The sequence below is a fragment of the Fulmarus glacialis genome, unplaced genomic scaffold (assembly GCF_000690835.1).
Source record: "Fulmarus glacialis isolate BGI_N327 unplaced genomic scaffold, ASM69083v1 scaffold20945, whole genome shotgun sequence".
NCBI lineage: Eukaryota > Metazoa > Chordata > Aves > Procellariiformes > Procellariidae > Fulmarus > Fulmarus glacialis.
In genome coordinates, this window is record NW_009215556.1 from 6,793 (window position 1) to 70,074 (window position 63,282).

The following is a 63,282-nucleotide window of genomic DNA, read 5'->3' on the forward strand; positions in this document are numbered from 1 at the left end:
GTAGGTGCTACTGATAAATCCAGACTTCAGAAGTCCCTAATTAACTCCTTAATCTCTTCATGGTTTTGTATATCCTTGACTAGAAAACAGGATGTCAACGTGCTTAAAATGTCATTAATTTGTTTTTCAATTTTGCGTATCTACTTTCTACATGATAAACAGACTAGGGGAATACTTGTCCATAGCTCCTATGTTCTCAAAAGCAATAATTTTATTATTCTGGAGTAGTTCAGGAAGGCACGGAATAGCATATTAGTATTTTCATCCATTGCAAAGCAGTATTCTGTAAGCTTGTATCATGTTTTTAGCAGTAACTGAATATTACAGGAATATTACTTAAGCCAGATTTATTTACTTACAGGCCTATGTTTAAGGCAATCTGTTCACTTGAGCAGAATATGTTTTATTTCTGTGATCTGATATATCCAGGCCTGAAAAAAAAATATTTTTCTATGGTAGTAAAGCACTCCAGCTGCTATCTAACTGTCATCTAGTTATTTTTTCCCCTTATTAGAAATGTGTTTGTTTGGCCTGGCAAGAATAAAAATATACTCCTGTTCTTGAGTCACAGCACTCCTCTAAATTTAATACCATTAAAAGAACCAGTGTGGTAAGAATTTTTTTGTTAAGACCACATGCAATGTTCCACGTCTCTGTATCCTTGAATGCTACAGAAGACCAGGAAAGTTGGCCACTGGTTTTACTTTGTACAGCTTTGCCAGAAGAGAAGGACTTGGTGAGGGAGAGGGGAAAAAGATCACCCCAGTTCTCATGTTTTAACCAGCTCCTCTGACTGAGAAGTATTATAACATAAAATTCACAGAGTAAGTCTTTTGAGATGTCTTACTGCAAGTCATTCAGCTCTTTAATATTAGAGTGCTAAAAGATCTGACCATTGGGTTGTAGTTCACATGGGGTTTCTCCTCCTTTATAAAGAAATCTCCAAATACAATGTCACCAGTGTTGATAGATGAGTGCTGGTTAAGAAGGTTCACTTCCTTGTAGCAGTTACTTTTGAACCAGACCCCACAACATTGTCTGAAAGAAGTCTTATGCTGGTATTTTTAGACTCCTGTACTGTAGGTAGCCAGTAAGCTGAAGACTTAGGAGACTCATATCTGTATATTGAGTTTCTTATACCATTATGGTGTCCTTAATTGGTTGCATGGTAGTCTTTTTTCACTAATTAGTCGGATGACCTGGGTCAGTGAGGTGTTCTGATATACAAAAAGGGGAACTTTTCACCTTTTACCCCACTAAATTCCATTGCTGAATTTCACAGCTTAATTGAAAGATACAACACTGGCTTGAACTATCCAATTAACTTTTGCCTTTTTCAAAGAACAAAACCTGAATCTGAAAAATATTGCCTTGATTCCATGGATGACGACAGTGTCTCGTACAGAGCAGTTGCAGAACTCCGACATCTGTTCCGAATGGAAGCGAACCCGATGTTGTGCTTCCTGTGTCTGTCTAGTGGAACGTATGTGATTTTGACGTGAATCTCGAACTTCCACCTCAAAGCATATAATGCAGATGATTTTCATTCTAAGTAAATTACTCAGTCTCCTGCCATGTTAGAGGAGCTTCACAATGGTATCTGTGCGTTGCTTAAGGCTTAGTGATATAAGTCGCGTGTATGAAAAAGGAATACATTTTTATGTTCTTTGCTACCAAGTTGCAGTGTAAGGCCATATGTTAGTGTTTTCTCCTGCAGTTTTGATCACTTAAGGATAGAAGTATTATACCAACCACGTGCTAAATGTAAAGTTGTGAGCTCTTGCAAATGACAAAAATTAACACTCATGCTGTCTTTGTGTAGCTATTTAGCAGAATGGGAAGAACAAGTCAATAAAACCCAGTTCCATAGCAGTGTGTGGGGCAAAAGTTTGATCTATCCCTACAGAAGGAGAACACCAAGGGGAAGACTGGGATACAGATATTCAATCTTCTACTAGATTGAAATACTTTCACTTTGTTATTGTTTTCATTTATTAGAAATCCTCATCTATTAGAACATGGAATGGGATTGTCATAAAAGTTCAGTACTGACCTAGCTCCAATTTTTTTTATTATTGATGGTAGAACTTACAGTATGAGTACTGAGTCTTTCCTCACACTTCACTTGCTTTTTATTTTTAACTTCATAGCCATGCATCAGATGCTTCTTCTTGACAATACTCAGAGTAGAGCTATCATGGGATAGTAATTGACTTAACACAAATTGTTCTTTGGTCCGGAGGGAATAGCCAGAGAAGACATCATAAGTAATGATGCCTAAGTATTGTTGACTTGGTGAAGACAAAGCAAGAGTTTTCAAATCTGATTAATTTGAATATAGCCATTTACAATGGCTGTAGCTGCTGCTGAGCTTTGTATACTAGGCAGCGAGGGGAGCCTAAGAATAGGATAAGAGTACATCTTGCTAAGTATGTGACTTCACATTCTTCCCATTTCCCTGCCAGGTCTGTTCTCAGCCTCTTCATAAAAACTATAAATGGGATCCCTGCAACACTGACTCATCAGTCGCCAATGTTCTTCAGTGCTGCTCTTCAGTTTTGTGCAAGAGCTGTGCATCCTAGCACTTGTTGCATTTGTCAATGTGCAGTGGAGAGAGAAAGAGTTGGTGAAGGAACTGTTGTTTGACACAGCAGCGAGTGATCTATAGATTTTTTTGATGTTACTACTAATAAAAGCTTATGTTAGTTTCCACTCATAACTTCATGCTCCGCTTGCCACATAGGCATTGCTTGAGAGTAGTCAACAGTCTTAGTTGTTTGAGTGTTGCAGCTTGGCAGATAGTTTTGAGCTGTTGAGGAACTCCATGTTCTTCTGTCGAGTTTAAAATCTCTGGATGGATGCCTTGGTGGTGTCCTCACAGCCATTTTGAGAAGACACAATTCTAGTAGCTGAATTATGAGCAGGTCTTCTGTTCTAGTGTATTTAGCTATAAAATATAATAAAATACAACTTGTTTCAAGCTGTGCTTTTGTTTATATTGTTCTGGTATTATTCTGTCTAAGGATCAGATTACAGATTTTTTTTTTTAATCTACACTGTATTCCCTGTATAACTTGCTGTCCACTGTAAGCCAACAAAGTACAACTTGCCAAGAAATTATTACTTCATTTCAAGTGCCATGATTCAATACTGTTTAACTTGCATCTTATTTTGAATAACAGTAACTATAACTGACACTTGCTTTTTTGTTTGTTTTTTTTGTTGTTGTTTTTTTATTGCACAATTGTGACATGACTGGTTTCCTGTTTGATTTACAGCACTTAAATATCAAGACACTGACAGATGATGTGGTAAGACACCTTAAGTTTTGCTTTGGCTTTGCTAAGCTAATAACCTTATTGCTAATGCAATAGGAATAACCTTACTGATACAAGAAACTGTCTTAATTGTGGAGTTAATTTAGTTAATTGGCAAACTCTCACTAAACTGTTAATTATCTGTAACATACTCAGTGCAAGTAGCAAAAATCTATGGATGGCTTTGAAGTATGCTCTAATCATGGCTAAATGAGCTTGACACAGGTAATTGTGCCAGCTTACATGTGGTATAGTTAAGATATCTATGATTGCTTGTTTAATATTAAAGTTACTTAGGCTGCATGGGTAGCTTAAAATACCATGTTTAACAAGCTAACAGTTGCTTGTGAAACTCATTAATGCTTGCTTCAAACAATGTTAAGAATATTCAGTGTCATGCTAACACTGTTTCTCAAACTTCATCTGTCTCTTGAATAGCAGTTGAGGTTCTGTATCACAAAGCAGATTTTTTTTCTTGCTATTGAAGTTAGCTATTTCATTGTCTCTACTATTCTTTTATAGGTAAGAACAGTTTTTCTTAAAGTGGATCATTCTACAAAGTCTTTGATTTTTACCTAGGAAGTAATGTTCTGTAGGCATCTAAAGATCAGCTGTTACGACTTCAGTGCTATTCAGAGTTCTTGCTGAAGTACTTCTGTGCATAACTGAGAGCTTAAGTGTAGAGAGCTTTATGCTGGAGGATGTGCAACACACTTGTGCTGTGAAACACTGCTGCTTTCTAGCTTAGGAACAAATGGTCTGGTTATTGTTGACTAGGTGTGCAAAGATAGTAGTGTTGAGCATATTGCCTCCACCTATCATTTCTAGACTGACTTAAATCGCCTGTTGCTATTTCTTTAGCAGAGTTTCATAGGCTGGAAATGGTTATTAAGAAATTTGAATCTGATGGGTTGATAATACAACCTTGATTCTATAAACTTGTGCTTTGTCTTCAAGAGCTGAGCAAAGGTTCACAGTTGTCTCAAAGCTGAAGTATTTTTTGGTAACCAGAACTTAATTTTGGTAGTGTCAAGTAAGGGTTATAGTCTGGATGCACTAGGTCTTGCGGTTTGTTTGTTTTGATGTTTTTTTTGGTTTTTGTTTTGTTTGTCTGTTTGTTTGTTGAAGAGGCTGGCTTGCTGCCTTATTTCACTTTTTCTTTCCTTAGCCTATTGGACTTGTCTAACTTGTAATGGTAGCCACCTTAAGTCAGCAGGTTTATTGTATTTATTGGAATAAGGACAAAGAGCCTGGTAGCTCTGTAGTAAGCAATATTCTTTCTTCTTTGCTGCTCCTTAAATTTCTCAGAGCATACTGAAGGCCCCTTCACAGACTGAAGAAATGTCACCTGCAAAGTAGTACCAAATTGTCCACATATATATTTTTTTTTTTTTAAAAAGGAAATGGCAGCTGTGTAGTAAAAGGCTAACAATTCAAAAAAAAACCCAAAAAACCAAACCAAAACAAAACTTCAAATGCTGCAGTGTCATATGCTTTTAGAGGTGGGTATTTTGTTCACTTGCAACTTCATCTTGTAACAAGTGTATGCTTTCCAACTGGCACTTTTTGTCCCTCTATCTGAGTTTTCTGTTGGTTTAGTCTTTCTGTGTTTGATTCTGGGAAACAGCTAATAATGCTAAGTATCTGAGTCCTAGGCAACTTATACGTGGCTCAGAGGAGAGTGTTTTTGACATTTCATACCAAGCACAAAAACTGGCAGAAGTATTTTCTCCAAATTCCTTTTGCGACAAGGGGGAAAATTGTAGTAAAAGAAGATTAAGAAATTGAAGGTTTAAGATTACTTGATTTTGTAGCTTTCAATGAAACAATGTATTTCCTTTCTTCTCATGGACAATCACTTGCATGTTAACTTACTCTTTGCTGCATTAGGCTTCATAAAATATTTATATTTTATTACTCCCAGTCTGTTTCTTACAAATACTGTGTTGTGTAACAGTGACCAGGAATGTTTTTTTTTAATTTAGGTAAATTAGCAATATTTTGAGAGTCTAAAATGCAGACTGCTTTTCAATATTAGAATTGTATTGGATTATTCCTGAGATGCTGATGAATTGTCTACTTTTAGTGACGAATCCGTGTTAAGTTCAGAAACACCTTGTTTTTTGCACAATCAACACATGCTTTTTTTAGCTTGTTTGTTTACAAACTATGAAGACAGGAATCTTATTCCGCAGAGGAGTGGCAAGTAGGTATCTGAGAAGTTATCTGCCTGCAAGATCACTGTGGAAGCAAGTCTGTTTTCTATCTCAAGTGCTCCACATTCCAACAAATGGTTTGTAAGGCTCATAAAGATTAAAAAACCTGCATATTAACAGAATTTTATTAAAAAGATATCTTATGTAGACAAAAATGAAATGTGTACTAAAATTCCTTATAACATAAATTTATGTTGACTGATTTCATGGCAACTGCTGTAAAGATAAGAACGGCATTATAATTTCCGGTATATAGAGAAACAAGATTCAGAGTGAAATATGTTCTATGCATTCAAGGTGTGACTGTGCACAGGCCTAAACTCTGTAACTTTTACTTTTCTGCCATTGGTTAAATTATTTGCTCTCAAGAAAGGTAAAATCATCTTGGGGAAATTGAGTGTTTTAGGAATAAGAAGTCATCTAATGAAAGGGATTCTTCTGTGTATCTTGGTTTATGCAAGTCTTTCTCTTACTAAAAGCTCTACTGCTACCAGTGGAATTTCTCATATAGTAAGAAGTTAATCTTGTAGAACAATTTGACTGTCAAAGAAAGAATATACTTTTTTTAATCTCCTGCTTCGAGGTGTTAAGAGGTCTTTGACTCAGAATCATTGGAAATAACTTCTCTGATCTTATGTGAAGTAAGGGAAACCAGTGATTTGCTTTTTCTTCCAAAGATACTGAAATAATATTGATGCAACCGGTATTCTCCGGTGTTTTCCATCCACTAAGAATAATAATTATTTCAAATGAAGATTTAGGATTTGTTCGACTTTGTATTCTCCTTCCTGTGTTGTTAATGTTCTACTAATTCTTTGTCATGTGTCTACATCAGGATGTTACAGCAGACTTTCTTGATTGAGCTGTGGGCTTCTGTGACTAAAATGACTGGTAAAACGTCTGGGAGATTGAGCTATGCTGTAGTACTTGAGCAGACTTTCCAGATGTGAAATTGTGTTTACTGAGTATGTAAATAGTGGGCAGTCAAAAACATGTGAACTTGAAAATTGAGGGTGCCAGTACTTTTTGTCTTACAGATCTATAAGGTGGAGTGAGAAGGACACCTAGAGAAAGAGCAAAGCTATAAGCAATACTCTTGTCTTCATGCTTTCACTAGGAAATTAAGATTGCGTACCTGCGTATTTCATATCAGAACTCTCCTAATAAATTGTGCCTAGTGATCTTCATTGGTATCTTGATAGTCCATATGTGTGTGTTTCTTCATGATAATGGGAGTGGGGAGGGGAAGAAAGGAGACTGTTCAGTCTAGGCTAAACCAGGAACAATTCTGTAATCCTGTCTCTTCATAATGAGGTATCAGAAGTAGTGATATCTCATTTGTGGCAAACAACACATTTCATGTAGTCAGGACTTTTCTCTGATACTGGGTTGCCTACGCTTTTACAATAAAGGTTTTCCTGTAGTGCAGTGACGTCCTCTAGTAATATATACTCCATAAACTTGTCTTGGGTGGATGGTTTGCTGTTCATGTGGTGAAGAAAACAGAGATCCAAGCCAATCATTACTTTGTAGTATTTTGATCTGGAGCATTTAGGTTAATTTTCTTCTCTAGGAACATCCCAGAGCTTTGCACAGGGATTTGGGATGATAACAGAAGATAATATTTTACCATTTCTGTCTTATGAAATTGGTGTAGATTGATGTCCTTTGTACAGCTGGAGAAATGAAATATGAAGAGATGCAGTAGTGGTTCTTGTTTCAAGGGCATCAAATCTGTTGGCTTCAATTTTAATGTGAGAGGATTTTGCATGACTTGCATGATTTATATGCTTTACGTGTTCCAGGCATCACCGTTCTTTGTGCTAAACCAAAGTGCAGGGATCACAGAGCTAGTGCCAGAAGCCTCAAATCCACATGATATGGTGCAGCTGTTGAGTTGATATGTTAGCCTGGGTCCAGACCGATGTATGTCATGTCTAATCTGGTAAGCCTTGTCTCCGAGAATGAAAAAGAAAGGAAAAGTCAAGGAATGAAAGGCTGTGGTGGACGAAGGAACTTCAGTTCTTTGTTTATTTTTCAGTATATTGTGAAGTGTATCTTCCATGGCAAAGGCATTGTACTGTGCTACTGCTTACCTTGAAAAAGCATAGTTTTTTTGTGAATTCTTCTAAGAATTTTTTTCATTACTTCAGGTAATGTTGAGCTGTAAATTCGTTTTGCTGTTGGAAATGACAGGTCCTCTTTCATAACTTTGATATCCTGCATAAGCCTGACTAATTCATCTGCTACCTGCTAATTTGGTACAGCTTTTTTTTTCTAAATGCTGGGGTCCAGTCACTGCAGTACAGTCTAAACAGTGTTTATAAAGAAGTACAGCTTATGTTCATAGTGTTTGTGTATTTAAAAAAATTTAGGTTGCTTAGCCAGTGATGAGATATTGGATTAGGTCCACCACTTTAAGTATGGTTAGCATCCTTTTTTAGATAAAATCCTCCTGGCTAGATATGTGGACAGTGTGCATAGTAACTTTTAACTTTGGAGACCTACAAGATGTTGCATGCAAGCTTTTGCTCCAAATATGGGCAGTAGGAAACACACTTTACATGCAAAGTCAAAAATAAATTTTTAGTCTCATTTTATGAATCTAATCTGTATACAATAAACAGCTGTTGTTAGTCAAGTTGCATTGATACCACCATTCATAGTCCAAATTATCTCAGTAAAAGTTCATTAAACACTGTTGGAAGGTGTTCTACAAAAACCTCCTAGTATTTATTCTTTTTTTCTGGTGTGCTTATTGTTCCATTGTCTGTTTGGGTCTGAGGGCTTCAGCCTGGATACGGAGAAGAAACGTAAGACCCAGTTGATGTAGTGTTCTGTCCTTGATGTAGGTAACCTCTGCTGCTAAATCATTTCCCTTATTCCCTACCCACTTCCTCTCTGTGATTGTAAATAAGACCAGACATGTCAGTCAATTCAGCTTCATTTGTTGGTTCCCAGAACATTCATAAAGCAGAGGTGTTAGTAGCATTTGTCAGAAAATAACGGTTTTCTCCTGTTTGGGTTATTCTAGGAGTTATTGTCTGCAAATGGTTAATCACCTTCAACCTAAATTGTTCAATTAAAACTGGAAACTGAATGTAAGCACCACAGTTTTGAGTTACAACAATAACTTGAAGTAAAATATGACTGAGAATCTATTGTGGTATTTGTTTTTTACATTCAGTTCAAATTTAACAATATAAAGCAATTAAAACTCTGCTTTTAAATAGAGCATCTGTTTTTATAAGAATGATACTGAATTTATTGGCTGACAAGGCATTCTGCATATGTCAGTTTTGTATTAAACATGACCTCCAGCTGTTAACAGCCTCGAAGATGGATAGTCCTGTGAGAATTCCCTTAGCAAGTCTTGTTCCCTCAATAGTAGCTGATGCCATCAGGTTTTTCCATAGATGTCCCATTCTCATCTGACTGGCTGTCCTCTGTTCCTGAGAAAGGCATTAAATCAAGGCTGGAGTGAAGCATTGGCAGAACGAGGGAATCCTTTCCGTGATCATGAATGTGGTCACACATGCATGGGTTGGATTTTATTTTTGAGGAATTTCTTGATATAGCAATAGATGATCTGATGTGTTAATTAAGGGGGTGGGAGAAGATGAGGGAGGCAGGATGGCAGTGAAGTAATCCCTTTCATTCTTGCATGCACAGAAGCTCTGTTAGGGGGTGATGTCTTGATAAGCTGTTGAGCCAGCAGTTAGTCTAGCAATAACTAATCCATTGATTCCTGCATTATCAAGTATGTAAGTTCAATAGACACTATTGTCTTACAGAGAATGGTATAAGAAGTCTTCACTAAGATCAAAATGAGAGCACAAACTGATGTACTTTCTAGGGACCTGATCAGAAAGTGTGATGAGCCAGAAGGTTTGTATTGTGGATCTCTTTGTAACTTTGATTTTCAGGTCCATGGTGTGTGCATGAAATCACTTTTTTATTTCATAGTCTGTCAGTGGAATAATAGAGAGCCTATATTATTATTAAGAACCAAATAAAACTTTGCCATTCATCCTTTGGTGGTTGCTTCATTTTGGCTCTTATAGCTATTATTCTTGCTATCAGTGATTCAAATTCTGATACCCAATTTGCAATCAGTCCGAAATCAACGCTGAGGGGGTGAATGCTGCTTATCTAGACTTGTCATTTTATAGCTTTCCTTAGTACTATGTATTCTGTCTTTCTACATATTTTGAGAATGTCTAGAATATCATTAATAGTTTCAAACAGTGAAGGACATCATCGTATAATGCTTGATAGCAGATTTGTGGGCTTTAAGCCCATTTGGACTCGATGATCTGAAGAGTCTTGTCCAACCTAAATGACTCTGTGAATGATTGTAGTATTTTAAGCAGCAAAAATTGTTCCAATGCTAAGAATATCTGATCTTACTGGCAAGGTGGCTATGAATGTGCGAGCACAGTTGGGTAAAATAAATCCTTTGTTCTGTGAGGGAAGGAAAATGTAAGGGGAAAAATTAATACTGTAACACAACAGGGGCAAGGCTGCTGTAGCTCCATGCCCTGCAGGTCCAACCAGTAGCGAGGCTGAGCATGTATTCCCAGTAGGCACCTGCACAAACACATGCATGCAATGTCTATGTGTATGCATGGCAGGCCACACAGATCAACACAAACAGCACCACGGGTGTCATCCTGTTACACTCTCTGGCTGATGAAGATCCATTAGTGGGAAAGGAAACATACAGTGTGAATCCCTCCAGTAGGTGGGCTCACCTGGAGGGAGCTGGTTGCTGGCCCCCAGATCCCAGAGTGCCCTGTGGCTGGCACCTGGGTCACATGAGACCTTGAGGCTGCAGGCTTACTCCAGTTGTAGATAAAGACCTCCGCACTCATGAAGAGACACATGTGTGCGTGTGCACATACACACATGGAGCTCTTTGGCAGCTGGTGGGGCTCCCTTGGTCCCTCTGATAGGCAACTCCCCTTGTGGCCTTGTCTTGAGAAACACAGACATGCACACACAGACAAAAATCTCCCATCAGTTGGCCAGGATTCCCCTCACCCCTGTAAAAGCAAACTCTCCCGCTGGCCACCCCTGAGAGACTCTCGTGCACAGACACAGATGCATTTCCCAGTTGACACCCCACCCCACCCCCGAACCTATGGTCTCTCTGGCAGCTGTCCAGAACTTCCCTTATCCCTCCTCTAGCCAGCTCCTCGTGTCCTCTTGCTCTTACAAGTACACGTTCCCCTGCTCTCAGGCCACTTCACTTTCTCACTGTCTAGTCCAGCTTGATAGTTGCTAGTGAGCATTCGCTCACTACCCTCACTCATTATAGGTGCTGGCACCATGGACACAACTGAGGTCCTGCTCAGGTACTTAAGTTCACTCACACTGGTCTCTCCAGTTGCTGGTCTGTGGTTCCTCTGATTCGTGGTCTGATCCTGTGGCTGACACAGGGGCCTCCATACACACGTGCACACAAAGTAGAGCGTCTCAGCCAGGAAAATAGAATTTCATAAGGTAGGACTGATTGTGCTGGCTGGGTACAGAGCATGGCCAGACAAGTGTACCAACTAGCAAACTGTTTACACAAAACTGGCCCTGTTTATCCCCTTATCATTTTCTCATTCTTGTTCCTCTCCAAATCACTGAGATCCATTCTTTTCTCTGCCTTTGGTTCTTCCCTTAAACATCGCAAAGTAAGTCTTGCACAATCCCAAAATGTTTTTCCCCGTCATCCCATAATATGTCTTATACCCCTAAGCAGTAACACCCCTCAATCTGAAAGGCACTCTGGAGAGCTGATCATGTTGACTCATGAGGTGGGTGTCAGACCTGAACCATAGGGCAGAGGCTTGCTGGGATAGCCTTGGGAGGAGCCCAGACAGCATGTCCCTTCCTCTGAATCGATAATTTGGGTTCCTTCCACCTGCTATTGTGCCTCTGTGTTCATCTGGGCTTGTGGAGATAAGCCTTTGATGGGCTAATGGCTCCTGTGATGAGTTTGGGAAGAGACAGGTGAAAGTGTTACTTGGATTCCACCACCCACCGTTGTCTTTCTGTGCTCTTTTGTTTGTGTGCAGATGGGCTTTCTAGCTCATAGCCTTAAGACACAGTCCTTTCCTTTAGTCTTGATCCCACTGCGTGCATCTCCTTTCCTCTTGCCCTTCATACAGATAATGGCCATTGAAGAAAACTTTTGATATGTCCTACCCGTGTCAGTTGCTTTCTTTCAAGTCATTTCTTTAATGTGGCTGTGTTTGAAAATATTCATTAGAAATTAAATCCCTATGGGATTTGAATATTGCTCTGACGATACTGCCTTTGAAATAAGCGATCACATTTTCTTGTACTACTAGTAATAAAAAAGCGCAGCTCAGATCTTTTTGGCACTGTGTGAACAATTTTTTACATTTAAAGTCATGTGAGAACTTCATTATTCACTCACATATCTTGTCTGCCAAGTGATTATTGAGACAACTTTTCCCTGTGCAGATGCTGTTAGCACTGTTACTGTGTACATACAGTAACTTGCTTTGCACCTCATGTGCTGTTAGAGCTTGTCAGTAGAGTTTGGTTGCCGTACCTCTGAAGCTGTGGTTTCGCAGAGCTTTGTGATGGAGCAGAGCAGTAGAAGAAACACTACCGTAAGACAGTTTTAAACTCTACTACAGTGCAGGGGGGCCACAATAATAGAGTTTCTACCAAGGCTCCCTGAGAATCTTCAGGCTGGTAAATGTAAAATGCTACTGAAAAGCAGTCTCATGGTAACTTATGTTCATGTGAAGATCATGGTTTATTTTTCACTGTGTTTCAGTTGTGACGTTAAGATTTTGTTTCAGTTGCTTTGCCGTTTTTGTCTCATGGAGAATGCGAACTGGCAGAGTAAAGTACATGGCTTTATAGATGTTCCAGTATCTGGCGACAGGAGGCATAAAGACCTAAAAGCTAAAATATATGAAAACAACTCATTGCTTTAAATTCAAGTTTGTGAGAAAAGACTCCTCATGCCTTTCATGCTGGGGGATCTAGTCTTAGGAATGAGAACTGTGTGAATTAGATCTTTAATAGCTTCTCTACTGTCCTAGTTAATTTTTGTTTATCTTTTCCCTCCTCTTTCTCTTTTCTCCCACCCTAAATAAAAAAAAAAACCAAAAAACCAACAAACAAACAAAAAAAACCAAACAAAAAACCACCACCAACAACAAAACCAACTGGGCCAAAAGCTCTGCCTTTTGACCAAAAAAGACTTAGGACTGTCTCGGTTAGTTTTTGCTAACAAAATAGTGCTGTATCTGTGTTATTTCTAGAATTATGCTTACCTTCAGATAGGAAACACTTCCTACCTTCAGCTTTTTTTCCTTTCCAGAGTTAACTTTGCTTTTTAGTTACTTTCACTTCTCCTTTCAATGTCATATAATTTTTAAACTTAAGACCACTATGCAGCCTATATTGTGGTTACATGGGCAGTTCATTTTTTTTAGAATTTAGAAGCGAATAGTTTTTAATGAATATTTCTGCAGTCTTTTTGTACTCAGTGTTTAATCATTTTACAATTTTTTCTTTTTAGATTATGTATCTGAAATACAGTTTTCCTCATCTTTGGTAATATTGTGCTATAGTGATAAGAATACATAGTTGTTTGAATTAATGAGCTGGTTAGAGATTCCCTGTTATGTTTTTGTCTAGTATAAAAAAATTCTAGCTTTCTCCTTTAAGTACCCAGAAGTATTTAAATGCACTCTTATTTTGTTCTCACTCCTTACTGCCTTTGAATTCTTAACTCTGGATACTCGGAGTTCCATCAGTGCATCAGAACAGGTATTAGTTTGGAGAATTTTGAAGAGACTTTACTGTGGAAATACTTTGTGTCAAGATCTTATGAAACACTGTTTATTCTTTGGTTAATTTTTATGTTGGCCCAACAAAGACCTTAAAGGAAAAGTTTATCCCTTTCAGGAAATTGTTGTCCTAAAGTACTGTTCCTGTATGGGTCTGTATGTATTTATTAGTAAAACAAATACAAAAAAATGGCAGACATCTTTAGAAAAGATAGCAGGTCAAACCAGCTTTAAACTGTAGTGACACTTTGTATCAAAGCTAACTTTAGATATTCCCCATTGGTTAGGCTGATTTAAAATGTTTTTGATGTAACACGGAAGATTATTGAACTGTATTTTTGCCATTTCCTCCTCTATGCACTTAGATCGCCAGCAGCATCAGTGGTAGATTTCATTACAACCAAGCAATGAAATTTCTATTCTTTCTGTATAGTGCATTCTGTGGACCATGAAATTATTCGCATGTATGGAATATTGAGAGGCATTAACTTTTTTGAAGCACTATCAATGTATAATTCAAAAGAGAAGTGTATGTAGAATACCCACACTGTACTGCTGTGCAGGTCTTGTTGTGAATTTCCTTTTTTTTAATCTATGGAAATCTGATTTTTAGGCTGCATTGTTTTAAATTATTTTAAGTAATTTGTTTGACACGTTTAAATGTGCTTATAATCCTAGTATCTCACTTTGTCTTACATATTCTGCTTGATCAAATGTTTTCCAAGAGTGTGCTTCCCTCCTCTGGGACAAGTGGTATAGGATTTGGTGAATATGGAGAATATGAATGTTATGGCCTAATCTGTAATGTTGCAAAACATCTACTGTACCGTCTAACATTCAAGAGGAGCTTAAAAACAAAGCATAAACTAAAAACGTGAACAAGTGAACGGAAGTGAAATACCCCTTTTCAAGAATCAACTGGCTCTCATCCCTGAACTGGTGCTGCCTGTTCCTAGTGCAGCAAGAGTAGCTCTGGGACTGCTTGGGGTATTTCACAGCAGAGACTAGGGTGGTTCTGTCTGGCCAGAACTGCTATTGCTGCTGCTGTGTGGAGCAGGGGAAGGAAGAGGGGACACTTGGGGAACACGGGCTGTAAGGAAGGGGCTGAAATTTTTCAGGAGAGATGGGCAAGGGGTGTAGGGCACACCTCTCTTGAACCTAATTTAGTCAATTCTCTGCTGACTGAACCATGGGCTGAAATCTGTTATTTCAGCCGAAGTGCCTTCCCTCTACCCCTCCTTCAAGTCTGCGTATGAAGAATCTTCAAATACAATGGTTTGTTTCTTAGATTATGCACTTCATAGTGAACAGTGGGACATGGAGAACCTACTGGCTAACATTCTTCGGAGCAGGTGTGCTGCCTTTCATCAGTGCTCTCTGAAAGCCATTGTTTGAGGAGAAAAGTCTCATGTAATATATTTTTTTTAAGATTCCAGTCTAGTCATTGTGGTTTGCCATCTGCCTTCACCCCCACCCCCCCCGGTTTGACATAGACTTCTGATTTTTAAAGACAGGAAGGGAAACTGATGTCTGGTCAAGATGCAAGATGGTTTTGCCACTGATGACTCTATACTTCACTTCCAATGATGTTACCCTCACTTTAGGTTTTGTTGCATTCTCTTTCTTCCTGGGTCTTGCTTATGTAATTATTCCTGTAGAGTGTGCTTTCCTCATTCCCTACTGGTTTGATGTGACACTGAAGGGCCCCAACATACATGCTGAGCTCTTTTATGTTTATGCCATATTAATTTCCCGCTTTTGCATGTTCTACAACCATCTGTATGTGAGTGGCTTACAATCTATTTCTACGTTCCAAAAACTGTTCCTTTTCAGTTTTGAACAGGAAGAATTGAAGTCTCTTTGTTTTTCCTCTAAACCTCTCTTCATGGATGTCAATTCTTGTCAATGACTAGAGTGGAACACTTGTATCCAATTTTTGCTACTAATTTTCTTTGCTCTTTCTGATCTTAATTCCACAGACACTATAATAACTTTACTTGTCATTTAGTTTGGTAACTTTGATGTACTTATTAAGTGATATCTCAAGATACTTATCTTCAAGATATATTGAAGCCTCAGAATATTTTTGCATAGCATTTCAAAGGTGTAAGTCTACTGATATCATTGAAATCTTGTCCAAAATCTCTTATGCATCAAATGCTACCGTAACTTTCTTCTGTGTTGACAAGTGTAATATTTCTGTTCACATCTGTTCAAAAAGCTGCTACAAAGATGATTAAGATTTAGCGCATCTCATGGAGTACGTCAGCTGCTTTTGTGTTCTGTTGGTCCTTGCCCATATACATTAAAACACACAAGCTCTAACAATGAAAATGTTTAAAATTTCACTTAGTAAGTCTTTATTGAAAAGTTGATAGATATCTAACCAGTAAAAAAAAAAACAACAAGACCACAACCCAAACCTCTTTTCCAAAGAAGTTTTTTTGGCTTTTGAAAGGCTTTTGAAATCTTAATAAACTCAGAGTGATTGTCTTGTGTTGGTGATAAGTCCTAAGGATTATTCATGAAACCATGAGTGTATCCTACTTAACTTTAATAAAGGAGCTGGCGGTTTTTATGCTTCTTCTAAATGAATTTCTAAATAACTGGAGCACAGAAAGGCACTAAGTTTTGGATAACATAATCCAAATAATAAATAAATAGAACAGTGTCTTAGTTATGCTAACTTGTCTTTTAATAAAAAGTAGTTCCTTTGTATATCTGTATATTCTGTTACAATGTCGGGAGTACAGCTGTTTGAGAGTAACAAAAAACATTTTAAAACTATGCTTTTGGTAAGTAAGCCTGCTTTTTCGTATTCTGCATGTAATGGTTGGGAAGAACTCTTCATAAATTGGTTTTGTAGATATCTTTTCCTCCAAACTTCCCATAAAATTCTCATGTTCTGCATGATTTCTCCATAATGTAATGGGATTCTGGTCTGTTAACTCAGGTGCTAAGGCAACTGACTGTTATATGTATCTTTAGGAAAACTCTTTAAAATAAGATGGTTAAATAACAGGCAAGTTACCACAGAAAAATAAGGCTGTTTAGCTTCCAAGAACACCCGTCTTAATTAGGGTTACACAGAATGGAAACAGTATGTGATATATTATACCTTTTCTGTTTTCAGTTGGATAGATTTGCCAGTATAAGAATTCCAGGAAGTAAAAAGGAAAGACCTCCTCTGCCGCATATGAAGCAGTCACATTCTACAGATTGGTCATCCACACCTATGGATGCAGAGGATTTTGTTCCAAAACCCCTGTCAGAAAGAGAAATCATAGCGCTGTTTGAAAAAATGATGGTAAGAGTCTTACTCTGGTTTCTTTTACTTAAAGAGTGGCAACATGGCTATCTGACAGGTAGAGCCTTCTTTTGTGCATGTGTTCTGATCTTTACCTGAATTACTAATATTGTTGTTGTTGTGAGTTGTAATTATGTGATTTTTAGGGTGTTTCTCAGGGCATGAAGTCTTTGAATTATTTTGACAAGATTTTGCTCCAAATATATTTAAAATGGAAACTAAAGGTTTCTGATTATTAGAAGAGAAATTATGCAACAGCTTTTGAGGAGGAACAAGAAATGGGGGATCCTGCTTGCTTTCAAGACAACCTGAAACTTTTACAAAGGGATTTTATGCCTTTGAATGTCACAGCAGGGTTTCATGCTGAACTTATATTCCATGTCACTCTTGCACACAAAAGACTTAAGGTTCTTGCATTCAAAGCAGCATTTGTCTGCACGTGCAGTCTCAAATTTGCTTCCTTTCTTAGCTGTCATCGTTACTGTGCTACAAAAGAGCAGTCACTTGCTGGAAAGATCATGTGGCATAGGTACCACCTCAATAGGTTGAGGTTTTTTTGATGATGATGACATTTTGGGCAACTGAAAACTAAACATGGAATGGCCATGAGAGAAGAGAGTAACTGTAATCTGAAGAGCACAAGAGGACATGAACAAGGAGAACGATGCCTAGATTATTATTTCTTTCTCTGCCTCACAGCAAGTAACAAGTAATTCTTGAAACACGAAGGGACTACCAGGAGCTGGGATGTGGAGGAATTAAATGTGCTATGAGAGAAGTACGCTTATGGAATTTGTAATTCATAGTACTCAATAATGTTAGTTTAGTTTTGAAGATGCTTTTGTAGAACTGTTGAGAGCTATGACTGAGAGATAGGATTCAGGATTTTCATGGTTAAGCTGATGAATGGGAGGACTAATTTACTCTGTTATCAACTTTTGTATTTGTCCTTGTTGTTCTCACATGGTCCATTTTTCTTGGTATACCTTGGTATCTAGGATATTTTACTTCTGTTAAGAAATTTTACTGTGAATGGTAATTGCTCAAATGTTAGGAAATGGGGGAGTTTTTTTATAACGTATGCCTCCTGGCGCACACCCCCTGCTACATAAGCGTAGGCTGTATTTCTCTATGATCCCTCAGAGATTCTGGTGTAGGATAGTGTGTAACGTTGAGACTATGCCATAAAAAATGGAAACTTTCAATAAATCCTCAGAAACCTACTGCTGTGTGTCTCGGTAAACAGAAATGCTCATATCCATGGATCCTGAAGCAATTCATTCCAATTTTATAACTACTTTGCAAAAATATGTTAAAGTAATGATGATATCCTGGATAATTTGAATGCTTTCCTAGTTTTGTTGAATAACAAAGCACTGAAACTGTCTTTGATAAACTACTTTATCAGTGTTATTTTAGCTATAACATGAAATACAGAAAGGATTCTTCAGATTATCCACACTTGAATGGACTGGAATAAAGCTAGTTTAGTCACAGTAGATTACATAGCTAATTATATATTGTAGCCTCTAGTCTGCTGTTCTGATCAAATTAACTGATTTGGGGGGGTGGGGTAGTAAACAATTTGAATGTTGTAGCCAGGCTTTTAGGGCTAATTTTGCACAAAATAAAAATAGTCAATTAGTTAGTACCAAAGGGAGCAGTTCCTAAATTCTGAAGTTTAACTGAATGCGTTACGTTATACTTTGGGTTTTCCTGGATGCATGCTGCTTCCTTCTCCCAGTCTTTTATGCAGTGGTGTCCTGTGTGGTTTTGGTGGCAAAAATTATGAAAGAGCTCATAAAACCAGACAGTTAAAGCTAATAATGAACTGTCATTTAGTTTTTTTCTGTTAGTGCTATTAGGAAAATATCCATGTGAAATGACTTACTCTTATTTTCCATAGAGGTATTGCTTACCTGTAGAATAACTTTAAATGATTTAAGAAGAAATAAAAGAATGGAGTTGAAGTATTTTATAAACTAAGCCACTTCTGGTGTGCCCCTTTTTCTGCTGAATACTTCTAATCTGTATAAATTGCTTTAATTATGTTTCATTTGTTAAAAACAACAACGAAGAAATTACTTTTTACTGCACACACAGACAGAACATTTCCTATAAATAAACCTGCCGTTACATCTAGGATTATGGAATATAGTTTGTACTGATAGGTTTCTTTCTTCTCTTTTTCTTTTTTTTTTAAATGTGATTAGAAGTTAGATATTTTTTGCAGGAAAAACAAGTCCTTTGTTTTCTCTTTGTTATTTAAGTTCAGAAGTTGTTTTTCAGAAAACTTAAAAGAGCAAGTGTCCAAAGAAGGGCAACAAAGCTGGTGAAGGGTCTGGAGAACAAGTCTTATGAGGAGCAGCTGAGGGAACTGGGGCTGTTTAGCCTGGAGAAGAGGAGGCTGAGGGGAGACCTCATCGCGCTCTACAACTCCCTGAAAGGAGGTTGTAGCAAGGTGGGGGTTGGTCTCTTCTGCCAAGTATCAAGTGATAGGACGAGAGGAAATGGCCTCAAGTTGCACCAGGGGAGGTTTAGACTGGACATTAGGAAAAATTTCTTTACTGAAAGAGTGGTCAGGCCTTGGAACAGGCTGCCCAGGGAAGTGGTTGAGTCACCGTCCCTGGAGGTATTTAAAGGATGTGTAGATGTGGTGCTTGGGGACATAGTTTAGTGGTGGACTTGGCAGTGCTAGGTTAACAGTTGGACTTGATGATCTTAAAGGTCTTTTCCAACCTAAACGATTCTCTAAGTCTGAAAGAAATGCAAAACTGCTTTAAACAGAAGAATGAACTTTGCAGTAGCTACAGGCTAATGTGAAAAGCTTTTTTGTTTGTTTGTTTGTTTGTTTTCCTTCCCCTTAAGTAGGATATACATGCATTTCAATGCTATTATAAAAAAAAAACCTGTGGCACATTGCAGGCAAGGTACTGAAGATGTGATAACTCTCAGAAAACATTGAGAAAGACCTAGCCATGTATTTTTTGTGAAACTTAAAATGGAATACTTTGGTTTCAGTGTTTTTACATTTCTGTTTATGTAGGTTTTAAAAATACAATTTGAGTATTAAATAAAATACAGTAACCCTTATTAAATATACATGTAAAGTGCATTTTCATTTGAAGCCAGTATTGCTATACAATTATATCCCTGTGGAAAGGAATCCTGAGGCACAGCATTCCAAAGACATTTATTGGAACTTGCAGAAAAAAACAAATTTATCTGGTAATGTCAAGCTGGACTTGATTTTAGTAATTTATAGTATGGGTTGTCATATGCGTATCTCAACAGGTGTGTTGGCTGGTAATAAGAATAGTCATAAATACGTTGTTGTGCATTTAATAGAAGGTAATTAGTTAAACTGAAATACTACAGAAAATGAGAAATACCTGTAAGAAGATAAAATAACAAACTAAAGGCTAGAGGGAATACTAACTTTGTAGTATTTTTGGCAATCTGACTTGATTTCGATCTCCCCCTCTTGCTCCCCACCCCCAATTTTTAAGCTAAGGAAATGTCTTAGATAAGGCATAAAGATTTTTGAGCAGTTGTTGAGAATTTAAAGTTGTAGTATTTTTCTGGTTTTGAAAGAATTTGTTATTGAAAAACATTTAAAGAAGTAAATTGAAAGGAACTTCTTTATCTGTTCTTATTTTAAATGCCTTTTAGCAGTTCCCAAATCGTTATGTCCAAAACCATATATCAATGTCACAATACACTGATGAATTGTAAAAGTCCTGGCTAGTTATGTAATTAACCGCTAAATGCTTGACCAATAAATGAAAATATTTATATTGATTTGTTGTGTAACTCGTTTAAAGTTTTAGGTGTCCACCTGACCATTTAACAGCATGCTTAACAGCCTTCTTTGAGCAGATGAATACTGTAGGTTTTTGATTTTGAAATACTGAAGACACTACTTTTTGTGGTTGATTATGTGTTCTTTCTCATCTTAAAAATGCCGCAGTGACTTTTGTAAGCATTGATAGAGACAGGTAACTTTAAATATCTTTCACTTTTTTCCCAAATGGTGTATACACACACAAAAAGTTTACCACTTTTTTATGTGTCTTGGAAGAAAATGATCTCTTTGCATGCCATATATGATCCCAACGGTGTTTTTAATGTACGTGTATTTAAGCCTGGTGGTTTTTTTTTTTTATTTTTATTTATTTTAGTATGGATATTTGAGTGTCTGCAGCATTTTTGGATCACACCAGGTTTCCCATCATTAAGTAAATCATAGTAGTTTCTTGTTTTGCTTTCAGCCAAGAAAAGCTAGAAAGTGAAGCATATCCTTTCAAGGTAATGTCCCCGACATTTGAATTAGTATGAGGCAACTTGCAAAATATTCAGGAATATGTGTGTCCTTATGCACTGCTAGAATTTTGGTTTGGGCATGAGCAAATAGTGTCTCTATGAATTTTTTGATCAAAAGAATGCAGTATTTTGAAGAACAGAACTATGAGAAAAGATTGAAGTATGCGTGGCCTCCTTTTTTCTAGCTTATTTAGACAAAGTTGTTTTGCATTTACTTTCAGATGTAGGAATTAACACCAATATGCGGGCTAGCTGCTAATGAGGCTAAAGACTATATTATTATTGCTTGAATGAAAGAACTTTTTACAACATGCACCCTGTACTTATTTGATACTAAAAAAATCAAATAATAATATAGTGTATATATAGTATCAAATATACAAATCTAATACTATAAATACAGTGTATAGTATCAAATAAGTAATAAAAATACTAATTTAACAATACTTCAATAAATAATAAGTAATAATTTAAATGCATACTAGACTGAAGTAGGAACTTTTTCTAGTCTTTAAGGAAAGGAAACAGTAACATTTGTAGGGGGAAAAATGCAGAATCTACACAAAATTGCCCTAATCATACTTTGATGAAGTTCAACTTAAGGGGTCACACATTTTCTGGAATGTCTTCTCACAGCTCAGATTTATACAAAGCTCTAAATGTTTGTAGGAACTGTGCTTGGTTCTGTCCTATTCAATATGAAAACAAGTGAAAGACAAGGAAACTTAAGTTTCAGTGTAGTATAAAATTTTGGTCTTTAGGGTTTTTTTTTTTTCCTTAAAATTCTAAGGTTATGAGTTTGCTTGCTGTTTGTCTTTGATTTCTGACTAGGAGAGATAGTTTTGATATCAAGATGGTTACCCACTGATTTGGTAGCATTGCTTCTGCCAAAGCTGGTGGGGATTCACCTTGTGAGTCTCAGCTGAAAATAACTGCAATAATTCTTGCTAAGCTTGGGTGACCATAGTAATGCTGTATGTGCTCGTATGTGTGTGTGCCTAAATTGTTTCTTAAAGCCTTGTTTTTTAATTATTATTTTTTTACCTCCAGCATGACAGGAGATGTCATTTCTCACAGCTGTGGAACTGATTACAATGGTCAGAGCATTTCTAGGCTGGAACAGTAGAAGTCCTTGCGTCAGAAATGTCAATGAATAGCTGCTGTGTGGCTTTAAATGTGGTTCCACATCTGCTCATTTTGACCTCTGGGTTTACGTTGGAATGAGTAAATTGTGATGGGGTTTTGATAACAGTTGAAGGTGTTGATTTAATGATGAAATCATCAAGAATTTGGGCCTTACCTATTGCAAAGGTGAATATCATTTTGTGAACTACTCTCAGGGCAAAGCAGATTCGGCTGCCCAGGATTAAGTATTTGGGAACTGAGGAACAGAATTATAGAACAAATGGATATATCATTAAAAAGATCTTTCTACGAGACCAGTTTGAGTACATTTATAAATGTTTTAGGAAATGTTAATTAACACTTTTCTGTAGTTTAGTGCGTGTGTATGTGTGAAACTGTAAGTGATTTCTAAGAAGAGATTATGGTAGTAATGGTTGTGATGCACTTGTTTAGCCTGGCATAGTTGACTGTTTTTTCAGTTTGAGTTGCTAGGGAAGATGGATAAAGATTTTTATGGTTTTGAGTAACATCCAACTTACGAAAAGTTGTTTGTATAACAGCTTCCAGTTGCTCAAGTTCGTATTTTTGTATCTTAATTTTTTTTAAATCAGTCTCTTATAGTTAAATAACTGTGTTGTTGGATGACATTTAAAACTTTTTTTTTTTTTTCCTTGTTTGTCCTCCCATTCTAGGAAGATATGAATTTAAATGAAGACAAGAAGATGCCATTGAGAGAAAAGGATTTTAATACCAAAAAAGAAATGGTGATGCAATATATTAGCACTGCTTCGAAGTCTGTAAGTAAATTTCTCGGAAGCACTCCAAAATTGACTTAATGTTTACATTATTTCCTATTGGAGAGAAAAAGTGATGCATGTTACATTCTTTTGACTAACTTTTGTTTCTCAGAGACACAAACATTTTTCAAGGGCACTATCTCATTATTTTACAAGCTGCAATGAAAGATACTCACTTGTACTGAGGTGTGTTTTCTGTACACAGAACAGCATTTCTTTTTGGTAAAGGTATGGCTCTTAATGGAGATGGAAAACTTCTTGGAAAAGTTTCGTGTGAACCTTTTTTCTTTTCTAGCGCTGTTTAAAAAGAATTCCTTAACTGATTAGCCTTTTTCGTACTTGAGTACAGAATTCATGTTGTGATGCTGTGTAATAGTGGATAACAAAAGTGTTGCACATGAACCCAATTAGTGTCCGTTTTTTACTTATTGTGATAATTACTGGTTGTTTTAGAGAAGTGCAAGGAGTTGTGTATTGGTCAGTTTAAGGATTAAGTTGGCATAAGAAAAAATACTCTAGTTTTTGCAAAGTGGAGACTGACTCCAGTGCTAAATGCTGCAGTGCTAGTATTGTCCTCAGACCTTTTGATTGTTTTAGAATTCATATATTTGATTCTTTGATTCTTTCATTCTCATGGCTCCGTGCATGTAGAGATATCAGTAAAAATTGTCCATATGTAATTATAACTAAATACTGAGAAAAGAAGACATTAAATATAGTAATTCAAATGAGGTATTTATCTTATTGTCTACTTTAAATGATGTACCTTATTAGTGTAACATTCTAGCATTTTTAGGAAGGTAGGTGCCCAGTGCAGGACCGAACTGTCTGGAGATTGTTTTATTTAAGATGAGCTTATCAAAGCTACTAGTCCTTCTATAGCATAAAAGTTTCTTAGTACCAGAAGATTAGGAGGTCTGTTTTTCTTTTTTAGAGGTATTTCATGGGAAATCAGGAAACTTCAGGCTAGTAAATCTCACAACATTCTTGAAGTTTCTCAGCCCCAAACAGCATGTCAAGGTTTATATGATGTTGACACCCCTAACCTCCACATGCATTCTAAGACCTCATTTTTTTTGATGTAAAAAGTAGTGCGATAATAGGACATGGCTGGCTGTGCAGAGTTGCTGCATCCGCATCTATTGCTGGAATCTTAGCATGATGATGATGATGATGTTAAGACTGTCTTGAGAGAAAGGTTTTCATGTTATCTCTTTACTTCCTGGCACTTAATACTTGGAAAGAACTGAAGCGTATAGCAGAGTAGGTTTCATCGATCCTTCTTTCTGAGTGCCACTTGGAAGAAATATTTTTTTTGTCTTTGGTTGTCATCACACTTGTTTTTTTGCAATGCAGCTTCTTGCACTATGCCCAGAGCAGCCATACAAGGTACTCTATTGAAAAGGACAGGTCTGTTTCCTCCCCCAGGGTAGTAATTTGCTCCCACACACTGTTGTCTTACATGTTTTCATAAAGCCCCCAACAGCATTTTTTCCTTTCCATTCCCCACTCTGCTGCCAGCCCATCTATTCCCCTTTCGGGTGTGGGAGATCACTGAAGACTAATTCATGCAGGGAAACTCTTGTTTTTTACTGAACTCTGTTCCTACTGTTGTGTCCTTACTGGAAATAGCATTCACTCATTGTATAACTGGGAGTAGCTGTTTCTGTGATGCATAGATTCAGCTGTTTGATACAGTAATGTTGCAGACGAATTCAGCTTAGTGCTACTGGGATGGGAAACTCCTTCCCTCACCCTTCCAAACTCTTTGTTCCTGGCATGCTCTTTCATGCCTTGAGTGCATCGGACTGTCTGAGTGCCTTGTCGGTGTAGAGAGAATAGTGCACTGCATGCCCAGGGTACTTGGCTAAATTTTGGTGTACCTTGACTTGATGAGTGTCATGCTTTTCCAGAAGAGTTGAAGTGCCATATAGCTCCTGAATACTACATACAACTAACCCCATCTCAGGTCTCTCTTTCTACGAGTGATACTGCAGTAACATCTTTTGATAGTTCATACTTCTCAAACCTTAAGGAGGCAGGTACTAAGCTATATTGTGTTGGGACAAATATCCTCATTTGCAACTGCTATGCAGAGTACTGAGCAGGTTTCATTTAAAGCAGTTATCATTATAAAAACTATTAAAATGAAGAACAAAGGCTGCGCCTCTAATGAATCACTGAAAATGAAGCAGCCTCTGGTGATCAAAGTGCACTCCATTATAGTCAAAGCTTCGTCATTGACCTCAGTATCAGGGTTTCTGTTTCTTAGAAATGCACAACTCCTTTCCAATATTCACAAAGCACATCTCTGTTACTGATGCATCTAGAAATTATGTTGGGTTTGGTGGGGTTATGCTCAGGTGATTATTTATGTATAGAATACTGTGACCTACCTCTGTGTATGCATGAGATGTTTAGAATGAATCCATCACTTCAGGACTCAGTTACTTAAAAGTAACCAGAGTTCTACTGATATGCATCGTCCATTACTCATTCATTTCACTCTGCTTTGCTTAGAGACTTCTTAAACAGTTGGCTGAAAGCATGCTTCTGTATATATGTCTGTATATGTTTGTCTGTAAGTATGCTGTTACCATCACTCTTTATAACGTGTTCAGGGACTCCCTGTAGAAGAATTGCTAAGAATAAACAGTCTTGGGGTTTGGGATACTAGTAGTACTTACTGAAAATTTGAACGATAGCAAAAATTGTATACTTGGAAGAATTCTGCTCAAGTACTTCAATATTCTGCTAGTACTTTCTTGTTTTCTTGAAATGTATAGTGTTTAGATGAAGCCTTATTTCTTCCCTTAAAAACATTATCTGAGAGATGTATATCGCATATTGTTTAAACCAGCACAGCTTGGAAATCTTAAATTTCTGCTGTGGTGTCATGTCTTATTTATCAGGAAACAGTTGGAGAAGGGAACAACAGTTGTGTTTTAAAGGCTATTATGTGAGTGTGAATTCTCATCTACCAAAAGCAGTGTGGTTCTGTTTGTTGTTAGAGATTGTTATGTCGGGTGTATTTTCTGTGTTTTTGTAGCTGTTTGTATGTATTATGATTATTTGAGGTTAGAAACAGGGTCACATTTTGAAGGGCTATATAAACACCCACAAAGGTGTTCTAGCCCAGAAAAGTTTTAAAAATCAATTTCCATGTTATGGAGTTAATACTCAAGTGGAAATAAAAGCAGCATTGCTATGATGTTACTCTACCATAAGTTTTGCTGTTCTGTATGTTGAACACACACAAGCTGGATTTTTAAAGTGAGTTTTCTTCGCAAGATTTTGTTTTTGTTGTGCGGCTTACTGCCTCGTAATGTTTTAACTGAATTAATTAATGCTGACTTCATACTGCATCTGCTCACAGACCAGTTGTTCTTCAGTTAAGCAATTAAATTTCTAGAGGCACTGATGCCTCAAGATATTTCCTGTTTCTCAGTTAACTCGAGCATTTTGAACTTAAGCAGCTTTTCCCATGCAGAAATATAGCTAATATAATCAGTTTCACAATTGGTACCAAATGCAGCTCTCATTTGATTTAAGCACTGGCAGATGTATCATATTCTTTTTATGTTGCAGAACCTTGGCGTAAGTATGAATAAGTGGTACTTGGTACTGTGGGTATGTTGTACAGACATTCACAGTTTATTGGCATCTTTTGCATAGGATAATGTTCAGGTGGGGAACTGAATCTGAAATGGGATGGCTGGTTACTGTCTGGATGTTGATGTGAGTCTCCATTGCTTGTGATACTGTCTTCAGATGGGTCAGATGAGACTCTCTGAAATGTCATTCTAGTGAATTCTTATAGTCTGGCTGGGATCTGGTCCCATGTGACCTTTCCATTTCACACATTGCTATTGATTATATTAAATTACTTCCAAAATATTTTTTAACCGTCTTAACCATATGTCCTGTCCATATGACTGTCCTATATGACTGTTTCTGCATCATAAGAAAGCAATTTCACTGATTATTTATAAGTATCTTAGTTATATCCAGCTTGGTCAAGTTTACAGCAGGAACTGCTGGGGGGAGTCACTGGAAGTGACAGATTCTCCACCCAGGGTATTAACCCATATGCTTAGGCATACAAGTAGTGCTTATCAACTAGTCCATGCACTAGCTGCCAGGAGAATTTCTGGGGCTTTTTAAAATTTCCAACTGGAGACCTCCTGCAACATTTAGTTAAACACTTTGTCATGAAGGCTGCTAGGAGTTCGGTCATCTTGTCTGTAGTCAGTCCATTATCTCATCTATGCAGAGACCAGATTTGAAGATCCAGGATTGCATGGGGAACTATACACTGCATATGCATGCTGGCATGGCCCTGATCCCCTGATATACCACAGTTGTAACCATTTCCTCCTTATATCACAGCCGTAACTCAAATTCCCCTGATTGTGTCTCAGGGGTATATATTGTTTAGTCTTAAAACATTTGGGGATTATTGTAACAGGATGGATGTGCTCAGTATATAAGCTTTTGAATAACCAGACAGAAACTCTTGCCAATTCCTCTTAGCCAGTGAATTTTTAGTGTTTTAGGCAACTCATGGTGTAGTAGCTTTTACCTTTCATGTTTTATCAAGTCTGATATTTAGTTCTTAACGTTATGAATGCTTTTTTGTTTTGTTTAAGATCTTCTACATTTGGCTTGGAGATTCTCTCCAGTTGTTTTTTTCATTCCTCTTTACATATAGCTGTGTCAAAGCTATAGGGGAGCTGAGATTTCTTGCCTTATGGAAGTGCAAGAAATTATACCATCTTAGTGAGGAGCGTAAATGGTTTATGCAATAAGTTTGGCAACTAGATGTTTTTGAGGAGGTTGTGTTCTGTTCCTGGCATTACCAATGCATACTGTTAACCCTTGGACCCAGATAGTATCTGAAGAGATTAAAGTAAGTTCCCTTTCTGACTTGAGTATTATGTGGCTATGAACTAAACACAGAACATGAAAGAAAACTGTAAACACTGAGTTTCTTTTTATTTGTGGGAACATTTATTGTTACGTATTTTTTTTTCCTCTGGGTTTCCTAGATCTCTAATTCTAAGGCTCCCCCTCAACCCTCATGCCTTCTTGGCCATCTCATCTACTTTTTTGTGGAACATAGTTATTGGAAGTGACTCTCATATTTAAGTAAATAGGGTTCTCCATCAATTCAGAGGCATGTTTGGAATGACATTCCATGTACTATTTGTGGTGTACCAAAATATAGCATGAGATGCTATATTTTCAGGGTGGTTCCTGGTAATAGTCTGGTTTTTGGCATCTGGAACATCTGTTTCTCAAGTCTGAGGAAATATAGTTGGAGTAGAGGGGTAGTATAGACCCCAATAGCCCCCCAATGTTCCCTTCTCACAGTGTCATAGAACAGAATGGTTGAGGCTAGAAGAAACCTCTGGAGATTGTCTTGTCCAACCCCTTATCTAGTCCATTTTTTAATATCTCTGATAGAGGATACTATACAGTCTGCCTGGGCAACCTGTTCCAGTGCTTGATCAGTCTCATGGATAAAAAAAAAAAACGAGGGGGGAGCGGGGAGGAAGTTTGTGTTTATGTCTTACCTTTAACCTATTTCCTGTATTTCAATTTGTGCCTCTTGTCCTTTCACTGATAGGGTTCCCCTGAGCCTTCTCTTCTTGGAGCTAAACAATCCCAGTTCTATCAGCCTCTTCTTGTACAATAGATGCTCTTTTAATTGTGTCCATAGCCCTTTCTGGACTCATTCCAGTATGTCCATGTCTCTCTCATGCTGGGGAGCCCAGAACTGGACACAGTACTCCAGATGTGTCTCACCACTGCTGAGCTGAGGGGAAGGATCACCTCCCTTGACCAGCTGGTGATGCACTTCCCTATGGTCAACTTGTCACCCACCAGGACCCCCATTTTTTTCCTACAAACCTACTTTTCAGCTTGTAGGCCCCAACACGTGTTGGTGAATGGGATTATTCCTCCCTAGGTTAAGGATTTAGCGTTTCCTGTTGTGGAACTCCCTGAAATTCCTCTGACTGTTGAAATTCTGAAACTCTGAAATTCTCCTGTCTGTTGAGGTCCCTGTGAATGGCAGCACAGCGGTCTGGTCTGTCAACCACTCTTCCCAGTTTTTAACTTCACCTCTCTGCTAGAAACTATTTCATCATCTTCTGCTTCAGGAAGAGAAAAGTATATTTTTCAACACTTCTTGAGGATCTACCAAACTGAGAAAACATTTTATTTATGAAGCTCTGTGTAATAACATAATGAGTCTGCTTCACCATTTACAGTGGATAATTTCAAATTATTATTGCACTGCAAGCCACTGGCTAATTGAGTATTATTTAGTAATTCTCTTTAGTGCTGTATGACAGAATAGTTGTGCTTCTGCTCTCAAAAAAAAAAAAAAGGAGTCTTTCCAATGGATAAAGTCAAATATAGGTTGTATACCTTATTGTACGCCTCTTTTTTTGAATTTAGATGTGTTTTGTAGAAAATGTATCTATTCTTCTCCATGTCGTAAATGGATATTAGGTGGAGTAGATGTCTTATTTTCCACTGTCTACAAATTTTGTCTTTGCTGCTACTTAAAAAAAAAAGAGGAGGAGGATACTCTTAAGAATAGGGTCAATGCCTCTTAGATTTGCCATTTTAACTGCAAATTATAGAGCTTCATTAGTTCAGTATAACCATTGCTTTGTTTAAAACAATGGATGCTTCAGAAGAGTCATTAGTATCTTGAATTTATTTTAAGCAACATTTGACACCACAGATACAATGATGAGTCAAAGTCAGTGTCTTTCAATCTATATTGCTTGGAACAGAAAATACTTTGTTTGAACAAAACTACTTTTGCTGTGCGGCACTAACTTGCCATTGCATTTTCCTACCTGTCTCCCTGTTCTTCATGGCCCCATTTGCCTTCTCACCTGCCAAAAAGAGCAAAATCCAAACCCGAAGGTTGAGTAAGTGTCCTTATGTTATTGCATCAATAGTCATATTTGTGTTGCGCTGCATTCTTACAGATGGCAAATACAACAAATGAGGAGCTGGGATTTATCTTTAGAACTTCAGTGGTTCTAAAGAAGTCTTTGTTCTTTTTTAAATTTTTTTTTTATTTTTAAAGTTCTTTTGCTTTAGCTCTTAGAGCCAAAGCTAGTCTGTTTTTATAATCCCTGTCTCATATACTCTTCATCTGAAGGATCTTTAAGGGAAAAACATTTTACAACATTATCTCCAAGAACTTAATTTACTGCAGTAACATCCTGAGTACTCTTCCAGTGTGCTGGTTCTTCCCTCTGTATTCTTATATGACTGCAGTCACCCTTCTGGACACGTGCGTTCTTCAGAACGCCTCAGAGTTGTTTTTTCCTTCTGTTGAGTATTGAAAATTAAGATGTTTGCAATGCATAAACAGAATCAGTTCATTACAAAAATTGCGTTTCACCGAGTGTGCATGATACATTTCTACATTTGATGCCTGCTGCTTTTGACTACTGATTATAAATTTGTTCATAAAGTGACAAAAATTTAGTCAGCATTTAGAATATATAGTAGATGGACAACAAAGAGTTACAGGTTTAGGACTAAATTATATCTTTTTTTCCTTGTTTTTTCAAGGAACAAAAATGAAGGTTAGCCATTAATAATCTATTCAAGTTTTACACGTGCCAAATAAAAAAATGAATGTATTTTCTGTATTTCAGGGAAGTCTCAAGAACAGCCGGAAGATTTCCCCCCAAGAGTTTATTCAGGAATTAAAATCTGGGTCAACAGATGAAAGACTAGCTACTTGCTTAGAATCTCTCCGTGTGTCCTTGACGAGTAATCCTGTCAGGTAACATCATTAACACTTATTGCAATGATAAATCATATTTTTATTTCTTAATGGATTAAAATTAATTGATCTGTAGATGTGCATGTTTCAAGGTTTCAGTTAATGAATGTGTATGCGTTAGTGAATGGTTGTACCTTTTTTTCTTTTTTTTCATTGATTATGTATCTTCTGTACATCTATTTTTCAGTAGATTTCACTGATCTGTAGAAGGTAATGCTAAGAGAATGTAAAACATGTAGTGCAGGGCAGTTTGCTTTGTTTTCTAGTGCTAAATAGTCAAAAGCTTTTTTCATTTTTATTTTTGAAATGTTCTCTTAACTCTTTAATCTTTTAACTTACTTTGTCAGGGTGAACAATAATGGGAGATAGACACCTTGGTATAAATTTGTTAACCAGAAAACATATATATTTTTAATTGTGTGCTTCTCCTTCTGTCCAGTGTGCTTTAGGCTTTCTTCCTTGCTGCCTTCTAGTAGGTTTTGCTGTATCTGTGGGGTTTAGCTATACAGAAGAGAGCACAACATTAGTTTACCTATGCTTTTTTTTGAAAAGGCTAACTCTTCAGTAATCATAACTCTAACACTGATATCAGTCTTCACGTTTAATTTTGATTTGATCCATGTGACCTGATTTGTGTATGCTGACTTTATTTTATTAAGTTATATTTTTTTCTATTCTACTCTATTTACAACGTTTTGTTTTAGAATTCCTATTTAAGCCAAGGGTTGAACACATGATTTTGGGAAACAGTTTTGGGTTTAGTTCAAAGTAATGCAAATGAAATGTTGGGGATGCTTATAACGGGATGTGATTAAAAAGGATTAGACAACTTTCTTCTTTCTGCATCTGGCTTGGTGGAGTTGTTGATGTACGTCTTCTGTATGGGTGTTTGCTTCTTTCCTTCTATTAATTTGTTTTTGAATTGGATTGTCTTATTTAGAATATGTAATGGTTCACATAGGAAGAAACATGCTTTACATTAACCTGAGTTCTTCTGACAGAGGGTTTTACAGAAGATATACTTCATGAATGTGAAGCTACTTTTTGATATAGTATTGCTTCCTCCTCTTTATTAAAAAACAAACAAACAAACAAACCAAAAAACAAAACCGACAACCCACAACCCCAGAGATTTTTTTTATTTACATTGATTTAACAAAGAAAACTTTGCTTGTTAGTATGCATCCGGAAATAGAAACACAAAATGTATGAACTGTGTGACAGCTTAAGTTTAGAGCAATCTCTCCTCTCTGTTCTTGTTATGACTGGATAGTTTCATCTTTTGGTATGAGATCCCCTTTGCTGGCCCTTTCCCACACACCAAGAGAAAAGTTAATTCCCCTCCCACAAAAAACCAAACCAAACCAAAAAACACGATCTTGGTGAGGTGCTAGTTCTGCCTGATGGCACAGTACAATGTGATAGGACATGAAGGGGTGAGGAAGATGGAGCAACAGTATCAGAATAAGGAATGTGGAGGCCAGCTATGAGAGAATGGTGTTGGTCTATGCTTGAGATATTTGATAGAGAATGCAAGTTGAATTGGACTATGATGTAATAGAGCATCTGATCAATACCAAAAGTCTGGTGATCAATATTATCTGGAAGAACAAAGTACAGAAACTTAGAATTTTTACAGCAGCTAAATATTACGAAATTTTGGACTAGGTAGGTTTTCCACAAATGTTTCACTTTGAGTGAGGAAAGGATTAGAAATCTATAGGCATGTTATGAGTACAGGGAGAAGAGCAAGTGCTTTTGTGCATGGAGAAATGGAAAAACAAATGTTTTCATTTTCATAAGCTTTGTGTATTTTATGACAATCCTTCAAAGTATGCTAGAAGGGTATGATGCATTGTTGATATCGAAGTATTGCATTGATACTTTTGAGAGATTCATTTCTTTAACTTATTAGTACAAATAGTTCTAGGTTACAACACTGGCTTTAACTTTGTTCAGTCAAATATAATCTATGGTAGGTAGAAAATTTGACAGTTGACTCTAAGTCCTAACTTGACCATAATTTGTTAAAATTTAACTTAAATTTGAAACATTAAGCAGAATGTAAGAGACAACATAAAAGAACTATAATGCTTGGATTGGAGTGAAACTCATTATTAAGTTAATGAATGTATGGCCTAAGAATAGGTCTGAATTTGAGAGGTTTGAATTGGAAGGACAGTGACTGTGGCTTGCAAAAACATTAGAGAAGAGGTATTTAAGTAGGCAGCAGTTTCATAAAAAAACCCCGAAAACCTCTACTACTTGTCCATGAATGCATTTTAGTCTACAAATCAAAAGAAAGATCACAACCAATAGAGCATAGGGGCTCTGAAACAGGTTCTGGTATATTGGGTGGTGCTGAAAAAGACTGTTAAGATAGACCTCACTAGACTTAAACAGAGCATTTAAAAATAGCCTTAGGAAAAAACTAAGTTCTTCCGTAGGGCTTATATACAAAAATAGCAAAAATGTAACAGCGGCACACTGTTCTTCATGCTAAAAATTCGTCGAGTAAACATTTTTAAACCATGTCCCCTTCTTTCTAGTAAGTAACAACAGTTGGTATTCATTGGATGCAAATATTGGTGACCTTGATTTTCCTATCAGCAGCCAGGTCTTTGAGTAAGAACTTGCTTTGATACATAAATACTGAACTCCAGTCCAGCTGCTATAAATCCATGATTATTTTTAACTCCTGCTTCATATGATATGGACAATGAGAAATAACTGATGAAACTTTAGGATTTTATTTTGTGCATGTATAATACCTAGGAATAAATTTATGCTTTTTTAACAGGATGAGAATTAAATTTAAATTGGATCTAGCCTGACAATCTTCACGTTTGTGGGCTGTCATCTTTTTGACAATATATAATTTAGGGATTTTTTGCTGTTTTTCTAGTTACTACACTTTAATCAACTTTACTTTTTAATGTTGTTGACATTTCGGTTTCTAATGCAAGAACTGGTTCTACAACATTGCTTTCAATTAGTCGTTTTTGTAAAATATATTTTTAGTTCACAGAGAAAATCTGAATCAAGTGATATTGAGTAGTTTTCTGGTACTTAGAAAAATGTATTGAAATCTATGGCTTACTGCAAAAAGTAGTATTTATCTTCCATCAGTATAAAAAGAAAGCCTCAAAAGGAAAATGTATCCACTGATCTTGGTCATTATTCTTCAGGTAAATAAATGGGGTGTTTTTACCTCACAGCTGCCAACATAATTCATCAGAAGTGGTTCAGTGATCTAGCTGTACACAGTATTGCAGATAACTAGTTATCTACAACTATTTCTTCTCCTTTTGCATAATAGTTGTAACAGATTTAGTTCTTTTCATTAAGAAGATGTTTTTAATAAATTGAAAACAGGGGCACTGGTAGTTTGGTATTTTGTCAGACTGACAAAAAGCTGAGTGTTTGCTCTGGATAGTGTAACTAATCTTTGTTCTTTTGTGGAAGAAGAGGAAAGGGCAGTGATAATGCAACAGTATTTTAGGCACTTGATCGTTCTCAGCATCTCAGCTGCTGGATGTATGACAAAGTGGCTGCGCTCAATTCTGTCTAATACAAAATGTGCTAACAAATGTCTAGCAGGATCATCTTTAGGTCAGATATGGCCAGTTATACCAAAAATATTTGACAGTTATTTGCCTAATCTGTTTCAGAACGAAACACCCATCCGGGAAGGAGAAAATCTATTTTCATATATATTTACTTTTAAGGGAAAAATATTTAAAAGCATCTTATCTGGTTCTCTCTTCCTATAATTTTAAGTCCGTTACAGTTCTGTATCTAGCAGATACAAAGAACTGTTTAATCCCGTCCTATGATGGGATTGGAAGTACTGTGTATTTCAAAAGAGCTATTGCATATCCCTTGTGTTATTTCCAACAGGATAGCTTATTATTTGTCACAAGTAAGGTTCCGCCATTATAGGAGTATGTAAATATTCTCGTTACTATTCAAATGTGGTGATAAATAAATTTTACCCAATATGTACAATGGTGTGTAAATAGACAAAACAAACAAAACAATGGAGAGGCTATAATGCAAGTAATGTGAACATTGTAATTTTTTTACTAATTCTGATCAACATCTCTGATGTTGCAGAATGGATGCTTCCTTTTTATGTAAAAGACTTTATTTTGTTAATATATGACAAGGGATTTTCTCAGTTTAAGCTTTTTTAAAGTAATAATTTAAAAAATGCACAGAAATATTGGTACTATACCCACAACAGAATCTGCGTTTTGATGATGAAGATGATGAAAAGTAGCATCTTCATCATGCTAACTATATCTGTTTTAAATGGAGATGGTTTTGTAATCCGTTAATAGATAGAAGTAATACACTAATTTAGAAGTGGAAAAAGTATGGAAGAGATACCCATTATGAAATAATTTTCTGTCTTCTTGGCCAAAGACCATAATAAGAGATCCAAGGATTTGTCTTATGGCAGTAGTATGGAAAGTTGACTAAAAGTGTCAGGAAATATTCCTGCCTCTTATGGAAAGAGAAGAGTATTTGAGTACTTGTGAATTCATTCCATAATTGAATATTCTAACTTCACTCTTTATAAAAGGAGTTTCCTGAGCACATAATCTCTACAGTTTCTCTGCTTGTATATGTATTTTTGTTGCCTCTGCAGCCAGCTTCTCCTTCCTCCAGTGGGATTTTGATAGAAATTTGAACTTTAAAATATCTGTGCCTTACACAGACAATGAAGTCTAAAGAGCAAAATATTCCTTCTGTTGTGACTATGAATGACAGTGTTGTCCATGAACTTCAGGGTTAGGTAATTGATTAAACATCATAGTTTCAGCAAGACCAACAGCTACTATCAAAGGGATGGCTGCAGTACTGCTGTCAGTCATGCAGTTACTTGTATTTGATATCAAGGGGTTTTGAGCAATAGTAAACAGGACTGTGAAACAGCTGTCTCATGTAGAAACAACATGCCCAGGTTTAAACTCACCAAAAGATAGCTTTGGCAATAGCTGAAATTTTAAATTTTTGTTGTGTTCACTTGGAGATATTCGTATGGATTAATATCTCAGGGAGCCACTTCTGCAATTGTTTTAGGCTTTTCCTTCCTTCTTTGCCATTTACAGTTAGATTCTGACCTTTCCAGGAGACCCTGGAACAGTGTGTAGTAGAAATTGTTGTTTTTCTTCCCTTCCTTTGCAAGGGTTTTTTAATTATAGTTCTGTGCCAAAGAACGTATAATTGCTAATTTAAAAATTAAAATTACTAAATTCAATGGCTACTGTAATTTTTTAATCTTTCTTAATTTAAGGTTATCTAATTTCATCAAGGAGTCAATGGAATGTCTCTTGATCTTCTATTCAGTGAAGAGTCGATTTTGGGGTTTAAAATGATCCAGTTATACTGCTTTTATTTATGCTGACAATATTCATTCATTGTAATTACTCTTTGAAATGTCAATTTTTTTAATGTCTGTTTTCTTTCTCCCTAGCTGGGTTGAAAACTTTGGCCGAGAAGGTCTGGGGCTGCTGTTGGATGTTTTGGAAAGATTGGTTGAGACAAAAAAGTAAGGATGATTTAATGTAAAATTGCCAGCTTTTCTCAATACGTAACCAGCATTTAATTACACTAAATTTTTTATTTATTCAGCCAGGACAAAGTTGTGAAGAAGAGTCAGCATAAGGTTATACAGTGTTTGAGAGCCTTCATGAATAACAAGGTATGGGATTTTTTTTAATCTGGAAATCTAAATTACTACAGTTCAATCAGATAATGTACACGATCAGTGGGTATAAACCTGTGCGATTTGGAGATGTGGTGTGTTGGTCAGGTGTGGTTTGAAGTTCCTTCTGCTGCCACTTCCTCTCTGCAGAAGTATACTCGGAGGGTAGTGTGAACTTTTGATGCTGATATATACCCTTGTAACAGAATAAGTGGACTTTTCTCTCACTTAATTTTTTTAATTAAGTATTTGACGGACTTAAATATCATTTGAAATATGTACTTGAGGGAACTGTCACTGTCTTTAACTAGATATTCGATACAGTCATTTGGATTCCCTCCAACCCTCCTCACAACTGTTCTTCTGTTGTGTAGTATGGATTGGAAAGAATTTTGGGAGAAGAGAGAAGCCTTCTGTTGCTGATCAAAGCAATTGATCCCAAGCAAACTAACATGATGACGGATATAGTTAAACTCCTTTCTGCAATGTGCATTGTTGGAGAGGAAAACATGTAAGTACTGTATTTAGCCAGAAATAGTAAGGTAATTTTATGATATCCAAAATTATAGTTATACCTGAATGAAATGCTAAAATTTTCAACTTAGGTTTGAAAGTAATATCTGTACTATATTGTCAGTTTTCAGAATACCTTTGTCTGTGATTTTTATTATGGTCATATCAATAAGAGTTTTCTTTTTGGTATGTGGATGTACTGGTTACATGGAAGTAGTTATGCAGCCGTTCTTTTGCTTAAGATTTTGCAGCATTACTTTTGAGGTATCTTAACCATTGCAATCCAGTAAGTCATTCTTTGGCTACAAAAGTCTCCAAAGGAAACAAGTAATGCTTAAACCTCCTAACTTTGTACGCAAGAATTTGAGGCAGGTGAATACTTTGACAACATGGCTCTTCAGACAACAAATGAACAGCAATGTTAAATATCTCTCCTGAGTGAAACGCTTTTCTTTTCTTACAGCCTTGAAAAAATTTTGGAAGCTGTAACAGTAGCAGCAGAGGAAAGGAATGTTGATAGATTCTCTCCTATTGTAGAAGGTCTTCAGGATAACTCAGTTCAACTGCAAGTAAGCAAATTTTTTTCACAAACCTCTGCTACAAGTAAAAATAAAATTAATTATTTTTCTGTATTGAACAAGTCATTACAATAAAAAGGAGGAGGGATACTGTTTCAAGTAGGGGTCAAATTTTGGAATGTTGTTTATAATGTTATTTTTTAAAATGTGTCGTGGGAAGATTCCGTGTTGAGAAACACAGGGGTGTTGCAGGTTAATTTGTTGGTTTCTATTCACTGAAATCTTACAGACTTTGGGAGTTAAATTTATACTGCCTTTTAAAATAAAGCATGAGTCATATTCAGATGCAAAAATATTATCTTACTTCTGGCGATATTTGCTGAAACTTAAAAGATTAATAATAATAAAAAAGCAAGTTTTTAGGCAACTGCTTTTTATAATTAGTGTTTAAATCACCAGGAAATCTGTCCCTCATGCCCAGTTTATGATTTCATAAAATTGCACCCAGAGAGTCTGAGGAAAGAAATATTTCACCTTGTTTTCAATTTGCTTCACTTGGGTATAGACTTTACCACAGAAAGACACAAAGTATTACAGTGCATTTGAATGATCATTATAAATCATTGGTCGAAGAGTGTAAATATTAACTCATATTGATTTTCATGTAATTCAATTGAACTGAACGCTGTTCATAATTGTCATTCTTTGTGAATATTACAAAAATAGTAAAAGATGAATCTCAGGTTTGATTCAGTAAGGAGAAATGCTTTTGATAATGAAAATTGTATTTTCCAGTTTCAGGATATTGTATCTAACTTAAGAGAATTTAAGACCCTATATTCTCTATAGAGTATATATAAGGGTTTGAGAACTTCCAGGTCCATCACAGCACTTATATGAGATGCCTAAATTTTAATAGTATGAAGACCAGTACTTCTCTGACTATTCTTTACTAGCTTATAGGTATTCAGAGTCCTGAAATTAACAACATTTTTTGAGTGTTAGGCTTCCAAATGTGATCCTGAATTTTCAGGAGTTGCATATATTTGCATGTGTGTACATTTAATAAGAGGAAAAAGCTAACTATAATTCCCTTTTTCTATACAGTTCAAAAAGCACATGAAAACTGTCTTAAAAGCAGCCCCTTACTTTATTTGAAGCAGCAGGTAAATTAAATTAATCCTATGTACTTATCCCTTTACCCATGATGGGTACCCAAATGGGCATTTTGCCCATTACCCCATTTTAAAAAGAAAATAAATTTATAAGGGCCTCTCTACATCTGTAAGTATGTCTTGCAGAAGACACCTTAAACTGAAGGTGAACAGATAGTAGCTCTTTTGGATCAACATTTGGGACTAGGCTTCAGAAATTATAATCCCTTGTGAACAATTGGTGGTAAGCAGCCCCTTTAAGAAATAAGTAGGTACCAATATTAATGGCAATTGACACAGTTGATATGCAAGGAAAAAAGGTCATAGCTGATTATCTCTAACCAGTTAGATCTTTCTTATAAACATGAGCACTTTCATACTTACTGTTTACAGTGATGCTCAACTCCATTAGTGAGATACCACTGATGAGATAACCGAATCAGTGCAGAAAACTTCAACTGAGGTGTTAACTGTGCAGTTACAACTTTTATTTTTCTAGGACTGTTCTTCGGATATTAAACAAGTACTTTTCTACTAGTTATGCCTTCTCATGATTGTGCTATACCTCCATTTGCTGTTTTGTTATCCTCTGATATAGAAGATAGGAGCATTTTTAAAACTGAGAATTTACTCTAGATGTTGCAATTGCAATACTTAAGCTAAATATATTAATTTGACTTTACTGAGAGCGTTACCCTGAAGTTCCTGAAAATAGGTAACATTTTGCTGTTTCATTTGCTGTATCTTATATAGACATGGAAAGTTTTAATGAAAGTTCTCTTCTCTCTTTTTTGAGTGAAACTTCCATTTGAACACGTTCTTTCTGCTAAAAGGCTTTTAGCAGACTCCACAAATGGTTGCTAGATTTCTTTTTTTTTAAGACCAGAAAAATCAAGGTTCCTGTGTGAATCAGTTGTAAACTTTTATAACAATGACATTGACCTGGTGATTAATTTGACAGTGTTTTAATGAGACAAAAGTTTACAGTTGTCAGTTACTTGGCATACTTGCCTTGATTATCTGCTTGATATATGTAGGCTTGCTTTGTGGCAGTTCAATTTGACACTAACAACTGACCTTTTCAATTTTGAATTGACTAACGTTTCTGTTACTTGAAGGCTGAATGTATAAAAAGCCTCAGTATGATGATTTTTGTATTTTTAGTGAAAGCTCTATGTACCTACATTTTGCGTTTGTTGAAACCAAAGGATATTCTCCCTTTTATCTTTCATAAAATCAAAAATTATGGACAGTATACTTAAATGTTTTTGGTTCAAGACAAGATTGGTGATCATAGCTTGAGAATATAAGTACAGCCAGGAGTAATACTGAGTTTCTGGTTTTGTTAAAGTAAATGTAGTTTAACATCTTAAGCCTATGCTCAAGCAAAAGCGCACAAGGCAGTCTGGTACCTTGTATACTTATGATGACAACTGAAAAAGTCTAATAGTTTGGCTGTTGAATTCACGAAGGCAGAAAATACAGCTCTTGTGACACAACCCATTTTTATGTGTTTAAGACAATGATGACAACAACAACAACAAATTGTGTGTTGTCCAGTTCTTCTCATTCTTCTTGTAGAATCAAATCAATGCTTCTACTCTCTAATCATCATATTTCATCACTGTTCCTCAAGCAGGCAGTTTAATTAACGGAAGAGTGCTGCTGTTTTCTGTACATTTCTAGTTGCAGATGCCAGCTCCTTCTGATTTTCCAGTTAGAACTGAGAAGAGGTACAATGTTGAAGCAAAGGTGCAATTCTTCCTTTTCCAATTAAGTTGCAATTCTTCCTTTTCCAATTAAGTTCCTGAAAAATAAGCACTGATCATCCCTGTGGAAACCTGCAGGTGTTTCATGCCTGTCCTAGGAGAGGCATTTTTGTGAAAAAGTAGCATTACCCTCTCAGTATTTTTAGTTGTCAGGGAATACCATTTCATCTTTCTTTTTCATCTAATCATATGAGAATGTGAGATGGTACGGTCTGTGATATTTTGGTTAGCAGAATCACTTGGTGATTCTTGGTTGTTCTGTGCCAATGAGATCCTCTCCATAACTACGTATGTAATAGGATGAATCAGAGCAAAATTCACCTCATCTAAATGTAAAGACTGAGAATATTTATTTAAGATCCATGTAAATGTACATGCATGTGGATGGTACATCTCAAAGTCATTACTAACAATTTTTTGTCTTTAGCAAGGGTAAATAATTGATGAACATCAATATAGTGTCTGTACCAAAGCCAAATCTACAGCCAGTTTAATACTGACAAGCAGAATTTAACTAAATATGCATCATCTTTACAGACTTTTCTACAAATGCATACTTGCAGTAAGAGTGAGAAAAGTGAAGTAGAAAATCTTATTGCAGTTCCTCTTATTCAAATGGGCAAGATATGACATAAGACAATACTTACCACATAGTTAGTATTGATTGTCTTGTCTACGCAAGGAACAAGCTGCTCTGAACTACTGAGATGTACCTGACATTTTCCACCAGAAGAGGACCAGGTATATGCTCTCTGGCCTTCAACTGGGGAAAATGCAAGTTTAACGTACAGACTGTGGAATTCTCAGAAAATGCATCCTGTAATTTGATAGACATCACCGATTAGAATCGCAGAGGATTAGAATTTCAAGCTGTAACTTCTCACGTAGAATATATCTGATCTCGTTGGTCTAGTTTCTCATGGAGGAACGCAGTCAAAATTTTGATATTCCAGGTGAACTGTATCATTGTCCATGCAAAGTTCTTCCCTACCAAAAATAATGTGTGTGCATCCATCAGTATATGCCCATCTCTTAGATAAACATGCAAAGTCAAGTATTGTAGATTTCCCTACCATGTGGCAGCAGGGTGTTAAAAGCATTCCAGGTGAAATATACTCATGGACCTGAAAGCCCTCTGAAAACTAACATGGTTAGTTTTCCTAACATGGACTATACTTAGCTGCAGTTCTTTAGAGATGAAGAAGGGAACGAAACATCTAACCAGACTGCCAGGTGAAGTGAAAGATTTGCTCTTGGCTTTTCCCTGAAGAAAGGAAAGTGCCTCTACATGCCTTCACTGCATGCCTGTTGTAAACAGCAGGATACTCTCAAGATGTAATTACTGTTTGGGTTAGAGGTGCCCTTCAGGAAGGAGTACTTAGAAATTGCTGTCCTCAGCACCACAACAAAATTTTAGAAGGTACACCAGAGAGCTGTGTATTACCCTATGCCTTTTGCTGTTAGAGCCTAAAATAATTTCACTTCTTCAGGCATCTTTTCAAGGGCAGACTGACCTCCACCTACAGAATCTACAACTCTTCATGAATTGGTTTTAGATATAGACCATTTGCCCAGAATGTTTTGCTCACAATGACTTCTGCCTTCCTAGGAAGCTAATTTACCTTTCTTCACTAAACCTCATACTACCTCAGCAGAAGTACCTCTTTATTTATTGAAAATGAGACATCTTTTTTGATATGGACACAGCTTTCCCACCTTGTGTCCATGGCTGAAAATTCAAAAGGCTGTCAGTCTGTTTACAGAATCTTATCCAAGGTAATTAAGTATAAAAGAATGCAGTTAGGGCCCGCTCATCTGGAGTGCAAGAGGTGACTGATTGTTCTGTGTCTCAAGAGCTGACACTTATACAGCTGTCAACTGGACCGTCACAGACATTTTACTTTCATGTTATGTACTTTGAGAATTGTCAAGGAATGATGTTATATTTGTGATAATTGTTCTTCAATTTTTGCTTAATTAGGAACATTGAAGAAAAATAATTATGAGTGGATACTCCTTGGAATTGTGTGTAGTATGAATGCATGTAGAGACAAGCACTTGAAGAAAAGAATTACTTATCTGTAGCTTCCTTTCTCCCTTACAAAGTTCTTCCAACCCTTTGGACTCTGTTTTCTCTTTGGTCTGACCCTTTATTAGCAATATTAGAGACTGGACAGTCTCTTTTTGTGGAAGAAATTACCATATCTGTTATTTCTACTACATTTCTTCGATTAGTAGCCACACACTAGAAGCAGGGAACAAACTCATTGTTTGACTATTGTTAGATCTGAAGTCAGTACTGCTTTCTGGTAATTTAATAATTCTAAATACCAATCTGTATTTGAATGTTCAGAATTTTTTAAGCATGTTGTTAAACAGATTTAGCACTACTTTAAGATGAGAAAGTCATAATCTGGTATTTTTAAACCGAAGTCACGTACCTCTATTTTTATAATTTAAAAAAAAAAAAAAAGGTCATGACAGACTTTACTTTTTGTTTTTCTGAGGCATTTTTGTGGTTGAGACTTTCTTCCCAAACAAATAGACACAGATTCAGGTAAAATATCAGACTTATTTAAAACTTTGTAGATTAGGAACAAATGAGCTTTCTAAGTAAGTGGAAAAAATCTTTCTCTTTAACAATGTAAGATGCTGAATAGCATTTAGTGTGCAAGTAACCAATCCATCAAGCTTTGAGCTAGATGTCTAAACTCTCATGTAACCAATGGAAATCCAAGGCACAATTTAGTTGTGCATGCATGAACCTCAAATGTCATTTCAGCTGCCTTTGTAGATATTTCACTTTAGGAGATTCCCACCCTTCTGGATTGGCATTTGTAAACCAGATGGGACACACTTGAAGCAGCAGTAATGGTACTCTGTATACTATGTGTTCATGTTTAAGCTGATGAATTGGCTCCCTAGTCAGTAAAGACAATGGATCCTAGAGTGCCCTGGTCGCTCCATGTGTGTCATAAAGATCTTTTAGAATCTAGAATCTTAAAGAAGAGCTTTAAAGAAGAATCTAGTAGGCTACTGATTAACAAGAATGGGAGCTTAGCTATGCATATAGCTACATATAGATATCTCTTTACATACAGGCATCTAAATGCAGGTATCTGAAGCTTGAACTGTGTTGCCTTGGAAAACTCTCGAGAATTCTGTTTGTGTTTATTCCTGTGCCTTACGCAGACACTAACTGAACTAAGCTTGTTACTTTTTTAAATTGACTTACTGTCAAACATAGGGTAATATTCATATATTGTTTTTCCAACTGCAAAGTTTAGGATAGCAAAAAGTTTCTTTACTCTTGAATCTTCTCTGGATTATTTGTTAAAGCTGCCTTTTAATAAGCCACTGGGATGCTGTTCATCAAGCTTAAGAGGGGTATTTTTCTCTTTTTCTTGGTTTTGGCATACTCCCCCAAAATCTAACTTTCCAGACTGCACTGTTACTAAAATGTTCACAAGCTTGTTTCTCTTCTTGGTAGAATTTAACACATTTTTTCCGTACAGGTTTTAGGTTTGCTAAACAGATCTATCTTGCTGCAATGTACTTCTAAGTGAATGAATGAATTTCAAATTATTGCAATCGTGTGATTTAAGTATTATAAGCTAACTACTAGATATTGAATGATAGTTTCATTTGGAGCATGTTTTAAATGTTTGTGATCTAGTAACATGTTCTTGCTGTTGTCTTTATCATTAGTCTTGTTTAATTTTTTTTTCTTTTTTTTTAAGTTTTCATGAAGCAAATTACTCAAAGGTAGATGTCTAAGCAATGCCTTGCTTAGACTTGTGTTTGCTTCCTCTTGTGTAACCTTTTCTCATTCAGCTTTTTGTAGACTTCTGTTTGGAACTTTCACTATTACTTTGTTTCTGTATTCCTATAGAAATAGTTTGCTAACATAATCCAGTAGATCTTTGTCTTGTTTATTCCAGAAAAGCTAAAATATGTTCTGGTTATGAATTTCAATCGAATCCCCACTTGATCAAATTTGACTGAAGTACTAGAATAACAGTACTTTTTACTGATGTGTTTCTTGCTTTTCATTGTCCTATCTTGTCTCTGTTGTATTTGAATAGCACATGTGCACATATACCTTGTTGATTTGCCAAATTAAAAGAAAATACCTTTTTTTTTTTGGCAGCAATTGCATCTGTAGATATCCTTTCATCTAAATTGCATTGCTACCTCAAAGATAACTGTAGTTTGCTCTTCATCAGGATTTTCACAGTAGCTATAAACAAAGTAGTACTTCTAGTCACTTAGTGCCTCTTCATTGATAGTTTAAATCAAGTGTGATAAATACTGATTCCTTGCTTAGTAGTCCATTCACATAAAGTTTTGCATGAAAATATACTGTGTTTTAGACTGCTGATAACAATGACAAAGGTTACAATTCTGATGAAAGGTTACAATTCTGATGTAATCAAACAACATGGAGTTTGACTTTATTTGAAATGTAAATGTAACCTTGCAGTACTGTACTTTATTACTGACTGTATGATAGTGTTGTCCAATGAAGTCTACAATCATTGAAATGCCTCACTGATGTTAACAGGTGTACAGGACAGGTGTTGGTGGCATCTGTCAATGTACTGAATTACTGGTTTTGAATGGCAGAGCTAATTGAATCAAGAAAATGCAATTGAATGAAAGACTCAGTACTCCAGAGATACAAATCGGTGATGGTATAACAGGTTTCAACTAAATAAGCTCAAAATTAGGGGAAGTAAAAATTTTCATCACAGCTGCTGAAGAAAAGTACAAATACTGATAAAGTGGATGGTTTGGTAAAGTGGACCCCTACCAAAACAAATACAAAAAGGTTTAAGAATAAAGAATACAGCCCGTACTTAGATAATAAGAGAATATATTCCGTAAGGTATTGTTGCACTAAATTTTAACTGTTTTGGTTGCCTGCATTTTCTACCATTTGTTGCATCCAAATTACAGACGAGGCTGATCAGATGCAGTGTCACAACGTGGTGGAGAAACTTTTGCAGTTTGTGGGCCTAAGGAATACACCTTATATTCAAAGCCGATAATTTGTTGTTAGTCTAAATGAAGTCTTAATAGTCTAATCAAATTACTTACTCTCAGTAGTACCAACACATCTCTGCTCGCATCCCATACCTCTACTTTTCTATGTTGCATTTTGTTTAGGGTCATACTGCTATCTGATAGTTATAGAAATGTCTGTAACAGTAAATTTTGTCCCACAAACTTGTACAAGGCTAAGCAAAATCTAAAACTAGTGGGGTGGTAGTCATTCTGTTACTAGACAAATCCTGTTGCAGCTAAATAAGCCAAAACAGAGCTCCAGGCAGGCAAGCCAAGTCTTGATAAAGCCTGACAAGTCTGGAAGCATGTGGTGTTAGCTTAATACAAAGCATGTAGCCTGTTACTAGCAAAAATAACTGGGCTACAAGGCCACATGTTCTGAACAAGATTTTAAAGGACATGACAAACAAATATTGACTATGAGGACCTTTTTCAGTGTCCAGAAATACTTGGTTGTACAACAGGAGAGTCCTAATTTCTTCTCTGTTGGGTGCTGTTAAGACAATTACTGGAAGGTTTTATTCAGTCCACTTTTGAAAAGGGGACTGGGCACCTAAGGTGGTTTGTAAATGTTTTTTATTGTTGTGTGGGGTTGGGATGTAGGTAAGTCTGAGGATTTTCTTTTTATTTATCTTTTGGTATTTGTAGTTTCCTTTTTGGGGTTTAGCACCACTTTTTGTTACCTAGTGTAGAGTGACGCTTCAGCAGTAACAAACAAACAAATATTGCAATAACTCTTAGAAACAGTACATGCACAGAAACAGGCTTCAGCAGTAATACAAAGGTTTTGCTTGGATTTATTTGAAGAAAATAAATGATAAGTTAACTAACTCATATTTTCCTTTAGGTTTCTAAAATACTGTAGACATGTACAGAATCGTATTGCATAAAATTAGGGAAATAACAGATTTCAGGGAGGAGAAGTGTCATGAGAATAGTTCTGACAGGCGCTACAGAGGTGAAGAATCCACCATGACAGTTAAAGCCCCAAATTATTATCAGTTTAGCAGCTTTCCAAGTGGTTTATTCAGAGATGAATAACTGAGGATTGTTTCTTATTTGTAATTTTAAAGAAGCCCCAAATCTGAAAGATCTTTCTCAAGGGAACATATTTTATTTGAGACAGAATGGTCAAGGTTGTGGTCCTGTTACCTATATTCCTATTTAACAGAGTTCTTTTAAAATTGACTGCTAGTAATATAGTGCCAGTACCTTTCTGAAAAAAACCACACCATAGGTATATTCCTCTTTAATATGTGTAGGTTTTTTATTGTTGCTTATTAGGTGATGGTGTAATTGATCTCACTGTAAAGAATATGGAGAAAGGACACAAACAGGTTTTCATTGCCTTTCAGTTTCTAGCCTTATATGTGTGATTTACTTTTTATTTTATTAGTATTTTTGTTAATTTTTTTACATGCTACACACTTTGCTAGTATAAAATAAAAAGATGGGCTTACAGTGAGAAAAAAAGTAGCAAGCAAACATTACTTCAACAAACCTTGATAATTTTTGAGCCCTAAAAGCTTTTTTTAAAAAAAGAAACTTCTAAACATCAAATTTAATACTATTTTTTAGTATTTTGGAATTTGGCTACTTAACGTACTGTTTTCTAAATTTTTCTAAACGCTTTTGACATTTTACGAACTTTTTTATTTTTTCCAGTCCAGACTTAGGCCAATCATAGCATTCTTGCCTGCTCCTTGAGCCTTTCAAACAACTTTCATGGATTTGTGAAACAGGATTTTGTTTTGTAAAGTCATGTTGCATTTACTCATATTGTTCATTTATTCATGTTGCATTTTTTTATGTTATTCATTAATTTTTGTTCTCTATTATACTTTCAATATATTTGCACTGTAGAAAAGTCAAGCTGGCCAGTCTGTAGTTGTCCAGATCTTCCCAAAAATGTCCTTGTCAATATCAATATAATTTCTGCCATCTTCTTTTTCTTGGATGTCAACGTGCTTTTCAGTACGAACTGAAATGCAATAACAAGTACTAAGGTTATTTTGTTCTCAATTTTCTTCAAAACTTTTGTGTGAATGCTCTTTTGTGACTTCTCATTGTTGGCTTTGTTTTGTAAGTTCTTCTGCCAACCCTTGAATTTGCTTGTGGCTCTGTTATACTTTGGGAACTCCTTTCACACACCAGTAGAACATCTGATGAAGGGTTGTTGTGGCCTTTGTTTTCTTTGGGAGACCTTTTCACCGTGATCTTTTACTGGCCCTACAGATACTCTGTTTGTCTTCCTTCTTTTGTTACCTTCAAGGAAAAAGATGCGTTAATCATAGATGCTTTTTGCAAGTTGTCCTTCAAACTTTTTTTTTCTCCTTTTTTTTTTTTTTTTGGTCTGCTTTAATACAGCTTCATGTTCATTCAGCTAAAGTTTTGATTTCCCCACCCCCGGACTTGTGTTGTTTTATTTTGTTTAGATGTTGTAACTTGAATAATTATTGTCTAAGACTGGAGTAAGTTACAGAAGTCTATCTTAACATTTTCATGCCGTTGATTTAAATAATTGAATTTAGTGTGCTTTGTCCTATTGATGTCAGTAAAGTAAAAGCAATAATTTTCTTTTTTATTATTATTCAAATCTAGGTATTTGCATGTACAGAGTTTCATAGAAGTTCTGAGAGAATAGAACATAATTTTAGCTCTTCATTCAAGTAAGAGGAAGGAGCAAACCTTGTTTCCTCCTCCGATTACTGTTATAAAGTTATTGTTGATGCAAGGTATGTTGTATGATGGAGTAATGTAAGAATAGATGCTGTCAGGACACCTTTTCTCCAGGAGAGGTGTCGGATGGCTTAGTACAGTGGTTCCAATCGTACCGTGCCATAGCATTCTCCCTTGTCCTCTCAGGCATCTCTGGAAGTTGGAGAGATGGTCCCAACTCCTGGCGCAAAGTTGTGGGGCCCTTGGGGTTCTCCCTCCAAGTGACTCCAAATACCATCATTTATGGGATTGGGTGGAGGATGCCTGATGCTTAATTAGGTCATTCTAGCACTTGGTCCCTAACAACCTGCTGGAGCTCACAGTCTGCTTGGCTGGATTTTTCTCAACAGGTTCATAGCTCTCACATTGATTAACAGGTTGTTTACACTTGTTACATCTCTGTTCTTATAACTAAGCTATTCCCTTCTCCTATAGTGTTAACTAAACTTTATCTACATATGGTAACATTGCTGTCAAGTAGGCCTACGTTATGCTGACTGCCATGCACCCCCATAACAGGTCAGCTAAAATAATATATAAAGCTACTTTGATACTTACATTCCTTGCAGTAGGATAAATGCAGGATCATGGTTGTAGTCTGTGTTACCATTTAATCTTAGCATGTTCCTCTTGGAAACCTAACGAGTGCTGTTGTTTCTTACAATCTATATCAAAGTAGCTTGGCCATCCAGTTCTTCTGGTGACCATATGCAAATTCAGTACTTGGAATTATACGTACTTTGAAGATGACTGATACAGTATGTTCCCGGTATCACCTTTTGCCTGACCACGGCATAATACATCACCTTTTTCTAGATGATAAAAGGCTTCGCAACAGAGAAAGTATTTGAACCAGATTGCTTTAATTGTTTACATAGTATATTAGACCAGAAGACATATCCTAATTGACTTGTGCATTTAAAATCCCCTTAAAATGCTGGAAATACATGAATAACACATTTCCTGTGCATTGAAGCAAGATGTGCAAACAATAAAGAGGATAAAAAAAGAAAACAATGGCTGTTGCCATCCTTATTTATGATTAATAATAAGTTACCATTGTTCTAAAGGCTTTTGGAATTCCTGCGGCTCCTGTCTTTGGGTTTTCAAGATGAATCTCTTGATTCTTCAGAAGAGAGACTACTCAGTAGTTAACCACAGACTGATACAGGCATCATAGTTGACCTGATACTTGCTTTTGAGCTGAAGTACTGGTTGCCATGAAGTATTCTATGACACTCAGTATGTTTAAAGAGGGAAGATTTTTAAAAAGAAGGGAAAAAAGCCCATTCTGTTCGTCAGCCTCAGTTTAGTTTAATCAGCATTTTGTCTTCTAATAGGTTTTCCACTGTCCACACAGACTTTAGCCGTTATCATTTCTGTCACTAACTTTTTATATATATGTATAGATAAATGTATATTTACATTGATTTTTATATGTTGAGAATTATACTTATCAAGGTATTTACTGTCTGCTAAAGTTCATTTATTAAAGGAACTTGCTATTTGTATAAAATGACAAAATTCAATGGAGTGAGAAAATATTTCATTTTTATGGAAATTTGTGAACTAGAGTTTGGTATTTATAGCTCATGTGGCTGATAAGAAATTTAAGTATCTTAATTAAAAGATTACAGTAGATTGATAATTAGACATGATGTAATGTCTAATTAGCAGTTCGTTGTGTCTTTTTGACTGTGATGCATATTGACATATAAGAAATAAAATAGTTTTATGCTTCCTCTGTTGTAGGTAGCTTGCATGCAGCTCATCAATGCTCTTGTTACATCTCCTGATGACTTGGATTTTAGGCTTCACATCAGAAATGAATTTATGCGCAGTGGATTGAAAGAGATATTGCCAGTAAGCATCTTGTAGTCTCTCTTGGCATTACTGTTGAAATTATTGGACTATTTGAGCTTGGGAGGGGGAATGGGAGAACAAGTTCTAATAAATTATTCTCAAAGGTATTTTATTAAGTCTGGGCATGAGCAGTTAGATATGAGAATCAGTCTTAAAATAAGAATGAAAAGGTGAAGTGTGCTCTCTGAACTTCATGCCAATTCCTCAGAATTTTAGGACTTTGATTTAGAACTTGTGACAGACTTGTGCAGACACTTGTCAAGCCAGGCTTAAGCCATGTTTACCTTTTGAATATTTAACAAGAATTAAGTTCTTGTAACTTTAAACTTTAAAATAACAGACTTATGGAAGTTATTAAAAAGAAAAGGTTTATTTACATATGGAACAGCTGATTTTGCAAGCTTTTCTACTGTTTCTTCTTTGCAGCAATTGAAATGTATAAAGAATGAAGCACTAGATATTCAGCTGAAAGTGTTCAATGAGCATAAGGAAGAAGACATGATCGAATTCTCTCATCGTTTAGAAGATATTAGATCTGAACTAGAATATCCTTTTGATATCAGCAAGAGAAACATGAACAAAATAAAGTGTATAATGGACGTTTTTCTGGTATAATTTCTATTTTAAAAAGTTGTCAATCAGCATTTGACTGAAATATTTTTTTCCTTGCTTTTACTCTCCTTAACACTTTTACTGAAGTAAATGATGTTTACAACATGGTGTGGAATACAGTTAAGGACACTAGCGCTGAAGGATATTTTCTTTCTATTCTCCAACATCTTTTGCTGATAAGAAATGATTATTTTATACGGTATGTTTAATGAAACGTTAAATGTTAGTTATAGATTTTGTCGTCATTTAGTCATTAATAGAATATTTCTTCCATAAATTTAATGATAAATACAGTTTAGTCTTTTCCTGTGCGGATTGCAGTTCTTAAGTATTCCTTTGTGCACTTGTGTTCAGAAGTATCAGTTTTGAATAAGAATGCCATCTATATGCTTCTGTCTCTTCTGCTTAGGATACAATTCTATATATAAATATAGAAAACTATTTTTGTTGAGATCTGAACCTTATTGACTGCAAGTATAAGTGATCAGGACAGATCTCTTATTTGGTTATAAATGATGGTAGTAGCATTGTAATTTTGTGGTGTATTTGAGGCAAAGGACAAAACCAAGTATGCACAGAAGTGCACTTTATACAGAAATCTGAACATATGCTTAATTTAGAGTAACTTTTGGTTGGGAATTGAGTATTCTCAATATACATTATAGGTCAATGTGGACATGTTAGTGTCTCTTAGAAAATTTGTCAGATAAATTACAGGGAAATACTTAATAAAATCTTAGATGTTTGAAGCTGCCAAATACTTTCCTTTCTAAAATCTGCTTGTGTTGTTTTTGAGGAAACACTGGAGGAACCAGATATGAACTGACCAGGGAAGGAAAGCTGTCTGTTTTCTGCATAACCTTGCATTTCAGGCAAGGTCTAGCACAGATGAACCCCTAAAGGTTAAGAGTGCTTGCCTGACATGGGTACACCTGTGCTAGACCTCTTCCACCTGAACAGGTTTGAATTCACAGCTTGCATGTTCTGGGCAAGTGACCAGCTGTCATACCCTCTGGCATTTTAGAACAAGGTGCTTTTCATTTGTCTTACTGAAGCAGGGCTGCAATGCATCCATAGTTACAAAAGTCACAAAACCAGAAGGGATCAAGCTGAAGGAAGGGAGGAAGCAGGAGGGAGTCCTTCCTTTCTGTATTTCCGTAGGGGGAGAGGTGCAGAGTTTATAATATAAGAATCATTTGTCTTTAGGTCCACTGTTTTTTCAGGCTTTGTGTAAACTGTTCTTGTGTAATAAACTGCCAGATGCATTTGTCCTTTGAGATTTTTAGGGTTTGCACCTACCCTTCTATGGAAATAAGTCAGCCCAAATCTTTTGACCTTACTGTGTTCATAGACAAGATTTGAAGTATACATTAATAAATAAATACGCTGTAAAAGAACTCATCTCTGTCTTTAGTCCACAGTATTTCAAATTAATTGAAGAGTGTGTGTCCCAGATAGTGTTACATCGAAGTGGAACAGACCCAGATTTCACATATCGTAAAAGATTAGATATAGATTTCAGCCATTTAGTAGGTAAGTACTATGTTTGGAAATGATTACAGTATCATACTACTTTATATGTTCCAAAAAACAAGTTAAAGTTGTACATGTGATTAAGAATCTTGTGTTCCCTGTATATGTGCAAATGTGTTTGTTTATTTTTTTAAGATATTTGTGTAGATAAAGCGAGATTAGAAGAATGTGAAGAGAGGGCTTCTGAACTTTCCAGAAAAGTAAGTAATTTTTAAGTTATGTGATCATAAGATGGACACAGGGGGTTACTTAATAGCTTCATGAATGGTGTAAATGAATGTAGCAAAGTTTTTAACTTCAAATTACTATTAGTTCTATGTTTAAGTGGGAATTTGGATGTTTCTTGTGGACTAGGAAGCACAGAAATGTGGTATAAAGTAGTTAACCTTAACTGAGAGTCTTTCTACTATTTATTTTAAGGTTTCATGTACAATCTCCCAAAAATCAGCTGAATACTTTATTTGAACAGTTATCAGTTTCTTCAACAAGATAAACAGTGGGAGAATAAGAATTGACTCATTTGTATCTACAGACTCTATATTACTGTACATAATTTTTTTTAAGCTACTCTGTCTAATTCCAACTTAAAATACATTAAGTACTTTATGCCATTTCGTATAGTAAAGACTTGTAATGGTAATAGAGATGGTACTTCCACTCAGTGGATACATGGAAGTTAGAATAGCAGATATGTTGTATGTGTCCTTAGTATTGTTAACACATGAGTTTTAACAAACACAAAAGGAAAAGTTGGAATCTAAAGAAACTATGCAGAACTGACAAGTATCCACAATTTTGTTTTTTTTTCTTTTTTCTTAGTTTGAAAAAGATTTTGTAGTTCATCAGGAGACCCAGGCCCTACTGCAAAAAAAAGAAGAAAGAATCAATGAACTTGAAGCAGAATTACAAGCTTTTAAATCACAGGTATAACACAAATGAATGTATGAAGTATTGTTTTTAAAAGGGACTTCCTTCTGCATCTTTTGCAGATGCTGATAGTACAGTTGAAGGTGTTTTCAAGGAATCCTTGTTATCAATTATTATTGCCTGTTAGTTTCTTTCATTTATGTTTTATACAAAGAATTGTAGTGTGACATTAATTAGCTGTTTGAGTTCCCAGATGATCCTTTTGGTGCCTGAGATCTGTTAATTAAACTAGTTTCTTATGTTTCATTTGGGTTTTGCTTTCAGTGTCATAGATTTCCAAAGTAATTAACCACATAGGGTAATAAGTCTTATGCTTTTAGTTTAGCATTCATCACTGTGATCTTTATCCCTCCACAGGAAATTATTCATTAAGCAGTTTGCTTTGCTGAAGCCTTGCCATGGATATCCAGCAGTGAAAGAAAGAACCTGTGGCTGGATAAGAACATTTCCTGATAATTTTTCAATTTTGAAGCATAAATAGATATTTTATGATGTGATGGAAAGGAATAGTGCAGATTTTTAACTGATTAAAACAGTTTTTTAACAGATTAAACCAGATTTTTAACAGATTAACTTGTAACTGCTTCAGCTCTGAAATCTGTTTAAGGAGTCTGTGTGACCAAGTGATTTTTCCTGTGTCTTATTTCTTGGAATAAGAAGCACAGATTTCTTTATACTTTTGAGCTTGTTTATCATAGAATCATAGAATCATAGAATCATTAAGGTTGGAAAAGACCTCTAAGATCATCAAGTCCAACCGTTAACCCAACACCACCATGCCCACTAAACCATGTCCCTAAGCGCCTCATCTACAATTTTCTTAGTGAGGAAGATTTGCTTTGGTCTGTTTAAAAATGTCATTCTAGTTCAGGTTTCTGGTCAGAATTAACTGTTAATGTCAAACTCAAACAGGCTTTAAAAAAAACAATTACAGAAATTGTTGCATTCTAAAAAAATAATTTTAGCGAGAGCTATATGTCATTCATTAAGAAAGTATTTTTATGTGTGTGTCTGGAAAACATACTTAAAAACTTTTTGTGAGTGAAATAGATTTTCTCTCCTATTTTACTTTTTCTCTTGTTCACTGTATTAAATATAACTTTTTTCTATGTGCAGACAGTGAGCATAAGATATGATTAAGCTCCCTAATTATCATATCACGAATTATCCCACTGTTAATGGGATACTTGGAATGTTTTGCAAATATCAAGTAAATGATTACTGCAACTTAGTACTCTTAAATCCGTCTTAAGAGGAATCTTTGGTTTCCGTATGGCATCAGTTGCTACTTAGCATGGCTACTCCACCTCTTATGACTATTTTTCTCCTTCTCTCATTCTTTACTCTTTTGTTTTATTTGGTATTTGTTTATGTATTTCTTTCATTATTACAGCCTAATTATTTAGTGTCTACTTGTCAGTGTAAACAATGCATATGTTCAGAAATTCAAAACCATAATACTGCTGTTCATGTATTTATTTGTATTTATTGATATTCAGCTATTTCCTTTTTAAAATATTAAATCCTTTGCTTGTTGTATTTCCCTCCAGTTTTTAAAAATAAAATGGATTGTTTCAGCTGATAATTATCAGTTGAAAAGTTGATTAATACTATCACTAGTAGGTAAATATTTCTTATTTATTCTTTTGTTATTTTTGTCAGGTATCTATTTATTAATGTTTGAAGGCCTATGATAGAAATTTTTTTTTTTTTTTAGACTTACTGAAGTGCTAATAAGCTTATCATGATACAGTATAGATGTCCTTACTATATAGAATAAGAAGTCGATGTGTAAGGCAGCTGTATTTTTTTGAAGGATTTTTTTTTTCATCATTACTTTGTGCTTTCAATTCTGTAGAATGAGAATGCTCCTATATTGGAAAATATCTGTTTTTCAGCAGAATTACTAATCTCTTCAGATTCTGCTATTATGTACTTGGCATGTTTCTTTGTAATCTGTAGGCTAAGTAAGAACACTAGAGACTAGGATGTTATTTTTTTAATTTGAGCTAAACTGTGGTAGTCTAGATAAAATTTCATCAAGACACCTACCAGGCCCTTCTTAGATCATGATCAGTGAAATATGACTAGTGTGATGTAGCATTTCAGTTTGTTGTTTTTGGCGAGCACCCCCTGGTCTGAATGTCCGCTTCGAATGTTGAGACTTCCAATTATGAAATCAAAAGCATGTTGGCCTCATTATAATTCACATTTCATTGTCCTATACAAGAAGAATGGCACTGACTCAATTGGCTTGCTGGATTTAATCTATAAACTATGATTGTTATGGCATTTTGTTGATAAAAAATGTGAAACTGAATAAGAATATTTTCGTTATCAGTATGGCTCCTTGCCACCTGGTTTTCTACCATCAACACGTGGAGATGCATCTGTTGTTCCACTGGAAGCTGCAGGACCACATCAACTGCCGCCACCTCCTCCTCCACCGCTGCCTTCTAACGGAGCAATTCCACCACCACCGCCTCCCCCTCCTCCTCTACCTCTTTCGACTGGCTTGGGAATTCCTCTGGTTTTTGGTGGGGCTCCTCCACCACCCCCTCTCCCAGGCCTGCCTGGGGCACAGTGGTCTCCATCTTCATGTACTTTGCCATTTGGAATGAAGCCTAAAAAAGAATTCAGACCTGAGGTTACCATGAAGAGACTCAACTGGTCCAAGGTAGTACTGATTAAAGGCAAACACTTGATGTAAAATCTTACACAGAGCTTAGGGTAAATAGATTGTCAGGAATAAGACTATGTAGAGCAATTGATACATTAGTTAAAATTATGTAAGATGTGAATACTTTCTGCCTTTAGTTTTCATTGTTTTCCGAAAACTGTTTCACTGGCTCAGGAATCATCTGGGCAAGTATCTGTTGACTTTCTGAGATGCCTGGAAAAGTCATTTCTTGTCTAGAATAATACAACCTTGACACCAGCATGCTTCCTGGGTTCTACTGTGCCTTGTCTTTTAGCAAACTTTTTACATCGGATCAGTCACTGCACTGTACTGGTAGCCATACAGTTTCCAAACAAGTGTCTTGCATCTATTTAGCCTGGACTGTGGGAAGAAGCATTGCAGGTCTACCCATTTGTCCTTAGTGTAAATGTACTTATGTAAATTTAATGGTTGAAAAAAATACAGAGTCCGTTTGTTTTTCTTCTCCACTGTGATAGGATCAAGTATACCAGGACTATCAATCTACTGAGTTTTTGAAACTAGATCAAAAAAAGTCAGTAAAAAGATTTTCAGAGTTTTATGAAGCAATCAAAGCTACAGTCTAAAAAGTAAGGTACTTAATATCTAGTTAAACCAGCTGTGTTCAGAGACTATTTAAAGTTTACCCAAGTTTTAAATCTAGAGCAAATATAATTTGCTACATTTAGAACTTGGATAACAGAGTATGATGTCTGTATTGCTTTGTATTGTTAGAATCTGTTTGTCCAAAAGCACTTACTCTAAGCATTATTATTTTCAATCAGAAATATATTAACAATTCTAAACATGAGTTACATATCAAAAGTTAACGTGTTTTACAGAGCTCTTAAGTATTTCATTTGCTTTAGACTCTACAGAGCACAGTCTTGGCATAGTATCAAAATAATTTAATTCATAAAATTTTGTTTTGTCTCTGTCTTGTAGATCAGGCCTCAGGAAATGACAGAATCCTGTTTTTGGGTTAAGGTGGAAGAGGACAAGTACGAGAATGCTGACATGCTTTGCAAATTGGAACTTACGTTTTGTTGTCAAAAAAGGGGTAAGTAATTGATTGCTTTAATTTTCAGCTTTTAGAGATATCTTTAAAATTCTTGGGGCTTAAATACTATATGAAAAAAATCAGATTATAACATTAATGTTCTGGTTTTTAAGTGGAATGTGTGAAGAAAAAAGTTTGAAAATCCCAGACTGCTTAAAGCAGTAATATTGAACTATTTTACTTAAAGGGTGACAAAAATTGTGTGACCTATAAGGAAAACCTTACTAAAAAACCCTCAAAAATGCTTCCTAATTATACAGACTTTTGTTCAGTCATGTTTGAAAAAGTATTTATAAAATTTTGTAAGAATACCTTAATAAAATACTGTGACCTAATCTAGAGTCCAGAAGATGATGCCTTTACCCTCAGAATGCATATATAATTGATGTGTTTTGGTTCCATGAAGGAGGAGAGTCTTTTAATGAAATTTTTGACTTTCTGATAAACCTGTAGCAACATTGGTCTCCTTTGATATTTTGCTTAGTTTCTTCAGCTTTTAAAGCCTTGTGGAGGAGCAAAATATTTGAAAGTATTCCTGGCTTTAAACCTTTTCTCCCTTTCTGGAGAGTAAGTTGTCTCACTAGTAGTTTAGGTTATTCTGCCCCATATAAAATGCCTGTATTTCCACTGTTATTTCTTGACGCATTTTTTTTTTTTTTTCCTCCTCCTTGATTGGCATCAGAGACTTAATACTTTGGGGCAGTCAAAGGGGTGCAATGATTAGTTCCTTTTCAAGGAAAAGACATTATTATATTTTTAGTTTGTTTTACAAATTTCACTTTGATATTTTTATTTAATATAGTGCATGGCATTCTTGAGTTTCTTCTTTTTTTTTTGGTATGCTTTGGTGTGTATTATCCAATTCTTTTTTTTACCATAACCAAGAACTTTATTCTGCTTTTGTCAAAGCAGGCTTTTTATGCTCTAGCAGTATTTCTACTGAGTTGAGTATTAGAGTTTATTACTGTTGATACTTAATAACATTAATAATGTTGTACAAAGATAAAAAGGCAAGAAAATCTCACAAACCATTGACATTTTCTCTTTAATCTATTAGAATATGTCTAAAAGATCATTGTGGTGCCTTTATAATGTTAGAATTCCCAAGAATGTTCCCTGAATTAACAGGTTGGAAGGTTTAAAAGCCACTGGAGGAAATACTGTTTCCTATGTGTAATTAAACAGTAGACTTTGGGAGACAAGATGATGTTCAGGCCAAACATGTTAATGGCTCAGAAGACAATTGTGAATCTCCAGAGGCACCGAGAACGTTAGAGTTAACAAGATTAACATCCCTTCAAAGTTTAACTGAATGGACTGAATATATTGTTTTGACAAAACCTAATAGAAGAGAGTTATTGCATCTACAGTTGAAAAATCAGTGAAGTATACTCTTATACCAAATGTAGGGGAGGGGGAGGCAATTAAAAGGCTATAGCTTGCAGGGACGAATTTAATATTTTTTTTACAGGTGGAGCTTACTGCTTTTTTTTTTTTTTTAAAGTTTTGAAATCTCTCTCATCCCACATGGGTGATATAAGTGTGCCATCATCTTAATTTTTCAAAGGAAGTGGAGATACTAAAGATTTTATTTAGAACAGCAAGTAGGTGTCTAAAGGGCAACATGGAAATAAATTTCATCTTTGTTCAAGTGAGTAGTTTACAGAAATTTGCATGAATGCTTAAACACATAAGTAGACAGCACCAGGCATCCCAGTGTCTCTTACTAAGGGCATGAATTCTAGTCCAAAGGACAGCAAAGTAACTGTTTTTGTTCTCATGACCATGGAGAGAGGGGATGCTTCTTTGTAGCTTATACATAACTTACTGATTATAACAAAACTTGCCAAAGAAGTTGGAGACATCCAGATTTCTTCACTTCTCAGTCTTGAAGAGATTTAACACCATGCTTTCTAAAGTAGAATCAGGAAGCTATTCACTAGACTCAATTTGGGAACAGTCCTTAACTATTCCTAAAGCTTTGTGTCTAAAACTAGAAAGACGAGAAGTTGAAAATGATTCTATAGCCAAATGATGGCATGCAAAGAATGAGCTGGTTTCCACTCTGTTGAAGGGTCTGCTTATGCACTCTTTTCATTGAAGTCATTGTGTAAGAAGAGGTATCTAGTTGTGGAAGCAGGGACCAGAATGTTCAATGATACTTTAAGTGAATTTTATTCTGATTAATTAAAATCAGATTGAAGTACTTAAATGTTCAGTTGCTGCCTTTTGCCAGTTGATGTGCCAAAAGTATTTCAGTGTTGATCCAGAAGAGGAAGTCTTATCTGTATGTAATTAATTCACTGAGGAATTTCTACTAGAAAAAGGAATACAGAACAGTATAGAATAGATTTGAAGCTTTAGCAGATGTTTGTATAGAAGTTATAAATGATGTTGATTCTGAATGGGTATTGAAGCAATTGAAATAACTGAAGATGTTATGGAGGTATGGAAGAAACATTACTGCAAGAATGAAAAAGTAAAAGAGAGTCTAGCTTGAGAGCGTAGGAAAAATAGTGAGTAGTAACATGGAGCAAAGACTATACATGGAGAAAATAATTACTCTTGTTGAGGATGTCCGGAGACATGTCAGAGACATGTTCTTGAATCATGGAATTATTTAGTTTGGAAGGGACCTGTGGAGGTCATCTGGTCCAATCACCTTCGTAAAAGGAGAGTCAGCCTAGTTCATGTTGCCTGGAGCTTTGTCCAGCTGAGTTTGAGATATCCCTAAAGATGGAGATCTATGGATGGACAGCCTGTTCCCGTGTTAGTCACCATTATGGTAAAATTTTTTTCATAACATCTTCTTGGAATATCTCTTGTTGCAACTTGTGTCTGTTGGCTCTTGCTTGTTGTGCACCTTCAAGAAGAATCTGGTTCCCTCTTATTTGTAGCCTTCTGTTAGGTAGTTTGAGACAGCAGTAAGAGTTCCCTTGCCCTTTATCCTTTTCAAGACTGACAGCTCTCTCAGCCTTTCTGTCTGCATCTTATGTTTCAGCCCTCTAATAATCTTGATGATTTTCTATTGTACTCGTTCCTATATATCTATATTTTTCTGGAAGTGGGGAGCCCCAGATTGAAAAAGTACTCCAGATAATTCTCCCGGAGAGAGAAGGGGAGAAAAGGGAAATAATCACTTCTTTGACCTGCTGACAACAGTCTTGGTAACTTACTGGAGGAAACGTTTTCACTGTGCTGCTTGTTTAAAAATAATAATGATGGTGATGATGATAATGATGAGTCCATGTAAAGGGCTATGGGTGGTATAGGATATTTTCTCTTCATTTTTTTTTCTTGTTATAGAGCTGTTTTTGTCACTTTCCAGAAATTGAACCATTTTGTGAAAGCAATGTGTTTTATAAAAATTAAAACTTTGAGCTGGAACAATGAGAAGTATCAAAGCATCAATTGCAGATGGTATTCTTGTAGCAACTTACTGAAGACAAAGTGTAATTTATTTATTGGCTCAGAATTTATTCTTGTCTCAGAATAAATTTGTAATCTTAAAGAAATCTAAGTTTATATATATGAAAGAAGTACGCAAGGACGTAATGGAAAACCAGCTCCTTTGTCATAAAACCATATAGATTTACTGCTACACAGGGAATACAGGAGGAGAATATTAGTTCAGAGTCTGGAAATACAGCTCAGAATGTGGATGGAGTATTTTCAATGTGAATACTTGAGAAAGATCTGATTATGACTGAAAAGTGTACATACATTTAAATATTTGTGAAAAAACATGAGAGTTTATTGTGAGATGCCCCAAGAAACAAACAAAAGATTCTGGAACCCTCAAATCATTAGCTTTGTGTCAGCATCTAAAAGAATAAAAGTAAGGATGAAATCACTGCCTTAAAGACATCAGTGTGGAAGTAAGGTATGCTCCATGGCTCTCTCCCTGGCTGGGGGGGGGAAGAGAAAAAAAAGAAGTGATCAAGGAGTTCTGAAAATAACATGATGAATGTGAATGGCTTCCATGAATGATCTTTGGTTTTCTGATACCTTTTCTTTTTAAAGGCAAAAAGAAGGATTGGTATGAAGGGTAGTTAGAGACTTGAAAGAGACAGAAATAATAAGAAATATCAAATGTTTAAAATTTATCAGGATTATACTCATGGTTGCAGATCAGTGAAGAAAATCTGTGAAAAGCCTTTTTGGCAACAATGGTATCAAAGGAATCTCTTACTATAATTCTTTGAAAACATTAAACTGAATATATGACTAAAAGTTAATTGGTATGTGAAATACTGAGCAGCAGAGCTGGAGCAAGCCTTATATGTGCTTTTATATTTTCTTAAGCCTAAAAGATAACATGAACAACAAAAATGCTCGTTATCGAACCACAACCACTTTATAATAGATGTGTTGGAACCCTGATGGAAGGAGAATAATCACTGGTGTATGATTTGCCGGAATGATTAGACATACAGGCAGGGGAGTGGCAGTTTGCGTAAAAGGTAGCATGAAGTGCAGCAGCATGAAAATCTTGGGGGGGGAAGGGAAGCCTTCTGTGCGAACCTTTGTGAATGGAATTTCCTTCTAATAATATAATATTATACTGTATTAATAGCTCTCGGATCAGATGATTTTTGTGATGAGAAAATGTTAAATGAGACTAGAGAAGCTGCAAATTTTGTGTCAAAGAAGTGGGAGATTTAACTACCTACATATGGGTTGAATCGATTCCTCATCAGGATGTTTCAAGAAGATCAAAGCTTTGGATGCAACAAATTACTGTTTCCAATATTCCTGTAACGAACGTGAAAGGGACCTGTTCTGGGAATGAGCTTGAGTCATGCACAGGACCTAGGAGGTCGGAGTAGGAGAGAAGGAGGGAATGATCACTATCTTAATGTTGTACCAGGAAAGAACAATCCAAGTATATCTATTATACAGGTATTCAACTTCAGGACAGGGAACTGAACAAAAGAGGCAGATGGTCCAGAAAGCAAGATACGCATGCTAATAGCAACCCAGAGGCTATTCTGAAAATGCCATCTTAAAGATTTGAATAAACTTTGTATTGTAGTTCAGAAAAAGCCCAAGTGAAGCTATGGGATAAAAAATGCATGTGACTCGATAGGAAAGATAAAGACAGTATCACAGGGAAACGGATAGCATTAAAAATGTGGAAGGCCTGCCCGAATGAAGATAACTGGAAAAGTCATTAAATATAGCTAGATAAATGTAAGCAGGATATTTCTCACATACTTAGAATTCTGAATTTCCTGCAAAGGATACTTCGGCTGATATTGAAAACTGTATTTGATTTTTTGAAAATGAAGTTAGCTGGGGAATTGGTGGGACCACTTGGTGTCAACTTCAAAAATTCAGCAGTTTCAAAGAACATTAGACAAATTCAGGGGTAATAGATCCAAAAGAATTAGGAAAGGATGTAACATTCCTAGTCTAGTGTTTGTAGGAAGAGGAGCTTCCTCTTTTGGGAAGTGAGGAGAATGGATTATACGTAGTGATAAGGCTGGCATAGTGTCTTTTCAAGTAACATCTCTTACTGCAGCTCTTGGAGAGAGTGCTGGGCTAGGGGGATCACTGGTCTGACCCAGTAGGGCATTTATTAGGTTCTTAATCATGGATATAAGAGTGCCTGTTTACTTGGAGTAGCTTCAAGCTACTATGTTTAAGGCTTACAATGCTGAAATAAGGTAAGTTTTTATATGCAAATGCTTGGCCTTTTCACTTATAGAAAGGAGAAAAGTAATGAAACACCTATAAGAAATGTACTTGGTTTGTGGGGATACTTTGAAGAGTACTGGTGTGGAGAAGATATAGCAATAAGTTGATGGAAGTCTGTGAATAAATGTAATTAATGTAGTGAGACTGTAGTAGTTAAGCTTAAAATGGGATATGTGTTCAGGATAACTCAAGAGAGAACCAGCTACGTGTTGCTTAAAGTCATCCTTTGGGTGCTTGAAGTGGTTTGCCAAAGGTGATTCCAAGACTTAGGAGGTTGTACTGACTGTACAAGAAAGCAATCTCTAACCAAGAAAAAATCTCTGGAAGCATTTCCCGAATGACTGGAGGCTTGCCAATGTGATGCCCATCTACAAGAAGGGCCGGAAGGAGGATCTGGGGAACTACAGGCCGGTCAACCTGTCCTCGATGCCGGGGAAGATTATGGAGCGGTTCGTTTTGAGGGCGCTCACAAGCCATGTCTGGGACAAACAGAGGATCAGGCCCAGCCAGCACGGAAAGGCAGGTCCTGCTTGACCAACCTGATCTCCTTCTATGACCAGGTGACCTGCCTGGTAGATGAGGGAAAGGCTGTGGATGTGGTCTACCTGGACCAGTAAAGCCTTTGACACTGTCTTCCACAGCATTGTTCTAGAAAAGCTGGTGGCTCACGTCTTAGACGGGTGCACTCTTTGCTGGGTAAAAAA

The 63,282-nt window shown here is 36.1% G+C and overlaps 1 protein-coding gene across 1 annotated transcript; it reads left to right on the forward strand.

Moving 5' to 3' along the window:
- Positions 1–16,498: 16,498 nt before the first annotated feature.
- On the forward strand, positions 16,499–56,878 carry DIAPH3 (diaphanous-related formin 3; the record flags this gene model as incomplete). Its single annotated transcript, XM_009578985.1, has 15 exons — positions 16,499–16,666; positions 22,807–22,911; positions 30,603–30,733; positions 36,216–36,290; positions 36,374–36,443; positions 36,821–36,957; positions 37,423–37,528; positions 49,938–50,048; positions 50,475–50,593; positions 50,743–50,859; positions 52,075–52,193; positions 52,329–52,393; positions 53,013–53,117; positions 55,462–55,797; positions 56,764–56,878. Coding segments are annotated over exons 1-15 (1,822 nt in total), but the record flags the coding sequence as incomplete, so codon positions are not given.
- Between the last annotated feature and the right edge of the window lie 6,404 nt (positions 56,879–63,282).